At 41.3% G+C, this 59,768-nt stretch overlaps 1 long non-coding RNA gene across 1 annotated transcript; it reads right to left on the bottom strand.

The window, feature by feature from the left end:
* Positions 1-10,184: 10,184 nt before the first annotated feature.
* Positions 10,185-39,516, bottom strand: LOC121320486. Its single transcript, XR_005950858.1, has 4 exons — positions 39,472-39,516; positions 13,313-13,399; positions 12,858-12,894; positions 10,185-10,219 (listed from the first exon to the last, which is right to left on the bottom strand). It is a non-coding gene; the product is annotated as an uncharacterized LOC121320486 (long non-coding RNA).
* Between the last annotated feature and the right edge of the window lie 20,252 nt (positions 39,517-59,768).

Raw genomic sequence — 59,768 nt, 5'->3', positions numbered from 1 at the left:
CTACCCAGGAGCAGTCGTTCTACCAAAATCTCTCCAAGTCAAACCAGAAAATCATCAAGGAAGTCACAAAGAACCCCAGAATAACATCCAAGGACCTGCAGGCCACTCTTGCCTTGGCTAATGTGAGTGTTCATGACTCAACTATCAGAAAAAGAGTGAACAAGAATGGTGTTCAAGGAAGGATAGCCAGGAGGAAACCACTGCTCTCTAAAAAGAACATTGGTGCCTGTCTGAAGTTTGCCAAAGAGCACATAGATGATCCACAAGACTTCTGGAACAATATTCTCTTGACAGACAAGTCAAAGGTAGAACTTTTTGGCCTCAATGAGAAATGCCATGTTTGGAAAAACGAAACACTGCGTTTGAACAGAAGAACCTCATCCCAAACGTCAAGCATGGTGGTGGGAGTGTGATGGTTTGGGGCTGCTTTGCTGCCTCAGGACCTGGATGGCTTGCCATCATTGACACAACCATGAATTCTGCATTGTATCAGAAGATCCTAGAGGAGAATGTCAGGCCATCCATCCGTGAGCTGAAGCTGAACCGAAAGTGGGTCATGCAGCAAGACAACGATTCTAAACATACAAGCATATCTACAAAACAAAGGTTGCAGAAAAATAAATTCTGCATTTTAGAATGGCCTAGTCCAGTGGTCTTCATTGTTTTTTAATGGGGCGACACTTCTGAAAAAAATATGTCAAGCAAGGACCGCACCAAATATTTTAAAAATAAATGATAAAAATTGTGCTTACCTGCTTAACAGAAGGAAGAGCGGAAGTGTGCCAGCTGCTCCTTGACTTTCCATCTGCAGTATTTGTATTCATATTTGAACTGGTTTTGTGTCAGTTTATTCCTGTTTGTTTTTTACAATGTTCATTGTGGAGAAGGTAGATTCACAAGTGTATGTGCTTACAAAAAAAGACAGCACCTTTAGAGCACTTTGTCTCAGAATTGGATAAAGGGTTCTCAACAAAATAAAAAAAGTTCTTTCAGTCTCATATCTTCAAATCTGGACTGAAATTCCTTCTGCAGTTTGTCCAAAACAAGTACAAAAAAATTCAGCTTTATAATGATTCAGTAAGCCTGTACTGTCTGATGTGAGTGACTTCAATTTAGGAAAATGCAGGAAGGTAGCACTTTTTAAGTCAGGAGCAAATAATGTTCGTATTTTGCTCTGAAATGCTGTTATAACACAGAGCATGTCACTTGGCATTTTTTGCTTGCCTTGTTATGTTGATTGAGAACATTGAGTGAGCTTGTAATGTCAGCAGAAAAAGCCAGCTTTATAAGCCAGTCTGGATCATCAAGCTCCTTTTCTTCTTTTCCATTACTTTCCAGGAACCAAAGGGAGCAGGCTGAGAAAGTGTTCCAGCACACGTCCTCAAGAAAGCCAACTGACTTCGCTGTGCACAACCAGATCACCGTACTCCGTTTCATACTCCTCAATTAATTCTAGGAACTGCTGAAGGTTCAGGGCTTTTGAAACAATGAAATTCATAATCTTGGTGACAATCTGCATAATCTTTTGCATGTCACCATTTAAACCTTGCTTACATGAGCTTCTTGGTGAATTATGCAGTGAAACATAAAAACATTTGGAATTCCCTCTTTCTTTTTCATTAGACCCAGCAATCCTTTTATTTGCCTCTCATACTTGGGGCACCATCAGTACACACAGAGTCCCAAGACAGGCCAGTCTCATCCTAAAACAATCTCAAGCACATTCATAATATCTTCGCGTTTTAAGTGGAAATAAACCCAGGAGTAAAACAAGCCCACAAACATTGCATATGTCGGTACTCTCATCAAGAGCAAGGCTATAACAAGGAGCTGTTGAAATGTCTGTAATTACCTGCTGTCTGGTGTCTTGGCCGATTGCTTCAATTCTCCTCATTACTGTGGTATCAGATAACGGTAGGCCCCTAATTTGTTTAAGTATTTCATTTCTGTTGGGGAAATCTGCATATAGCCTTTCCGCAGAAGCCACAAAACATTTCTTCACAAGTTCTGCATCTGTAAAAGCCGTTCTATGACATGCTAATATCCATGAAATTTCAAATGATGCCACTGTTAGACATTCCGTAACTGAGCTAAGAGTTTTTGGCACTTTTTGTTGTTTTTCCAATGAGCTGACGAGCTGATTGATTTTTCTTTTCCATATGGAACTACCAGGTTAGTATTGTTCATTAAGTTCCCCATGCACAGTCAAGAAATGTCACTCCAAATTGCTGGTTTTTAATACCTCAAGGGGGTGCCACCAGTTACTGAATCTAAAGGTTCACATACTTTTTCACACACGGATATTGAATGTTGAATCATTTGTGGATAAATAAATGTTGAAAAAGTATCATGTTTTTGTGTCATTTGTTTAATCAGGTATCTTTATCTATTATTAGGACTTAGATTAAGATTTAACAACATTTTAGGTTTGAAATATGTGAAATATGTGAAAATCCTAAGGGATTCACAAACTTTTTCTTGGCACTGTATATAACAGGAGGAATATTCTCAGTGGGCTTCAGTGGTTCAAGATGGGGCGCTTCTTTCTCCTCACCTTCTTCAAGTGTGTCAAGTGTTTCTTGGTTGCCCAGCAATCTTCGATGTACAGCTATGTTGTGCAGGATGTAACATGCTATGAAGATCCTAGTCACAGTTTGGAGGTCGTATTGATGCACACCCCCTGATTTCTTAAGGCACCAAAATCTAATTTTTAGAAAACCAAAGGTCCACTTGATCACATTCCTAGTTGACCTGTGTGCCCTATTGTACACCTGTTCTTAGTTTGTGTGTGGATTAAATAAAGGTGTTAAAAGCCAGGGACGCAATGAAAATCCGCAATCACCTGTAAATAAACTTTATTGTAATATCTAGTATGACATTTTATATAGCAAGATTTCATTATTTCCTCTTAGGTTTTTATTTGTAGAATTCAAATAAAATCTACAGTAGAGGTCAGTTGCCATAAAATATACCTATCCAGAGTTCAGATAGGCTTGGTAGTAACATTACATTGGGTGCAGATAATGGTATATCATTTTAGCAATACAACACATGTTCCGTAAGGTTACAAATGATTAAAACAAGTGAATAAATCCCATTTGTAACCACAAGTATAGAAAAGGCTAAATATATTCATAACTACCACAAATGTTGAATTATCTAGGTAGTACTGACCTACTAATATGCCATCTGGTGTATTGGGTCTCTGAAATGATTAAACACAGCAGATTGTGTCAAAATATATGTCAGGACAGAAGCTAGGTAAACTTGCACATACGTTCCAGATGTTACAGGATGTATCACCTGCATGTTTAATGAATGAAACCTCTTCCTGTTCACAAATGTATATGCATGGTGCTGCAGTGATTTGAGAGCAACATGTGTGCAATCGGTAGCTCCCATTACTCTAGAAAATCCAGCAATGTCATAAAACTCCTTTTTAATAATTTGTAGCTGCTCCTGATTAAATAGGATACTGATATAATTATTAACCCTCTTTATCAAGTCACCCGTGACCCTTTGAAATGACCCAGACATAGAAGGATAATGCTGCCAAGCCAACACCTTCACATGAGGAGGTATGACACAGCCCCTTTCTGTAGGCAATTCAAGGTCTTCCCGCAGTCTGCCAGAGGTCAACACAACAGCTGCCCTATCCAGCCGCAATCGAGTTTTCAGATTGTTATCTGATAAATCTAAGAAATTAACCGTGGTCCTGTACACCATCTCTCTGTATCGCTGGTGTCGCAGCCGGGGTCTGTCAATCTCAGGCTTGCACTCAAGCTCTAAAATTACATTTGCTGCTACTGCTGCTGCAACTGCTGCCACTCCCAGCAAAGCAATAGTTTGTTAAATTATGACAATTAACACAGATTTCCTTTTATAAATTCCCAAACCAAGAAAATAAATAGTCGTAAGAAGCTCTGCTCGTTAAGATATTAGCATTATTTCGTAAATCAACATAATTTCAGAAATCACATTAGAACGATTATTTAATAACGAAGGAAATAACGACTGCTTTAAAATGCCAAAATCAATACTATATACTAATTTGTTCATTAAGACTGGAGTTATCATTTTCACATTTTTTAAATCCCCCCACAGTGTCTAAATTGGAGTGTAAATTACTCAACCTTTTAAAAATAGGAGTTAATTAAAAACTGGAATCAGTGCTTTGAAAGTATGTTATGTTTACATAAACTATTTCAGATAAATTGTATAAATCCAGAGTAACTTGCAGTAATTAGACTTTGTCAAACAAAATAAATTAGAATTCATTTGAACTAACTTGGAACAGATTCTTGTCAGCACAGATGAAAAACTGCAAGGATAATTTCCTTTATCACGACTATCAACCTTCCTTCAATATCACTATAATTGTCACCGGTTTCTATAATACTTGTGTCACCAAAGATTAAATAAAAAGTTAATAACATCATGTGCTATTTTTAAGAAACGTTCCGTCTAACCCTTCGAGCCATGGTGATTTATAGATTTTCAATATTTTAATTTATTTTTAACTTCTGGCTACGGTATTCTTTTGTATTAAAATGATGGCATGTTATTAGTAAATCCAGTTGATATGGAGAACATTTTAGCACAAACATAGTTATTATAGATGGGGTGAAATAACTTTCCATTACATCACTAATAACTTGCAGATTTGATATGGCATTAGCATCAGGGCTGGATTAACCTATACACAAATTACATTATAGCGTAGGGCCCCCAGAATTGTGGCCGAGGTCGCCGTTTGTTTGGGACATTTTACAAAACCTGCATGCTGGCAGACGAGAACACACACACACAGGAAGAGATGCGCACAGAGGCTTGCTTTTGGTTAATTTTGTTCTTTTATAACGTCTAGGCATTTCTTTCTCGATTATAGCATACCTGGTCTCTGAGTCTCTACCGCAAGCAGCTTCCTGCTAATGTACAATATCAAATGCCCCATGCCCTTTACCTCCTGGGAAAGATCCATCCCTAGTCCTACTATGTCAGAGGCATCAGTCTGCAGGATAAAATGTATGAATCAGGCTCAATTTACATATTCATTTATTTCAGTTTTAGGGTAAATTTAAAAACCTGTCTTGTCTCAAATGTGCACAGTATGGCTCTTTACATTTTAGAAATTTTCCTTTTTTATTTGGGGGTTGGAATTTTAGAAAAATGAATAATGAATTATAAAGTGCAACGCCAGTCACATTGAATATAAAAGCTGTTTTTAAATAATGCAATTCTCAAGTCCGCAAAACATATAAGCGCCTAATTATGGTTTGAAATTGGAAAATGAATGGCTACCTGGTACTAACCGGTACTCTGTACCGGTTCTTATTTTAATGTCGGTACTGGGTACCGGGACTTATTTAATCTGCTTTTCATCCAATGCGCTTACATTCCTTTCATTCACACCAGCGCTTCTCAAACATGCTTTCATTCAGCACCGTTCATGCTTCTTGCATTCTGTTTCTGAATACTGCTGCTCTGTCTCTTAGCTGCTATTGACCACCATTAAAGTCAGTAAAATCGCTACATGTTGATTGGCCGAGCTTTCATTCTGATTAGATTTCATGTTTGCATTCATCACAAATCTCTGCCCATTTCGTTTTGAGTCAGTGCTCATTGGTTGATCAAAGAGAGAAGACTTTAGCAGTGCAACATGAAAACAGTGGCATGGAGCACTTATTATGTTCTTAAGTTCAAGGGCGCTGGAAGCAGGGGTGCTGGGGGTGCGGTAGCACCTCCTTGGCTTTGCATGGCTTTCATCATATACAGGGGATACAGTTTTGTTTAATGGCTTTCAGCACCCCCACTTTAAAATTTGTTCCAGTGCCTCTGCTTAAGTTTGAAGAAACTATCAGAATATTCGAACGACCATTGCTGCACATGAGTTTGAAGACAAACATTCACATTATTGTCCACCATAAAATTACACAGTTAATAAATATCAGAAATAATTATCACAACGTGCTTTGTCTTGCACTGATTTATAAAATGGAAGGTGATGTTTGGAACAGCAGGGATTAACATAAAAATCAGGAAAGTAAAGCGCTGCTTCAGATTGGGCAAGCGAGTCCGAATCGGGATACAGATGCAGGCGTGCTTTTACACTTTCCAAACACTGGCCCAACTTGCAAGGTACATGTTAAGTGCAGTGATCAAAGTTTTGTTTTGTTGTGATCTTAGTATTTTCTGTTATGAGAGCTGTAAATGTACAATGCCCCCCTTTCTAGTTTAAGTTAAATTTGAGTTTGCACTTGCTTGTAAAGGCATACATAAACCACAGTAATGATATTACTTTATGAACATGTGGAATTTGACACTTTGTTATTGTGTGGGAACAGCGATGCAAGGGATTTAAAATAAATAAATATCCTGATGTCTACTTTTATACTGTTTCTGCCTTAAATATGCTATTTAAATACTAAATATCTTTTTCTGGAATAGATCATGGTATAATTTATCTATACCAGAACACAACAGAGAAGCACACAGAATATATTGTCGGATAAGTAATCCGTAAAAAATAAATAAATAGATAAATAAATAAATAAATAAATAAATAAATAACAGGGATATATGTTCTAATCCAAGGTTATCAATGTAGCATGGCCAGGTCCTGTTGTAGGTGAGCACCCAGCTTTCTTTATGATGAATTGGTTATATATATATATATATATATATATATATATATATATATATATATATATATATATATATATATATATATATATATTTTTTTAATTGGTTTGAGGCTTATTTTGTATTAATAAATTCATTATGTACCGGCTGCACATATGAGAACCTGCACTTTTTTTGTTGAGAATTTCACCCTAGATGGTTACCATGCACAGCCATGATGGAAAATACTGTACAGTGACTGCATGTGTATTTGTCACCTTCATTTAAAAAAATTTGTGCAAACTCCATGGTCGAACATATATTTAAGAAAAATAAAACCGTTTATCTTAGTGCTAGAAATGTCCGCTCCGCTCCAGCAACTACTCTGCTCCGCCCCCGCCCCCTGCTTAAATTACAATTGGCTCGCTCTGCTTCCTGCTCTGCTCTCCGCTCTGCTCCACTCATGCTCTCTCTCCTCAATGCAGGACTGGATTAACCAATATGCTAATAACACCATTCGCCATAATATGCATAGGACCCCAAAATATGGGTTAGCGTAGGGCCCCCACGTCCTTTACTCTGGCCCTGTTTACCATACTTTTAAATAAATTGCATTAGATTTTATTCAAACAATGTTAACCCACACTTTATAAGCACTTTTTAATTTTTTTATACCAGGATTGAGCTACACAGTCATTTAGCACAATACTCGTAAATGATTAAAATATTCATAATTCTTCATCATGACCATGTTATTCATAGTCCATAAATGTAAACATTCAACGACATCATAGTAAAAATAAAGTACTTCTAAATTCAATGGCCTTTGCTATATAGCTCAGAGGAATTGGAAATAATATTATAAATGAGCCACCCAGCCCCACACTTGTTATCAACACATGATAACACATGTTATCAATGCCTTCAACTTGCATCACAAAACAGCCTCATTTTTGTTGCATGACTGGTTCCCCTTCACAGTATTTCCACTATAATAAAATACTATAATACTGTAACACCCTGTAACAGGGCAAGCAACCCTGTATATTTAGTTGTTTATTTTTAGAACAGTTTCCCCCTCCGTGTTATTTTGTATTTGCTTATTTATTTATTGTATTTCTTTATTGTGTTTTATTTTGTGTATTTCTAGATGACGGCGAACCGTGCGCTTTGTTTATTGTTTTGTATTTGTATATATGACGGCGTAGCCGTGCGTTTTGTTTTGTTCTGTATTTTATTTAAAAACCTTATGTGAATTTGTAGCTGTCAGCTAGTACATTGGTAAACTAGCTGGCAGTCACACATATTAATAAACACATGCAGATTGTGGCCAAGGGGGTACTGCCCAGCCGGACCTTAACTTATTATTTGTGTTTGTGATTATTTTTGTTTAGTTATGTTTTCTGTGCTCTGTGAGCAACTGTTTATTTTTGTTTAAACATTTTATTTATTTTTGTATTTAAAATAAAAATGGTGCACGCCGCGTTCTTTTTGAAACTGCAGCTACCTGACCTGTGCGCTTCCTTCTGGTCTGACCTCACCGCAAGGCCATTTCCTGCCACACGTGGTGTCCAGCGTGGGATCACCAGTGCCTCCTGGACTCAGGCCAGAAGAGGTACTTCACAAGGGTACTGCAGGGTTTTTTTTTTTTGTTGTTTTTTTTTTTTTTTTTTCCATTTTTTTAATTATTATTTTTGGAGAAAAAGATGTGAGGAAGAAGAGGAAAGAGCTGGAGGAAGCAGCAACAGCAGCTGCAGAGGGACGTCGGTGGGGTCTATGTCATAGATGAGTGGTGCACTGGTTGTGGGGAGTTTGGGCACACGGTGGCCAATGGTTTCCCCACTGCTGCCAGAAGGGGAGGAGCCCCGGCCGCCTTCACTGCCAGAAGGTGAGGAGCCCCGGCCGCCTTCGCCAGGAGCAGAGCAGCAGGAACTGCCTCTGTCTCCACCACCACCAGAAACAGAGCAGCACTGTCTCCAACCCCGCTAGAGGGAGAGAAGCAGGACAGCAGAGAAGGGGGGGGGGGGGGAACGCCCTGCCACAGTGGCTGCGAAGAGGGCCAAACCCCGCACCACAGATAGGCCTGACTCTCCTCCCGCCGTTGCCTCCCAAGGGTCCGCTGCCTCGCACCGCCCAAGGATGCCCGCCTCACACTCCCTAAGATGCCCTCCTAACACCACCCAAGGATGCTACATCCGCATCGCCTGGATCTGCCTGGTGCTCCTGATTGCCTGGAGCTGCCTGGTGCTGCGCATCACCGGGGGCTGCTTGTCTCTCTCTTTTATCCCCTAGGGTTGCCAAGGGTCCTGCTTTGCCTGGGGTTGTCTGTCTCTCCTTTGCTTCGCTTGGGGTTGTCTGTCTCTCCTTTGCTTTGTTTGGGGTTGCCTGTCTCTCCTCTGCTTCGCCTGGGGCCGCTGCCGGCACTGCTTCGCCTGGGTCCACTGCCTGGCTTGCGTACTTGTCCTGACCAGCTCCCTCAGCTGCACTTTCGCAGCAGGAGGAACAGTGGCTAAAGCCCCAGAAGACAGAGCTGCTAGCCACGAAGGAGTGGGGGGAGGAGGACCTCTCACCAACGCCACTCCCACGGATTACTCCAGACCCCTCTTCTGGGACTTTGAGACTGACGGGGGAGGTGGCCGTTGGGGCCATGTGTGCTTTGCACAAGGGGGGGGGGGGGGGTATGTAACAGGGAGAGCAGCCCGTACATTTTAGTTGTTTATTTTTAGCACTCCCCCCCTCCGCCCGTGTTATTTTGTATTTGCTTATTTATTGTATTTGTTTATTGTGATTTATTTTGTATATTTATAGATGACGGCGAACCATGCGTTTTGTTTATTGTTTTGTGTTTGTATATATGACGGTGTGGCTGTGCATTTTGTTTTGTTCTGTATTTTATTTTTAAACCTTGTGTGAATGTGTGGCTGTCGGCTAGTGCATTGGTAAACTAGCTGGCAGTCACACATATTAATAAACTCGTGCAGATTGTGGCCGAGGGGGTAATCGAATATTTATGAACTAGTTAAACCTCTCGGCCACTGTACTTAAGCCTGCAGCTCTCCCTGCTCTGGGTGGGGGTGTTCGGAGGAGGAACTGGAGAGCGAAAGGAGAAAGAGATATTTAAAAACAACAGATAAAGGATCCGTGAAGGCTACTGCCCAGCCGGACCTTAACTTATTATTGGTGTTCGTGATTATTTTTGTTTAATTATTTATTTTCTGTGCTCTGTGAGCAAGTGTTTATTTTTGTTTAAACATTTAATTTTTTTTTGTATTTAAAATAAAAATGGTGCACGCCGCGTTCTTTTTGAAACTGCAGCTACCTGACCTGTGCTTCCTTCTGGTCTGACCTCACCGCAAGGCCATTTCCTGCCACACACCCATTGATACTAAAACCACTGGGGTGATCCAGGATAAAAATGGTTATAGTATGTACTGGTATGTCTACAACTTTACCTTTTTTGTTTTCACTATGCTTTTTATGATGCAGTTGTCATTTCTTCTCTACCACACCCATTAGTACATGAGGACCACATACAATGCCACTTACGATTTCTGAAGCTTGTGCTGGGGAGGGCTTTTTGCGGGAACTTCACACCTCTCTGTGGAGAGAAATCAGATTAAATCACCAGCGTGACAAAACAAACTGCATTACAAAACATTTGTAGCATCAGTGCTTTCCATGCATGAACCTGCTATATAAATATGTACACTCACAATAATTGCTGAATATATTCAACATAAACAGATAATGAATTCCCATTAGGACTCAGAGGATAAATGTAATGAGCGAGACAGACTCTAGACTGACATTTAATTGAAGCTAATGGAAACAAAGTGCAACTAATCACTGATATAAACAGTATATGCACAATAGCCTGTAACTCAATGTGTCTACATAAGATAGTAAGGTGGAGAGGAAAGGGAAAGCAGGGACACTAAGAGGTTGAGAGAGAAGGAGAAAGTAAATATCCACCAGCCTTTGCAAGCAATCTATTAATGAGGCTTGTGATTGGATGGGCCTGGACACTGGAGAATGGGCTGATTAAAGGACGTGGAGGTCCTACGTTAACCCATATTTTGGGGGCCTATGCATATTATGGTGAATGGCGTTATTGGCATATTGGTTAATCCAGTCCTGCTTTGGGGACCTATACCAAGCCATATTTTGGGGGCCACCTACAAACTCTTCCACAACAACCAGGGTACTCAAGGCTTATTCATGGCATTATTGTATCATAGGATAGAAATCACATGTGAGTGATAATAATTAAATCTCACTGTTGTTAATGATCATTATAATTACATTCAAACATCTGTGGAAACATAGAACACAATATGGATCGGAGACATAAAAAAATGCTTCAGTCCCCTACAGTAAAGTACAAAAGCATAAGCAAGTGCATAATGTAACATCCACTGGGATTTATGTGCATAAATTGAGCATAAATTGAGCATGTTTCATACAGTTTATCCTGCACACTGATACCTCTGATGTAGAACTAAGGATGGATCTTTGCAAGAGGTACAGAGTGTAGAGCATTTGGTATTGTACATTAGCAGGAAGCTGCTTGCGTGAGAGACTCAGACGCCTGGTATGCAGTAATCGAGAAAGAATGACTAGCCGTCATAAAAGAAAATTAACCAACAGCAAGCTTCTGTGCAGCTGTCTTCCTGTGAGTGTGGGGCCCGTCTGCTCACATATAGCTTGGGGCCCCATGCTATAGCGCAATTTGCGTATAGGTTAATCCGGCCCTGCACTGGCGTACTCCTCACCCCGTAAAAGGGTAGTGCCTCCAGGGCAGGGTTAAGGCACACTGATGGGGTCTGTGGTGTACCTGCTGTACTAAAGATCTCATCACAGTAGTTGTTTTTTGGGGCGGTTGATAATAAAGACACGGCTCCCTGCTGCAGTCTGGGATACAGGTGCATTGTGTAGTTGTGTGGACCCTTTATTAAGAGGCATTTTTGTCTGGTAGTTGACCATGGCATAAGGAAAAGAGCTACCATACAGATAAGGTTAATACTGAGTTATGCCATCAATTTTCTTAAGCACTACAGTAACAACAAAATTTTAGCATGATATGTTACTTTGAGAAAGAAAAAATTAAATCAAATACTATGGCATAATACATTTCTTTAGGAAATTGGATTGTTGGAAATCAGTGACTCTGAAGTTGACACTTGTCTTATCAAGCATTATCAGACACAAATTAATGTTTTCTGACACTATAATCTCCAGTTCAGCCCCAGAAAGCACAGAGAACAGAACCAGCAGCAGAAATAAAGAGAAAAGCAATCAACTAACTTTACAAATGATACTTATCTGTGAGGTCCCTGCTTTGTATTACTTGGATTCACCGTTGTGTCTTTTTTAGATTTTGGAGGTCTTAGTTTGAGATTAAGTACTGCCCTCTGCCTCAACAGAGAAGTACAATTTTATTACCCTGAAGAAACTTTAGCAGTCCACACCATTACTTGCAATGGAAACAACTAAACACACTGGTTCTGCTACAGTACAAGATAATGTGATAATTTGGTGCCATTGTACTGCAATGAATTACCAGTAAGAAATGACAGACATTTTTCCCACTGTGGTACAGTACCATTGCAGATGTCACTCATGAGCAAAGATAATGTCGAAATCTCTCTCTCATTTAATTAGTTATGTTACAAACAGGTAGTTCTAATTAATACATTTCCCATCTAAACAAACCATTAACGAGTTTAAAAAATATACTTCGATTTACTTCAATGGACTATAATTTTAATCTTCCAATATTTAACTATATAAAGAACATCATATTCGATAAATAGTTCCTAATAATCATTACTGTGAGGTCTATACCTGATCCGTAGAACTTGAGAAGAAATTTTAATTAATCGCAAGGGTATATATGGAAATAATTTGACATTGTAACACCCCTATATTGTCAATGCCATTGATGACAATTAGGCAAACGTGTATGCATTAATGCTCAGTTGTGTAGCAATGTTACGTCCAAGGTATTTCTAAAATATTTCACCTGTAATTCAAACCTAAAGGCAAGAGAGGTCACAGACAGCTGCATCTGCAGTACTGCATAAGCACTGAATCAAGCTTCAATACATTTTGAAAGTGAAAAGGAAAGGTAGTTAGAAGTGAACAACTTGCCTTGAAGTCAGTTCAAAGCCACTGTAAATGATAAAAAAACACCATTAAAAAAGTCAGTCAGGTGGTAATAGAAATGTTGCACTTACTTTGTTTGTTGTACCCAACAGCGTGCTGCTTCAGATCCTAAAATACAAAACAGACAACAGACAATTTACACATACATTGAATACATATATAAATAAATAATGAAAAAATATAAAAGGTAATTCTATTTAAGATGACTATCTTGGGATTCTGTTACGAAAAAGAAAACATTCACCACTGAGCTACTGTATGGGCAGGATGAGACACCAAATGAGGGGAACCTGATTTCAGGCCTACTGCAGAAGGACACAAGTCCTGTAGCTGACTACGACTGTATACTGTAAGCGTTACTCCATAAACTTCTTAATATGGTTATTACTTTGTCTCACAGTAAGGTTCATTCAACGAGACAGCATAAAGACAACCAAATTCAACATTTTTATAGGGGCCCCACAACACTGACTTGACAACCACCTAGTATTTGTAATGTATGAATACTGAGGGAGAGGACACGCACCTTGGCATGAAATATAAACTTGCTGGGCTCCACATTTCCAGGGGTGTTGATAGCAGTGAGAGGGGGAGGCCAAGAATGGGTCATCTCCTGCAAAAAGATAAGAGACAACTGAATCATGTCTTTCAGGCTTCGATATAAACTGTTAACCTGGCAGCCCCTGCAAATAACAAAGAGGCGTGAAATCTGCCAAGCGTGTACACCTAGGTCAGTTCAGCGCAAACAAAAATCTCCTCCAAACCTAAAGGTACAGTACAGCAGAGATATAATCTTCCCTGCTCCTGCACCTGCTAGAGAAGTGAAAGTTCCTTCTATGCAACAAGGCATCACTACAACGTTCCTCTTTAGTCAATGTTTTGCTCTGTTAGCAACATCTCTGCATTTAATGCCTAACAAATGTTCTTTTGAAGTAGGAATTCCAACCATACTATTCGTTGCACTGAACCATAGAAGTCTTGGAATTACTCCTCTCTATCGAATTCCTTCCTTCTATAACCTTTGATTAATCACAAAATGCATAGGTTCTGGCATCTTCTTTCAAGGCAGATCTTTTCTGCCTCTCAAAAAGCCATCTTCTGAATATTACCTTCAGCTACAGCCAAAAGTTTTGCATCCCCCCGATAGAATTAACAACAAGTTGAATTAAACCTGCTGAATAATGTTATGGTACCACATTGAATTACATACCGCTTTATAGCTTTTCTTATACTTAACAAAATCTAACATGAAATACTGTACAACTATTTTGGCTTCCGGTAGACTTTTGCAATATCATTTCTTTGATTACATGATGTTAAATAAAATATCTAAATATGTTTTTTTTTTTGTTGTTGTTGTTGTTTTGTTTTTTTTTAAATTGTAAATGATTCACTTTTGGACATAATTGTACTTGTAGTGGTTCACAAACAGTGAAAAGGGAAACATGGCTGATCCAGTATTTTCTGTTTTCTACAGCATATCAACAAAATATTTGTAAAAAACTGACACATACAAATGCATGTAATACCCTTATACATTAAATGTTGACAGCATTATACCACAGTAACAAGCATGGTGTTGTGTATATAATCAGATTTAACCTAGTAATCATACAGAAATATATTTGCATTTAACACATTGTTAAACATCTCTGTTTGTTTGCATGAACACCCACATTATGACAGCTTTTGTCTGCCTGCCCTTCAAGTTTTCTGTCTTTGTTACTTACTGAAATTTAATTTCAGCTACAAAAGCAGTAAAAAAAAAAGATTATTCCCAACACGCTGGAGAGAACCTAAATGGCAATTTCATTAAGAAGATGTTATCCCTGCTTAAGTATGCTTCATTATATTATACACCAAGTACAAGACAATTACACGCTTTTAGGTTTGTTAAGATAATGTGCATCGCACATAATGTAGGGATATTTAATAGGCCCATAATGTAACGTTAACTAGTGACAGATAATAAAGCCCCATTCACCTACAGAGACATAAATTATTTGCCACATCATAAACACATGCTGGCAAGGATGGTCTATTTTTTAAATTAACTTGGAATAAACACACAGTAAAACACAGCTGGTAACATTTACTAAGGGTGTGCAACATGCGGATTTGGAAATGAAAAGGTCAATGAGAAAGTATTTGTTTTGACCCTAAACAATTTTGATATGACCGTATCCATTTTGAGTTGGCCCCTGCCCATTTCTGTATTGGCCCAAACGTTTTCCAAATCCAAATCCTGGACACCCCCACAAAATTAAAGCTTACACTTGGAAATGAGCACCTCTAACTCTAGCCTTATAGGGCTGGTTATAAATGTTACATAGTGGTCCCTAATACAATAGCACATCCTTTGAATGAGACATAAAACCAAGGTCCTATTGTAAGTGACTCTGCAGCAGCAGTTGTGTTGCATAGTTCACCCCCAAGTCTCTGAAAGTCGCTTTGGATAAAAGCATCTGCTAAATGACTAAATAATAATAAATAATAATAATAATATAATAATAATAATAATAATAATAATAATAATAATAATAATAATAATAATAACTGATTGTGAACGTACTGCTTCGTGGAGCAGCTTTTAATGGCTTTAAAATAGTAGGCAAAGAGGCAGTTTAAGCACCCTTGTGCATCTTTATTTACATAAAAAAACAACTAAAATGTTCATCAAAATAAATGGGTACTGTGTCTTTAAATATCTCACAACTCTATACAATAGAGCTGAGGCAGTGCAAGATTATAAACAAATGGTCTACTTGTTAACATGCACAGCTGTCAATGCTGGGCTGGGAAGTAATCGTCTCTGGGTGTTCTGGAGGTTGTTACCTGCTTCCATCCGGGAAAATATAAAGGAGAATTGTAGTCCTTCTTTTTCGTTTGGCTGCTGTGCTCTGCTGCTGTGCTGTACTCTGCTGTTTTGCTGTGCTATGCTGTACTCTGCTGCTGTGCTTTGATGCTGTGCTGTACTCTGCTGTTGTGCTGTGCTGTGCTGTACTCTGCTGATGTGCTGTACTCTGCTGCTGTACTGTGCTCCTCTGCTGTGCTCTGCTGCTGTGTTGTGTTGTGCTGTGCTCTGCTGCTCTGGTCTGCTCTGTGCTTTGTTCTGCTGCTCTGCTCTACTGTGCTCTCTGCGCTCTGCTGTGCTCTGTTGCTGCTCTGTTCTGCTGTACTATGCTCTGCTGCTGCTGCTGCTGCTGCTCTGCTCTGCTGCTCTTCTCTGCTACTCTGCTGCTCTGCTCTGCTCTGTTCTGCTGTACTATGCTCTGCTGCTGCTACTGCTGCTGCGCTGTGCTGTGCTCTGCTCCACTGCTGTGCTGTGCTGTGCTGTGCTGTGCTCTGCTCTGCTCTGCTGCTCTGCTCTGCGCTATGCTGTGCTCTGCTGCTGTGCTGTGCTGCTCTGCCCTACTCTGCTGCTGTGATGTGATCTACTCTACTCTGCTGCTGTGATGTGCTCTGCTGCTGTGCTCTGCTCTGCTGCTGTGCTTTGCTCTACTGTGCTGCTGTGTTGTGCTCTGCTGTGCTGTGCTCTGCTCTGTTGTTGTGATGTGCTCTGCTGCTCTACTATGCTGTGCCTTTCTCCTTGCCCTGGGTTTGTCCAACTCACAAGTGGATAGACTGCTCCTTTTATACACCTCTGGCTAGGCGTGATTGACTGTTATTTAATCAATGAAGTCCCAGCCACAGTCTGCACATGTATTTGGCAGGGATAGTATTAACCCTATCCCTGCCAAACTGGAATAACAACAAATAACACATTTTATACAGGGGCTTGCACCTGATGTACTATGGTTGTCCAATAGATTCTAGATATATATTAGTTCATATCATTGTGATTTCTTAATAAGAAAATGTTAGTACCTTTGCATCGTTTTACCAATGGCCTGTACCATTGTATCTGCTCTTGTGCTACCATATATTGTGCTGCTATATTTATAGAACTTTATGTGAGTCTAAAACACTGCAGCACAACACAGCTTCATAGATGTACACATTAAAAGCTGCTTCACCGTGAATTGACTCAGTCAGGTCTCTTTGGGGAGTGCAGATATCGCAATGTCTTTGTCAATTTAAGCTACAAATGATGTGATCAGTATCCCCTTTCAAAGGGAAAAGATTTGTTGAAGGATTTTACAATGAGCTACTAAGGATAAGCCCTTTTGTGGCTATATTGTGTGCCCAGATAAAGATAATGACTCTCTGCTGGGTAGAGCTTGTGCTTTTTCACAGCGGGTGACACAGCACAGACACTGAAAGCGCATGCATCATAGTCACTCAAATGTTTACTAATTTAGAGTTTGCATGCACCATCAAACATTTACTTTTAAGCAGCTTCCTTGTCACCCAGTCTGCCTCACAAAGATGATATATGGGAAGTGAGCTACCGGGATTACATAAAGAAGCTGTCAAAAGTCAGCCAGACGTATTATGCATTAACATTTTTTTTTTTTTTTTTAGATCTCCATTCCACACAGACCCAGTATATGTGCATTACAAACAAACTGCATGCCAATTATCGCTCACCGTAACTGTGGCAGAGTGTACTGCCCCTCTGTTTATTATTTAGTTATATTAAGATTTGTATCCAAATCATAATATTATTTGTATAATATATATTATATATATATATATATCTATATATATATATATATATATATATATATATATATATATATATATATATATATATATATATATATATTAATAAATACATATATACGCTGAGGATGCGTGACTAATCAGCTACTGATTGTTTAGCTATCCGACAGTCACGCCAAGTGTCGCGCTGAACTCCATAGCGTTTCAGTTTTGCCCTGCCAGTCTTTGTTTTGAATCTATGTTTCTGGTCTGACGTCACCCCTGCAAAGCCACCCTGTTCACAGGGATGCAAAAGAATTATAGTAATAATTCTCACATCTTTCCCATATGAAGTATTATGGTAATTTCTTGACACTATAATGACAATGTAATGGTTGTGTACATACAGACAATGGTAGCACTAGCCTAATGAAAATTCCAGCAACTGTTGCTGAGGTGGTGATCAGCCACCATTGGAATTTTAACAATTATTTTTTCATTCTTTCTGGCCAGTCAGCAGGTATATAAAATCCAAGACAAGATTTCCAAATAAATTTACTTTGGAATTGTGGCAAAGTGGTTTGCAGTGCGCAGGTGTAGAAGTGATGCAGTGCTCAAGACAATGACAACAACTTTATTGGTAAAATTATGGTTTATTTGTAATCCAAAGTCACTTGACAACAGTATAATAATGTTAACTGGCAATACACAGTTATGCGTATTGCTCAGTAAAAACCCACAGGTTTCTTTCTCGAAATAATAAACACGGTATTTAAGACACACACACATTATACAAACACGGTCACCAGTCCAAAGTGAGTGCTGTAGTGCTCTTGGTGCAAATACAATTTACAGTGAAACAAGGGCAGTGTTGTCTGGGTTTTGTGCTGGCCTGTAGCTACAGCTCCGGATCATGTTAGCCGTCTAATAACAATAAACAAGTATAATTAGACATAACAAAACAAACAAAACACTCACAATAGACAATATGGTTCTCCTTCCAGTTCAGCGTTAACCATAACAAAGGAACAGATCACCTCGCTACATCCACTTATATATCGTCAATCACACCCCCTTGGTTAACGATTGCAACCTCTCCTCCAATCCACTGCTTCCACACCGTTTCCCTTCCGGGTCGATTATTTAGTGTACTGTAGCCCCGCACCCTTTCTAGATGGCCGACTTCCGCCTAACCCTGGGAATGAATTGTCTGGCCATCCAGTCCACTCTGTTCCCTTTACACAGCACACTCACAGGTCGGGAGCGAGATATATCACCAAGAATAATTCTGTCTCTATTACAGGAATGTAGAATTAAAACAGTTTATTTTAAAACAGTAAAGGGGGTTTTAACAGACCACACGACCAGTTGAAAACAACCACCTTTAACCAGCATAAACCAATGCTGGTAATTTCTAGAACTTCCACCAGCAAAGAGCAACTAACATGGTATTGGCTAAAATATCATATCACAGTGGCCAGGAATTTTAAAGCCGGTGTATCACCAGTCAGCAGCTTTAACCAATTCGTCCACTTTTGGAGAACAGTCTTTCCGTTTTTTCCTCCACTTTGGAATTAATTTTCAATGAATATAAGAGGCACATTACTACTTTATCTTAGTTTTAAAACAAAGATGTTTCTTTCCGGCAAATATTGTAAAATTGTAAAATGTCATTGTAAAATGTATGCAGGGAGCTATAGAAATGTGAGATTGTTGTTAACCCAAGACACATTGGAATATTTGTTCCAATTCATTGTGTTTCCATTTCTGGCAATGCTGTTGTCTGTTAATGGTATTATAATTGTTTCTCAACGGTATTTTTCAAACATTCCTGTAAGGTCCACTGTAAATCATTGTGGAATTACATTATCAGAGCGCTCAAGACTATTCTTAGGTCAGACACAGCACCATAATGCCCTGTTACCCGTCACTGATTCCCCATCCTTTCCTACAGCAAGAGGGCCATTGATTCTTTATTCTAATTCTTAGCAAGCTACAGAGATTCTAAACCTGGCTGTACATGCAGTTCTTGCAAGACCTGTGGGGGCTCAGCATGAACACCCTACCTTATACCAGTGAAATCTCTTGAAAGGCAAACGCATTCAACTGCAGCACAGAAAACCACCCTCTCTGGAATAGAGTGAAAAACAAAGTCACCTGCCTGGGGTTCTTTGACAGCAAATGCTAATTTAATGCATTTTAGCCTGCAGCTTTCAGCAATTCTATTATTCACTTTCTGGCACAAAGGACCTGATATTTTTCACTGCTCTTTCTACAACAAATTAAACAATTGGGAATATCTTGTCTGTTCTTTGCTGCAGAAAGGCCAGGGTTGATTACAAATATCCACAGTATTGCAATTACATACATCTTTCTGCCCATGTCTTCTATATAATTGTATTCATCCAAGGTGGGTAGTTTTTTTTTTTTCACCTCTGAAGCCATGGGTTTTTATCTGGCCACAAACAAAATTAATTTGATGGTCTCAATGTAGCTCCCTTTTGATAATAGACACAAAACCTATGATTCTAATAATAATATTCTGTTAACAAAGCACACATGCTTACACAGTGGGAATACATTTTGTTTTCATTGTTACAGCAATCCTGAGCAGCACTACTCAAAACGGTTTTAACATTCTTGGAAAAAACAAAACAGCCCAAAAGTTCCCATCCTTAGAGGCTGTGCTTCAGGAGACTCATATTTTCAGTCTGCTGAGCTGCTCACAGGAGGGCTCTGTCAGTGGGATACCTTAATAAACCTGCACTCCCCTGGGGCAGCACTTCTTCACTGTAATCAGCCTGCTACTACCAACACTAAGAGCTAAAAATAGAGCTCCGGTCTAGAGCAACCCGCAGGACTCAAAATGAGTTACTGTTTGGAGGGTGGAGAACTTGTACAGTACCTATCCAACATAGCCAAAAAACACAATGAGGAATAAAGCAAACTATATTAGTACATGTGTCAAACTAGTTGCTAAAAAGACTAATAGAAATATAGACCATTATCACCTACATCACATCTACCATTGGTACAAATGTGTGCAAAATTGCAGACATATACATGTAAAAGGACAGATGGACAGGTTCGTCCATATAACCAAAGTGGCAGCACCTACTACTCTTAATTTGATATCCTCTATTTTGTGCTTTAGAATTTCCATATTAAATTTCATTCCAAATGGATAAGCATTTCTTTAAGATGTTTAAAGGTGTTAATAAGTTAATTACATAACACAAAGTGCTCTTACTAATCCATTACAAGGTGAACGTGATATTTTATCTGTGGTCATTTGTTTTACCTTTCTTTTATTCTTTTGATATAAAATCATTTTGATTTCACTTTCCCTGATTCCTTAGAAATGCGTCATCTCAGCAGTGAATTGTGGGTTTGTAGTCCTAGGCAAAATGTAATCTCTGATTAAACTCAAAGAAATACACTTCCAAGTTTGCATAGGGGATAACTTTAAAGCTAAGGCTAAGGAAAGATCACGTGGACGTGACAAATATTTGTTAGTTTCGCAACATATTGTTAGTTTATGGCCTTGGTATGCAGTAAAAATATCAGCACCCCAGATGAAAGACAATTTGCTTCCACGTGGCTCATAAATCACTTGGGCCCAGATTTATAAAAGGATTGCGCATGTTTTACAACCGTAAAACAGGCGCTGAGGGTTCTGAATTCTTGGATGGGATTTATAAAACACACACAATGGCATAAACACGCAATTAACACGTGATTTGCGGGGGCAATGTGTCTCTGTACTTTAGCCCTTGATGCATATGTAATTCTGTATATGCATATGTACTTCTGGGGTGCTTCGGAACAAAACTGCAAAAATTTTGCAAATGAGATCTATTAAATATTCTGTCTAATTTATTGAAGCTACCGGTAATTGTGGGCCTCGTATTTGCTTGATTATTTTAAGAACTCTGAAAAGCAGGTGTTAATTTACCGCAGTCTGACAGTAGGCTGTGTAAAAGGGAAGGGGATGTGGGAGAGTTTTCTGCAGCAAGAAGGAGACATCGTTTTCAAGGACATAGAAACATTTAATAACATTTTTCAAAGAGCTAATTTTTTAACCCTTCTAATCAAGTCAGTTTGTAAATTACAGTTTATAATACCGGTACCGTATTGTTTTGCAAACTCCAATTTTCAATACATGTTTCATAGCTTACATCACAAAACAGAAAGTCTGCAAATACAGAATGTAGAATCCATGTAAAAAAAAGGTTCTTGAAAGCACCTAAAAAGGCCTCCCCACAGTGGCAAAGCAAGGTTCTAATGAGAGCCTTTACTTCTAGAGTGTAGGCATTATTAAAAGAATGTTGGAGGAGATTAAAAAAAGATAAAGAAAGAAAAATGTCTCCTATACAATTATGGCTCATCCTCCACCGTTATTTTAGTAATACCTGCAGAATGTACTTTTTGTAATATGGCATTCTGGTGTTTAACAATACTGGTTCAGGCAGTATTGTTAAATTCAACTTTGAAAGAAAATGTTAAAGAAAAAAAAAGGACAGAGGGAGAGATGATGCACTTAGTTTGTGGCTAGAGCAAATACAATTTTCCAACCATATATACCATACAGATATGCTTTTAAACCATACATAGAGTAAGAAATACAGGCAAACATAAGAAAAAGGAAAGTTGTAACTGCATAAGACTTTAAGAAGTCGTAGTTAAACTGAAGACTGTTCGTATGAAACTGTATGTAATTATTGTTGCTGAACATATTGCTGTACAACAATGGAAGGATTATCCACCCGTTTGACTGTCATGGATGTAAGTAAATAAAACTTATTGTTTCTGAAGTTTAAAAAGTCTATATGCCTGGAATTATTCTATACGAAATAAGAAGTTGAACTAATATGCGAAGCAGTAACTGGATGATGCATCGGAATGTATAAGCAACCTAGACTACACACCCTGAAGTGGTACATTTGTTCATTAGGATGCCACCGCACATTCCAAATTTCATTCATTTGTCCTGGTGATTCATATTTCGAGCATGTAACACGTCTTTGTGTGTTACAGGTACTGCTTTTACCAAAATCTCCAATTCCATATTGGTAAATTTCAGTTTTTGCTTCTGTGCATCCTCATCACCTTGACTAGTACCAGGCTGAGGTTTTTGTTTGCCATTCATTTTCTTTTGGAATGTGTAGCCTACACACGCAGGGTTGACCCACACCCGCTATTTATTGTGAGAGGTGTGTAATTCTCCACCCCTAAATGCGGTGAGGGGTATTTAAATTGGTTGATTGATCTGAAAAGCCTGCTTTCCCTAATTAGTCTTATAAAATAGGTTGCTACTTTGATGACGAATGCGGCCGTACTGAACACGCACTTTACTTGGCTTTTTGCAGTTGGTGATTGATTGGTACTCAATTGTAAAGGTGATGGGAAGGCAGTATTTCTTGTGAAATTCACAGGCTTGTATGTTTTCATTTAATACCTGCCAACAAACAATATATTAAAGGGAATTATGCACAGAGTATCTGCACAGCTCTACTGTATGTAGAACAGCATCATGCACCATTTCATATGCATTGGATCAAACTCTCTCAGTGCATTTATCAAACTCTTCCTGTTAGAGTCACAGTAAAAACGATTTCCATTTCAGAGGAAAGACTAAACCAAGTTGCAACACAATCGTGGTTCTCAAAAAACGAGTCTGTATCTTGGAGTATTAAACTGTATTACCATCAATAACTTTAACATTGTAAACTTCCAATAAGGTTTTATTTTATTTAAAGCGACTCCAACTTAACAGTACAATACTTAACTACATATGTGCTGAGTTTGATTACACCTACTGAGGCATAAACGACAACTTCAGTGTGCATTTAATATAATGAACATGGAATATCCATCAGTTCCTGATTTAAGCAGTTTCTGCCTAAACCTTCTGTGGCAGGCTGGCGAGTGGATAGAGGCCCAGAGACAGACTGCAGTTCAAAAAAATAACTATTTTATTCTAAATAAACAAAAATAAAGTGCACAAGGGCAAAATAACAGATACTCAAACACAAATAAAGCAAAAACAAAACTCACAAAAATAAAGTTTTCCAGGCTGGGCAATGCCTTCACTGGATTCAAACTTTCTACACAACCAAAAAAACCAACCTGCTTCCTCAGCTCCCTCCTCCCAAATGAGAAGCAGAGGCCTCCTTTTATATCAGGTGGCTGGGCGCTGATTGATCGTTAATCAACCTAATCAACTAATCAACCCCAGCCACCTGAACATAATAAACCCAGGCAGGTAGGGGAAGTTAACCCCATCCCTGCCAATTTAAAAAGGGCAGAGCTTTGATCTGCCACACACCTCCCCCCATGTACAACGTACACCGGCCGCAATCGGCCAACTCCCCCCTTCCCCCCTCCCCCCAAGAGTCCAATTATGTCCCTTGGGTGGGCTGTTATGGTGGGTGGTGGTGGGCGGGGTTGATGTCGGAGCCCCCAAGCCTTCTTTGGTTGAGGGGGCCCCGAATCTCCAAGGTAGCACGGCGACGGCGGCCCGGCCCCTCTGGTGGCGGAGGCGGGGACGGTGGCCCGGCTCCCTCTGGTGGCGGAGGCGGCGACGGCGGCCCGGCTCCCTCTGGTGGCGGAGGCGGCGACGGCGGCCCGGCTCCCTCTGGTGGCGGAGGCGGCGACGGCGGCCCGGCTCCCTCTGGTGGCGGAGGCGGCGACGGCGGCCCCGCTCCCTCTGGGGGCGGAGAGCGGCGCCGGCGGCCCGGCTCCCTCTCGGGCTCTGAGAGCGGCGGCGGCGGCTCCCTCTCGGGCTCTGAGAGCGGCGGCGGTGGCTCCTCCCTCTCGGGCTCTGAGAGCGGCGACGGTGGCTCCTCCCTCTCGGGCTCTGAGAGCGGCGGCGGCGGCTCCTCCCTCTCTGGCTCTGAGAGCGGCGACGGCTCCTCCCTCTCGGGCTCTGAGAGCGGCGGCGGTGGCTCCTCCCTCTCGGGCTCTGAGAGCGGCGGCGGCTCCTCCTCCCTCTCGGGCTCTGAGAGCGGCGGCGGCTCCTCCCTCTCGGGCTCTGAGAGCGGCGGCGGCTCCTCCTCCCTCTCGGGCTCTGAGAGCGGCGGCGGATCCTCCTCCCTCTCTGGCTCTGGGAGCGACGGCAGATCCTCCTCCTCCCTCTCTGGCTCTGGGAGCGACGGCAGATCCTCCTCCCTCTCTGGCTCTGGGAGCGGCGGCAGCTCCTCCTCCCTCTCTGGCTCTGGGAGCGGCGGCAGATCCTCCTCCCTCTCTGGCTCTGGGAGCGACGGCAGATCCTCCTCCCTCTCTGGCTCTGGGAGCGACGGCAGATCCTCCTCCCTCTCTGGCTCTGGGAGCGACGGCAGATCCTCCTCCCTCTCTGGCTCTGGGAGCGACGGCAGATCCTCCTCCCTCTCTGGCTCTGGGAGCGACAGCAGATCCTCCTCCCTCTCTGGCTCTGGGAGCGACGGCAGATCCTCCTCCCTCTCTGGCTCTGGGAGCGACGGCAGATCCTCCTCCCTCTCTGGCTCTGGGAGCGACGGCAGATCCTCCTCCCTCTCTGGCTCTGGGAGCGACGGCAGATCCTCCTCCCTCTCTGGCTCTGGGAGCGACGGCAGATCCTCCTCCCTCTCTGGCTCTGGGAGCGACGGCAGATCCTCCTCCCTCTCTGGCTCTGGGAGCGACGGCAGATCCTCCTCCCTCTCTGGCTCTGGGAGCGACGGCAGATCCTCCTCCCTCTCTGGCTCTGGGAGCGACGGCAGATCCTCCTCCCTCTCTGGCTCTGGGAGCGACGGCAGATCCTCCTCCCTCTCTGGCTCTGGGAGCGACGGCAGCTCCTCCTCCCTCTCTGGCTCTGGGAGCGACGGCAGATCCTCCTCCCTCTCTGGCTCTGGGAGCGACAGCAGATCCTCCTCCCTCTCTGGCTCTGGGAGCGACAGCAGATCCTCCTCCCTCTCTGGCTCTGGGAGCGACGGCAGATCCTCCTCCCTCTCTGGCTCTGGGAGCGACGGCAGATCCTCCTCCCTCTCTGGCTCTGGGAGCGACGGCAGATCCTCCTCCCTCTCTGGCTCTGGGAGCGACGGCAGATCCTCCTCCCTCTCTGGCTCTGGGAGCGACGGCAGATCCTCCTCCCTCTCTGGCTCTGGGGGCGACGGCAGATCCTCCTCCCTCTCTGGCTCTGGGAGCGACGGCAGATCCTCCTCCCTCTCTGGCTCTGGGAGCGACGGCAGATCCTCCTCCCTCTCTGGCTCTGGGAGCGACGGCAGATCCTCCTCCCTCTCTGGCTCTGGGAGCGACGGCAGCTCCTCCTCCCTCTCTGGCTCTGGGAGCGACGGCAGATCCTCCTCCCTCTCTGGCTCTGGGAGCGACGGCAGATCCTCCTCCCTCTCTGGCTCTGGGAGCGACGGCAGATCCTCCTCCCTCTCTGGCTCTGGGAGCGACGGCAGCTCCTCCTCCCTCTCTGGCTCTGGTAGCGACGGCAGATCCTCCTCCCTCTCTGGCTCTGGGAGCGACGGCAGATCCTCCTCCCTCTCTGGCTCTGGGAGCGACAGCAGATCCTCCTCCCTCTCTGGCTCTGGGAGCGACGGCGGCTCCTCCTCCCTCTCTGGCTCTGGGAGCGACAGCAGATCCTCCTCCCTCTCTCTCTCTGGGAGCGACAGCAGATCCTCCTCCCTCTCTGGCTCTGGGAGCGACAGCAGATCCTCCTCCCTCTCTGGCTCTGGGAGCGACGGCAGATCCTCCTCCCTCTCTGGCTCTGGGAGCGACGGCAGATCCTCCTCCCTCTCTGGCTCTGGGAGCGACGGCAGATCCTCCTCCCTCTCTGGCTCTGGGAGCGACGGCAGATCCTCCTCCCTCTCTGGCTCTGGGAGCGACGGCAGATCCTCCTCCCTCTCTGGCTCTGGGAGCGACGGCAGATCCTCCTCCCTCTCTGGCTCTGGGAGCGACGGCAGATCCTCCTCCCTCTCTGGCTCTGGGAGCGACGGCGGCTCCTCACCCCTCTCTGGCTCTGGGAGCGACGGCAGCTCCTCACCCCTCTCTGGCTCTGGGGACGACGGCGGCTCCTCACCCCTCTCTGGCTCTGGGGACGACGGCAGCTCCTCACCCCTCTCTGGCTCTCGGGACGACGGCAGCTCCTCCCCCTCTCTGGCTCTCGGAGAAGGCGGCTCACCCCTCTCTGGCTCTCGGGAAGGCGGCTCACCCCTCTTTATTGGAGTGACCGGGGCATCTCCCATGTCTACAGCCAGGTAATTAACCACCATGAGGGCAACCTCTGGGAAGGACGCCGGGTGGTGTTGTTCCTCCCACTGTTCCCACCTCTCCCCATCTCGACGCCACAGCGTGTTGATAACTATGGGGAGATCGTGGACGAGGTCTGCCTCAGGGTGCATCAACCAGTCCCAGATCTCCTGGGACGGTGGTGAAGGTGGTGGTGCTGGAGGTAGTGGGGTGGCCCCTGATGCCCGGGGTGAACACTGCACCTCTTCCTGGGCCTGGTTGTAGGGGCATCCTGCCCAGTTGTGGCCGTCCTCCTCACACCGGCCACACCAGTTTGCCGGTGGCACATCTGGGCAGGACCGCCAACGATGGTCCTCCTTCCCGCACCAGGAACACCAGGGGAAGAGGCTGGCCGGGTCCTCCAGCGGTGGCTGCAGCAGCTTACATTTCTTCAGCTGCTGCTTGTCCTGCCTTTGCCGCTGTCTGCTCTTCTTTCCCTTTTTTTTTTTTTCAAAAAAAAAAATAAATAAATACTGCTCTGAGCCTCTAGGTGGCGCTATCCCACTTCTGACACCAAATGTGGCAGGCTGGCGAGTGGATAGAGGCCCAGAGACAGACTGCAGTTCAAAAAAATAACTATTTTATTATAAATAAACAAAAATAAAGTGCACAAGGGCAAAATAACAGATACTTAAACACAAATAAAGCAAAAAAACAAAACTCACAAAAATAAAGTTTCCAGGCTGGGCAATGCCTTCACTGGATTCAAACTTTCTAAACAACCCCAAAAAAACCAACCTGCTTCCTCAGCTCCCTCTCCCAAATGAGAAGCAGAGGCCTCCTTTTATATCAGGTGGCTGGGCGCTGATTGATCGTTAATCAACCTAATCAACTAATCAACCCCAGCCACCTGAACATAATAAACCCAGGCAGGTAGGGGAAGTTAACCCCATCCCTGCCAATTTAAAAAGGGCAGAGCTTTGCTCTGCCACACCTTCAGTAAGAATTTTTACAGACTTCGACAAACTGGCATGGACTCATGACCGTAAAGTAGTAGCCGGCTTTCCCAGCACGAGTTGCCATCAGCAAGATTTTAACCAGGAAGCAAGGCACTAAAGGGTACAAGATAAAGATGAATGTCATTCGGACTGGGAAAAGATGACCAGGGTTGACAGGGATGGATGACGATGCTGTACCACAGCCTGTCTTCTCCGTTTTGCGTGACCAAGAAGGCAGGACTCCATATGGTTTGACTTTGGCTTACAAAATAAATCTGACACAAGATATTTCAAAGGGGGACTCAAGCAACTACATTTCCTTTTTAGATGCCTTGTGTACTTCTTTTTTACAGTCTGTCTTTATAGTAATAACAAGTAAATGAATACTTTATACTCCCCCCCCCCCCCCCTTCTCTATAGCAGGGGCTCCAACAACAGAAAATCCTGCAGCGAAACTGCTATAAATGCTTTAACTGCTTTAAATAACAAATCCCCAGGCGATGACAAACTGGCATCTCCTGACAATGGTGAACTGGCATCCCCAGGTGATGGCAAACTAGCATCCTCAGGTGATGGCAAACTGGCATCTCAGGTGATGGTGAACTGGCATCCTCAGGTGATGGCGAACTGGCATCCCCAGGTGATGGCAAACTGGCATCTCCTGACAGTGGTGAGCTGGCATCCCCAGGTGATGGCTAACTGACATTTCCTGACAATGGTGAACTGACATCCCCAGGTGATGGCAAACTGACATTTCCTGACAATGGTGAACTGACATCCCCAGGTGATGGCAAACTGACATCCCTAGGCAATGACGAACTGGCATCCCCAGGTGGTGGCGAACTGGGCAGGTGAGGACTCTTGGGAGGCAACTGCAGGTGCGGACCCTCAGGAGGTGCCGGTAGGTGATGACTCTCGGGAGGTGATGGCAACAGCGGACCCTCGGGAGGCAATGGTAGCAGCTTAGCCCCTGGCTTTTGCCATGCTCCCCTTAACAGCTCATGCAGTGGCTGCTGAGGTTGGCATGGCCGGTCGGGTTGTCCTCTGGTGGTGGAGGTGGAAGCCACGTGTAATCGTGGCAGGAGCAGTGAGTAATCTTCCTTTGGGAGTGGAGTCGTGAGCAGCGGGTAATCTTCCTATGGCAGTGGAGGCTTTGTCTTCCCTTTCTTGGGCTCTGGATGCTTGGCCTTCCCCCCTTGGGCTCTGGAGATGCGGGCTTACTCTGGTAGGGTGCTGGAGATGTGGGCTCCCACCTTCTGGGCCCTGAATGCTTGGGCTCCTCCCACTTCAGGTCTGTGTCTGGGTCCCACTTGGCTTCCAGGCAGCTTTCCTCCTCATGCCCATAGCACAGGCAGAAGGAGCACTTTGGGACACCAGCATGGACCAACTGGGACTGCTCCACCTCTCGCTCCTGGTAGACCCAGACCATGGCTTAGGTAATTTTATCCAAGGCCTCCATCAGCCCTGAATATCCCCTGGTGATCCCCTTCAGCTGGATTTCGGGCTTCAGTTGGATGAAATCCAGGAAGATAGCAGGTGGCTGTGCCCCAGCAAGTGTCTCCCCACCGTTCTTAGCCACTGGGGGGTGCTGGTGTCTCTCAGACAGCTCACATACCTCTCCATTCTTTTCTGGACAGGTGGCCCTTCCTTTCCCCTCTGGAAAGAACTTTCTCTGGTGTCGTGCCCCACCTCTACGAAGTGTAGGAACCACAAACCTTCCTAAATCCTCTTCACATAAAAAAAAAACAACTGTGTACACGCAGTACCTTTTCTGGCCTGGGTCTGTGTAGGTGCTATATACCACAGTGGACACCGGGTGTAACAGGACAGCTTTGTGGTGACGTACCCAGACCAGGAAGTCGATAGAGACACACAGGCACTGTGAGTTAGAAGAGTGCTGGTGTGCGTTTTCATTCAATGACAAAAATAAACGAGCACTGTGCTTCCTGCACACACAGCAATGGTATACTTCTGTTTACTTCTCTCATTCTCCACTCTCTGAACACCCAACAGATTGGTAAATCAGAGACAGTAGCATTCTGAACGAGATTAGAGGAATGGAGCTATAACCCCATCCATGCTGCCAAACAAAACAAACACACTTGTTTTAAATAAACATAAAACAATACCCTTGAAATCATAACAATACAACAATTCCCATTCCTTTTTACATAAATAAACACAACACATTTATTTACCAGCAAGGCTTTGCCCCGCCCCCCTAATTACACACAGGGCTCTCTGCTGCCTTGTCACAGGGCCATTTTACACTTTAATGTTAATGATCTTTTAATGAATTTTATTATTGATACACAAAACAATAAATAACTTTTCTGTATGGTAAAAGCTGCTTGAATGTATTCTCTAGCAGTAACAGTTTGAAATAAAGACCAGAATACATTCTGTGTGTGTGTGTGTGTGTGTGTGTGTGTGTGTGTGTGTGTGTGTTTAATACATAATTATATTTTACTGTAATTCTGAAGAGCTGCTTCCCACAAAAAAAAAAAAAAAAAAACACACACACACAATACTGCACTCTACATAAAAGGGAACCCTTGATGAGAATTCACTAAACTGTAGTTTGCATACATGATTATTAATAAAGAAATTATAAAGAAATTGGAAGGTCAGAGGGATAGTAATGGACAAATTCACATACATTTAAGTACTGTTCTAAAGAATGTTTTGTTAAGGACTGTTTTTAAAAGCCAATTTTGATCAACTAAAAGTGGTACATCCGATAAAGGCACTCCACCCGGAGTGCAGGATGCACCCTATAGCTTGGAGATCGCCTGTTCAAATCCAAGATGGGGTGGCACACAATTGGCCAAGTGTTGCCTGGGAGGGGAATGGGGTAGGTTGACTGAAGTCCTTGGCTCAGAGCACACCAGCGACCCCTGTGGCTGGCCGCGCTCTTGCAGACCGGCCTGTACACAGTTCAGAAGTGTGTGGTCCTCCGACACTGTAAGTTCTGAATACGGCTGCACGACAGGCTTGCAGAATGAAGAAAAGCGGATGGCTAACGCTACTCATTTTGGTGGATGTGAGTGCTCGTCTTCGTATCTCTTGAGCCAGTTCAGGGGTTTGTGGATTCTTGCGCCCGTCAGATCTGGAGAAAAGAGCCTCTTTTCTAGGAGCTGTCCAAGCCCCAGCATTTAAACTAGAAAGGAAGGGGGGAGAAATCAACAAAAAAACAGAAGGGAGACCGCATCAAAACAAGAACAACAACTCAGGTAAGACAACCATTAAATGTATTTATCTAAATGCTAGAAGTATCAGAAACAAAATTCTAGAACTTGAAGCTACTGCACTAACAAGGTAACTATGATGTGATAGGTGTTACAGAAACTTGGTTGTCTGAGAGTGATGGGGACGAATATAATATTTGTGGGTATACACTGTATAGGAAAGACAGGCAGGACAGAAGAGGAGGAGGGGTAGCGCTATACATAAGAAACAGTCTTGAAGCCCAGGTGTTAAACCTGGACAAAGAAAATAAAACCGAATCAATATGGGTCAGAATAACAGACAAAAATTCAAAAGGCATAATAATAGGAGCATGCTATAGACCGCCAGATTCAGACGGTGAGCACAATAATCTGTTATACAATGACATTAGAAATGTGTGTAGCAAAGGAGAAGCCATACTAATGGGGGATTTCAACTTCCCCCAAATAAAATGGGAAAACCCGGTGGGTAGCGCGAAGGATGAAATAGAAATGGTGGAAATGACAAATGACTGCTTCCTAACACAATTTGTCAAGGCACCGACTAGAGGGGAGGCATGCCTTGATTTAGTCTTTTCAAATAACGAAGATAGAATAACTAAAACAGAGGTCAGAGAACCACTGGCAAACTCAGACCATAACATGGTCTCATTTGAAGTGTTTTTTAAATCCCCAAAAGTAAAGACTAAAGTTAAGGTTTACAATTTTAGAAAAGCAAACTATGAAGGTATGAAACAGAGACTAACAGAAGTAGATTGGAGTAAAATAGAGAAAACACCCACAGAAAAAGGATGGTTGTTCTTCAAAAATGTAGTACTAGAGGCGCAAAACAATTACATCCCTAAAGTAGACAAATCTAAATGTAAAACTAAATTGCCAAAATGGTTTAATAGATCAATTAAAAAAAATATTCAGCGAAAAAAGGCACTTTACAGAGCATTAAAAAAGGACCAAAAAGAAAGTACGCAGAAAGAGTACACGGAACTGCAAACGCAAGTCAAAAAGGAAGTTAGAAAGGCCAAGAGAGAAATAGAAATGAACATTGCTAAGGGAGCTAAAACCAATTCCAAAATGTTTTTCCAATATTACAACAGCAAGAGAACATTCAAAGAGGAGATTAAATGTTTAAGAGATACAAATGGCAAAATCGTAGAGGAAGAAAAAAAAATAGCAAATATATTAAATGATTACTTTTCACAAGTTTTTACAAAGGAAGATACTGACAACATGCCCCACATGTCATCCAGTTCCTATCCAGTTTTAAATAACTTTAGCATAACTGAGGCAGAAGTGTTAAAGGGACTAGGAGCTCTTAAAATAAACAAATCCCCTGGGCCGGATGAGATCCTCCCAGTAGTACTCAAAGAAATGAAAGAAGTAATTTACAAACCGCTAACCAAGATCATGCAGCAGTCTCTTGACACAGGGGTGGTACCGACAGACTGGAAAATTGCAAACGTAATACCGATCCACAAAAAGGGAAACAAAACTGAACCAGGTAACTACAGACCAGTAAGCCTGACTTCTATTATATGCAAACTTATGGAAACTATAATAAGATCCAAAATGGAAAATTACCTATATGGTAACAGGGTACTGGGAGACAGTCAACATGGTTTTAGGAAAGGGAGATCGTGCCTAACTAACTTGCTTGATTTTTTTGAGGATGCAACATCGATAATGGATAATTGCAAAGCATATGACATGGTTTATTTAGATTTCCAGAAAGCTTTTGACAAAGTCCCGCACAAAAGATTAATTCTCAAACTGAACGCAGTTGGGATTCAAGGAAACACATGTACATGGATTAGGGAGTGGTTAACATGTAGAAAACAGAAAGTACTGATTAGAGGAAAAACCTCAGAATGGAGTGTGGTAACCAGCGGTGTACCACAGGGATCAGTATTAGGTCCTCTGCTATTCCTAATCTACATTAATGATTTAGATTCTGGTATAGTAAGCAAACTTGTTAAATTTGCAGACGACACAAAAGTAGGAGGAGTGGCAAACACTGTTGCAGCAGCAAAGGTCATTCAAAATGATCTAGACAAGATTCAGAACTGGGCAGACACATGGCAAATGACATTTAATAGAGAAAAGTGTAAGGTACTGCACGCAGGAAATAAAAATGTACATTATAAATATCATATGGGAGATATTGAAATTGGAGAAGGAATCTATGAAAAAGACCTAGGAGTTTTTGTTGACTCAGAAATGTCTTCATCTAGACAATGTGGGGAAGCTATAAAAAAGGCTAACAAGATGCTCGGATACATTGTGAAAAGTGTTGAATTTAAATCAAGGGAAGTAATGTTAAAACTGTACAATGCACTAGTAAGACCTCATCTTGAATATTGTGTTCAGTTCTGGTCACCTCGCTATAAAAAAGATATTGCTGCTCTAGAAAGAGTGCAAAGAAGAGCGACCAGAATTATTCCGGGCTTAAAAGGCATGTCATATGCAGACAGGCTAAAAGAATTGAATCTGTTCAGTCTTGAACAAAGAAGACTACGTGGCGACCTAATTCAAGCATTCAAAATTCTAAAAGGTATTGACAGTGTCAACCCAAGGGACTTTTTCAGTCTGAAAAAAGAAACAAGGACCAGGGGTCACAAATGGAGTTTAGAAAAAGGGGCATTCAGAACAGAAAATAGGAGACACTTTTTTACACAGAGAATTGTGAGGGTCTGGAATCAACTCCCCAGTAATGTTGTTGAAGCTGACACCCTGGGATCCTTCAAGAAGCTGCTTGATGAGATTTTGGGATCAATAAGCTACTAACAACCAAACGAGCAAGATGGGCCGAATGGCCTCCTCTCGTTTGTAAACTTTCTTATGTTCTTATGTTCTTATGTTGGGGGTGGGGGTGAGCCAGGTTTAATAACAATTGGATATTCCAAATCAGGAGAAAATGGGAAAATTAATAGCTTTTTTTTCTTTTTTTTTTTTTTTTAAAGAAACATTTTGCCTTTAGACAATCAGGAAAGACTTTGTGAGTCATCGATCAGGTGACTGCAAGATGGCGATATCTATAGAAGATGACATGATTTGGAGTCCTGCTACAATCAATTGTCTTATTGATATGTACGCTGACACATTATAGTATCATTTCGGCAGGGTTGGTTAATTGTTAATTATTAATTCAATGCTTAATTTAATTGAGAATGTTTACTGTTATTCTTAATGTAATTGTTATCTAGTTAATTGTGTATTAATTATTAATGGGACCCTAGTTAATGGAACTTTTGGATGACTGAATGCAGTAACATGATCACCAGTATTCTGCATTCAGTTGTTGTCGTTGCAAAATATATTGGGTCACTGAATACAATATGCTTGATGAGACATTTGAATGCCTCATGTTTGTTAAATGCAACAAAGCCTCCAGTGTTACTGAAGTCATAATTTTGTCAGTTTGAAAAGAAATTATTCAGAGTGCGTCTATTGGCTTTATTTAGTTATTTTTTACAAAGTAAAGTTAATCAAAAAAAAAATCTTAATTGTTATCTTAACTGTTAATTGTGGTACAGTTAATTCAATTGAAGTAACACTGTGAAAATGACTCATTGTAGTCTCGTATCTTGTAAAGCTCTTTGAAGGTGGACCACTTTATAGATTCCCCTAATCGTGGAAGATAAATTATTATTATTATTATTATTATTATTATTATTATTATTATATTATTATTTTTTATTTAATTGAATTGAATTTATTACCTGTGCACTTTAAATCCCCAACCCTGCATTTCGGGTTATTCGTGGTCCTAAAAGCCTCAGCAGCACCTCAAAAATGTCTGGATCCATACAAACAAAATTGTGATAACTTAAGCATAGCTCATTTAAAAGATTATGGTATGCACCTTTCTCCTCAGAATCTAGGATTCCCTTCTTTTACAAAGTTTTAGAGTAAATATAAGTGCAGCACCATTCAGTGTAATGAGGCTTTCCTGCATTTTTGGAACGTGCAGCTGGAATAATCATGTGCTGCTTGATACATTTTTCAGACAATGTTTCCTGACAATTTTTGAAAAAACATGTTTCCTCGTGTATTCAGGGCTCTACACACAACAACAAAGTCTAACTGCTGCCTTGCCAGCTCCTCAGCAAACCAATTAAACAGTTCATGCAACTAGCCTCCACAGGGTGGACGCATTCTTCCTGTGATGCTCACAGGCAATGGCAGCAATCTCTGTAAAGCTGTCAGAACTCAATATGCACTACTTAGTGATGAGAGACAATTTATAAAAAAAACAGAGGCAAGCACGTGACATCCGCAGCCATCACAATGGAGTGGTCCGGAATGATTACTATATCTTTGCCTTTGATAGAAGGGTACAATTAACTTCTCTGTTGTGGTAATTCGTGTGGCTATGCGTTAAATACTTTTTGAAACCCTGCTACTGTGATCATCTGTGATGGTTTCAAAACCCAGTGTCTGGCTACACTTAAAATCCCAATGTAAAAGCCAGCAGGCTGAAGATGATTAAACAGTACTTTGTTTAAGGGACTGAAGAGTTTATTATAAAAGCTGTGTTCTCTCTTTGCCTTTGAATGCAAATACTGATCACATTAAAGACCAGAACACTTGTTGTATGCTGATGTGTGATACTGCTGCCCTTGTGCTTGGTACTTGTCTAAAAGTAATACCAGCCTTCACAATAAACATCTGTCCTGAGATTCTACAGTTAAGTAAAACGTTGATTGGGCATAGCCTAACCACATTATCGATGGATGAAAATACAAAATATAATGGTCGACTCTTAAATGAATGCTTTTAGCTGCGCATTTGAAGATATGTATGGAAATACAGATCACTCATAGAACTAAATGGCTATTCTAGCCTGTGGAAAAGAAGGTACAACAAAATGTGTTATTTACGCTTGGCTCATCGTCCACAAATTGTGCACAAAAGCATCTTCACTGGCCACAAAATCACATTTCATTTTGAATTTACTGACTTTCTTTGATAAAAACAAATCTACATCTGGGAGGTTACTAGACATCCTCTGTTTTGACCAACTCTGCATGAGGACACCTGGTTTTTAGTCCAATACGAATCATGCATTACATGATTTTTGAGGTAAAACTTTAAGAAACTAAGGTCTACATTCTTAAGGTATTTTACTCCAAATGTCATTTTTCAGAAAGGAAAAACAGACCCAAGGACGTTATCAACTCAGAAAACTGCTGAAATACTTGACTGCAAGTAGTTTCTGTGAAAAAAAAAAAAAAAAAACATGCTATTGTGATTTAGTGTAAAAAGCTTTGAGACTGTCACCCTAAATTCATCATAATAAACATAATTGATCATAATTCTATATGTCTGTATTAGGGTTAAGAATTCAAATGGAACACAGGAATGAACTAGGAAAGAGAGTGGAATTTATTGATTGGTATCATGAGCACAGTATGTGCTTTGCATAAACTGAAAGCCGTTTGACAGACCAGGAAATACCCAAGCTCATGATGATAAATAATTCAGACTATCTGCCCAATAACAAAACGCAATCTGTTCTTTTACTACTTTTTGTTAACTGAAGCTACGCCAGTTCTGTGGTAAAAATTCTACAGTAAAACTAGAGTCAGTAATAAATCATTTGTTTGTTTGTTTTACATTTACATCACATTTTTATGATGTTCACAATTATTCTATTTTATCCAATCATTTTAATTATTTGAATTAGTATCCACCTGGCATTATCTTTTAGTATAGCATATACTATTTCTGTAGACCAGGTCAGACCAGTTGAAAGGTCATTATGTGTTTTCTTTGGATGCAGGATATATAATGATGTAAAAAGACATGTGCCCTGTCTTTGACATGTTTTTTTGGCACTTGTATGTTTCATTTATTATTATATTTTCTTATTACTTTATTTTCTTATTACTTTATTTATTTTAATTTAGCGTGCAGAATTATTTTACACTCGATTTTCTCCCAACTTTCGAACGAATGTCCAATTATGTTCCGTCACCATATCAATTCCTCACACAGCTCAGAAGAACTGAAGGTTCAATGAGCGTTCTCCAATCACACGACCCAGCCAATTTCCTCTTTAACACCTGTGAACCCGGCGCATGAGAGCTACCGGCCTCTTTAGGACAAAGGCCAGCCCTATAGCTGTCCTCTTGAGCTCACCAGGCGTCTGGCCAAAAGGCTCTGCTGTAGCATGATGCGCCTACTGGTTTTATTTGTTATGTCATTGGTTTATGAATGTCCATTATGCATTTTGTCTCACTTGACCCGGGTCAGAGCGTGTCAGGATGTGGGTCGCTGCCAACCTGGATCAACCTGGGTATGACCCAGGTACGTAGTTTCACACTGCGCGGGATTGTTACCCGGGTAGCCAGAATCCGGGTAGGAGCGCCAGTATGAAAGGGGCTTTAGATTCACTCTGTACACCATATGGTTTTTACCAAGTAAGTCTCAGGGACTGCAGCACTTTATCTTTTTTAAGATGGAATTTCTCAATTGTGGTATAATTGTATTGAACTGCTGTAATCCACATACATATCAAAATGAAATCCAAGTGGTCACAAGAGTATCCCATTTTGTATATCCCCTTTCTGGAGGGTGTTACAGAAGAACTCAAAAGGAGACGAAAAGTAAGATTCTAAAGGCATGGATAATGAACCTTAGGAAACAAATACATTAATTGCAGCAACAGAAGTTAGAATAACTGTTAACATCATAAAATGTAAGGCAAAGTAAAAAGAAAAGAAATGTGAAGCATTAATCCACTCCAGGGGAGCAAACACTCAAGATCAGACCAGTAATGCCTAATGTACAACAGGTGACCCCTGGAGTGGATTAACTCCACAGCACTGCTACATACACTGTAAAATATATACAAGATATACCAGCAATCCAGTTAAGTAAATGGGACCAACTTCCCCAAAGACACTTCTGTCATTCAGGAGTACTTTAAAAACAAACACCTGCTTTCAGAATTTTTTGCAAGAGACAGTGCTATGGTGTCAATAGTATCCTTTCCTTCCGGAAGGGTCTGAATAAAGTGCACCATGTTGCACAGTGTGCTCAGAGAAGCCAATACGCAAGGTGCAATTATTAAAACAACACTGATCCTGGCTGTTGAGCACAGGTACAGTTTTGTGATTACAGTTTTTCATTACAAAGTATGTGTAGAGGCGTAGAAAAGCCTGATGGATGGTACAAGCCATACAGAAGTACAATACACACACACACACACACACACACACACATACACACAATATCTTACCACGTATATTTAATTAGGTAACACTTTAGTTCAGGTATCCATTCTAAGTGATTATAAACATGTTATTAATTTAGCTATTAACAATTATATAATATGTCTGTGAATAATAAAACTATTATTATATACTGTTTTTTTTTGTGTGTTTTTTTTTGCTGTTGTTTATAATCACATATAACGGATACCTAAACAAAAGTGTTACCATTAATTGTTGGTCAGATGTAGCAGCACTAGCTCAAAAAATGCAAACTACTGTAAACTGTTTTCTGAGGTACACTTAACATAACCAACAGCCCAATTTAAAAACTCATTAAAGGAGTTGTTACCTCCTTGTTTTAGAGCACCCGCAGTGAAAGTAGCAGTTAGCTCCACAAGGGTAAAACAGCCTACTGAAAAACATTGGATTCCCACAAAGATACACCGAAAACCCTTTAAATCTGGGTTTTGACACCGGCTGAGTTTATGAGAAGGAAACTAAATTTGAATTGATTTGGTCTCAGTTTAAATTACGCACAGGTTTTAGCAATAAAAGGAAAAACATGCCACTGACTTTTCTATAGAGCCTTTCCGTGTTTCTATCACGCTGCACAAATTTAGCTTGAAAAGTTCACTGCTGCCTGCAGCATATCATGTAGTTGGCGATACAAGTAAAGGCAAGCTGGCACTGCAGATATGTTTTTATTGTGATTGCAAACAAATATGTTTTACTTTTCTAACTAATTTTTAAAGGCCCATTGTGACAGGGTAGCATCACGGCCCAGGCTGGCTACTGGCAGGAAATAAAACCGAAGACTGAAAGCTGCAGTTTCAAAGCACTGGTGCACACTTTATTAAACAAAAATACCCAAACACAGGAAAAAACAAAACACAGCACAAGGGCCAAAATAAAGGTACAAACAAAAGAATGATACTCTTGTGGGCTGGGCATTAGCCTTCACCACCAAGTTCAAACATTAGAAATATTATAACTCACCTCGCTCGCTCACTCACTCACTCACTCACTCACTCACTCACTCACTCACTCCACTCCACTCCACTACACAACATAAACTCCTCCAAACAAACAAAGGATTTCTGGTTCCTTATACACGTGGCCACTCCCCAATTAGCACCAATTACCTAATTGGGGAATGGCCACACATTTGATTTCTGGCAAGGATAGATTCATCTCTGCCAACTTTACATTCCCACACACATACTAGTAACAGCAGCAGGCCTCTGCCCTGCCACACACATATTTTATAAAAGGAAAAGGAAAGGGCCTGCACCACAATAGTATACCCTAATCACTGTAAATACAATATTGACTATCTCTCATTTTACGGAGATGGTTGATTACATAAATGCAAAACAGTGACCTGTCCCAACCTTAACATGTTTGAGTAATGTTGCAGCTTCCTATGAATCTTATAGAACCAGCATTGGTGTGAAATAACTTAAATATTCTTACCCGCAATATTTCTTCAACACAGTTGTTGTCTCTGGTTCCCCTGACCTGTAAAACAAGACACAGAGATTAAGGTCCATCCATTTAAAATGGGATGAACAAGGGATTCAGTATACGGTAGATGTAGGTGTTGATAAGTCTTTTTTTTTTTACTGTTGTCAACAACATTAATTAAAGTAATAATTGAAAATCCAGGAGAATTGACTATGAACCAGCTTGTCTTTTGTTACAGTACATGAAATTAGTCCAGTGTGTTTCCACTGAGAGCAGACCAAGAACAATTTAGTATGAATTGGAGACCTAGTAGGCCTAGTTTGGATTCAGCCAGGAAGAAGTAGATTTCGGCAGAATGCTTTGATGGATGAGGTGACCCATTGAGCGTCCACTGTGCTTTCACTTAGCTTGGCAATGTGGCTGGTTCTGTGGAACAAAAAGGCATATCCATTTGAATGTATTTGTCAGGTTATACTGTTCATATGGGGGATACTTCTGCAACTTTTTTTGTTATAAGCATAGTAACCCTGCTTTCTTGGTACTTGGTACTGTTGGTACTATTTAGGAATACAGGTATCTGTAAAAGTTCTCTCAAACTAGTTAGCCAGACACCACAATTGAAAGAATTGGTTGAAGGGTGTGTAGTATACAATTGGGGGACAGGGATACAGGAGGTTTGTATTTCAATCAAGGCTCTTTCTGTGGTCCTTTTGTGCCATGCTCCATGATACTAAACTTGTATTGAAAATGCCCGTTCATTTAGGTTATACAGTATAACTAGGGCTTCTGATTTTCGGTTTTAACCGATAAAAACATAAAAAACTTACTACCCCCCCCCCCCCCCCAAAAAAAAAGTTTTAATTTTCCCAGTGCAGCTGGGCAATGTCCTTCCTTTTTGACATATCTATCATTGATTTGTTCTGAATAGTTGAAACCCACCACAACTACAGATTTACAGCACATGCCTACATTTCCATTGGAGACTCCACTTGCGAGAGGATTTTAAACAGAATTGCAAATTGTGGCAAAAAAAAAAACCAACTTAAGAGTGCAAGTACTATCAAGTTACTATACATATTTTGACAGAAAAAAAGCGTCATATTACTGTGTACTGGAGGTCTAAAAACACAGTAGAAAAAACTGAGCACATGACCATGTCGGTTGTTTCTTCTATTCAACTTAAGTGTGCAATGTATGGAAGACAGCAAAGAAAAGAAGGTACAACTTAAGTGTGCAATGTACCACTATACATATTTCGACAGAAAAAAACTGCCCAAGCATTTTGGAACATAATAACAATAACAATAATTTCGCACAGTATATAAAAAGCGAAAGCCCCCCAAAAAAACAAAAAACAATTTACATAAAACTCGAAATAATAGCTACAAATGAGCACCAAAAAATGTAATTAATAAAAACCGAAAAACAGAAACCCTAAGTAGGGGGACCCAGGGGAAATGTAGTAGGAAAACAAATGCAATTTAAGACTAAAGGGGACACGGGGGGCATGTGGAACAGGTGTAATTACAGAAAGTGTTATTAGAACCTCATTTTTTACCTTTCATAATTAAATAAGTCATGCCTTATCATTGCAGCACAGTAGAAAATAAAGCTCCATATTCCTCAATCCCACCCTGCTGTGAAAAAGAGTAACAGCAATAAACAGGTATTACTTCAAATTAAACAAAACCAAGGAAACTACATTGCCTCTTCCTTCATCCAGCAGAAAGCTTCATTCTGTGGACCAGATTCTCAAAGCCTTTTACTCCAAATTGTCGTTAACACGATTTTTTGGAAATGCACCCAATATAGTTAGCGAGAAGGAAATAAACAACTCTACATTTCATTAGCAGCTTGTGATTAGTCTAAAGTGGTTTATTATTCGTTTTAGAAATGCCTTTTTCTTTCAGACCTAAAATGTGCTAATGATGATTTGCAGCAAATTGCTTTGAGAATTAATTCTTTTGTGTCATACTAGCTAAGCTCCAATGCTAAGATTTCAGATCTAGCTTCACAGCCACCTGACTAAAAAAAAAATGATTAGGATAGTAGGCTTTCTACAGCATTGCTCATATACCACCTTTATCAGGCTAATTACATTAAATATACTTTATGCAATGTCATTTTTCCCATTATGAACACAACAGGATAACTAACCACACAACATTTGCACAGCCTAGCAATGAAGACTCAATCATGCAACTTATTGGATTTGTTTGTTTTTAGCAAGACTGATTTCTGCTGAAAAACAGTTGTTTTTTTAATGCTGCTACTGTTTCTGACAGACATGTAATTTGTTTTTCAGCACAGAAGTACAGTACATTTTAACTTATTGTAGATACTGTACACCAGAACCACAAATGAATTATAATAAGGATCATAGCTGCTTGTGGCCTCTTCTCATTTCACACCTCTGGAGGAAATGAATTTATATCTAGCCCTCCATCTAGAGGTGTGGAATGCAGCGCAGAAATCTGCACATACTGTTTATTACGCACACATTACTTGTAGGAGGCTATGTGGTCCAGTGGTTAAAGAAAAGGGCTTATAACCAGAAGGTTCACAGTTCAAATCCCAGCTCTGTTAAGTAAACTAATAATAACACCACATGTGTTACGCAGTGTATAAATAAAGATGCAATGCAACCTAAATTACACTGGAATGGAATTGAACTGAACTGCTTTATAATTTAATAACCTCACCTCCAGCATCCTTTAGAAATGTGAGTTGTTTTGTTCAAGGGTGCAAACAGTTTTGAAAATTGGTGCTAAACTGTTTTGAAAGTTCAGCAACAGAGAACCTACTGATGCTAAATTAACAAACCCCGACCTAATCAAGCACCCCCTCACAACTTCTCACATGACTCTCCTGAGTATGTGGATGAGTGTGGGTGGGTCATGTGAGTAGTCCAGACCCAATGAGAAACTATCATCATCTATGCTTGCTAAGGAATACAAAAATATATAATAATAATAATAATAATTAAACATGACTACTGGCGCCAGAATTTAATGTTGCTGTCACTATATGAAGTACCCTAGATTAAAGCGCAATAACGCCAAATTTGCACCTGTTTGTTGTTGTCTATTTCAACAGTTGCAGAAGGTGGTGTACAAATGACCTCATGTGCAGTTTTACAGAGATAACATCACATATTGGAATAAGAAAAAGCGAAATTAAACACATTTTAATTTTGAACGTGTATTAATATTCTCATATGGGAATTCTCAATGTTACATTTACTTTGAAAAATCAGGAAGTGCATAAAGTAATCAGTATTAAAGTTTCATCTCTCTCAAATCGCTAAACATAGCGTAGGCCTCCTTTCTTTCCTCCTTTCTTTGCATACTGGTCACAAAAGTTTTTAAAATCCTAAAAGGAGTTAAACAACAATTAACTCATGTGTAGCACATAAACCAGGATCAGGGGACACTGTTAGAAATTGAGTAGAGAAACTCAGAGGGTTGTTTGGAACACAACGAGTGGTGATGGTATGAAAGGAGTCAAACCATGGTGCTGCTGGGATCCGTTCAGAACCAAATAGACTGGGATCAATCTGCTAGGCACAAGCATTGATGGGACGAATCGCCTCATCTCATTTATAACTGTTCTTATTTTCTTATTAAGAGGATGAAAGTAATCATTTCAACCACTGACCCCTTCCACAACAATATGAAACGTGGTAGACATACATTTCTGCCCTGCTCTTGGATGACTGGTTAGAGTCTACATGTGGGCGTCCTAAGAGCTGTCAACATCACAAAACTGCCACAAAAGGCCAAGAACTGAGGGAATAGACATCTCACTGCTTAAAGGGGAGGAGGTGCTTCCAGGACACGAGGCATGCTTACTGAGCAATATACTAAGCAATGCCTGCACTGTGGATAACAGTGAGGACTTCAAAGCTAGTACTAACAATCCGGCACCTTTCATGAGCACCAAAACAACGCAAATAGTGTAAAATAAAACAAAAACACTGTAAAGTATCTTGAAGTTATTACAGTTTGATTTACAGCTTGTCAGACACAAACTGCTATCAGAAGATTTCAAACAAAGAAACAGTTTCACCAAATCAGCAGCATTTTCAACTTTCCCAGCAAATACAGTATATATTACCCTCAAAGTTCCTGATAATTTAGAATAATGTCTGTCATTTTCTGTTTAAATTAATAATATTTTGATTTCTGCCATTTCACATATACCGTATGACTAAAGCAATATAATACTAAACATGAACCAAGTGAGCTACCAATTATTAAGAGGTACAGTAGCTAACTGCAGGTTCGCTACCCAACCAAAGACAAATATACACTTAATTCCAATTGGAATACTGTATATAGTGTACATGTAAGTAATGTAATTATCATACAATTTAATGTTTATAAAACAATTACCCTCTTAAAACCTGCCACTTTTTAAAGAAATATACCCTTATATATATATATATTGTGCAATTCTTAGTTTCTCGAATCTGAGTTTATTTAGCTAAAATATGCTTTAAAAACTAAATTGTATAAACTAATTCAGGAAGATAAAAACACTAAGCATGTTATATAATGACTCCACAAATATAAATATTACCCAGTATGTCTCTTTACATCCAAAAACACCAATAAACTATTAGATAACTCAATAAACCCCTTTAGACTGTTGAATGTGGTTATTTTTTTTTTTTCCAGTTAAGATGCCAACCAGCTGGGTATTGGCTTATTTAAAACCTGCCGTAACACTCTCACCTGACTGCTTAAACGAACCATCAAAAAGACGCTGGCAACTTCGGTCTCCTTTTCAAAGACGGTAGGCATGATTATTCCTCATTCCTTGAATTCCCTGCCCATCACCCTTATGTCTCAGTCTGGGAGCAGAAGAACAAGTTGCGGCAGTCAGGGTCCCTCACTGCCACTTGTGTGCACACTGGCAGCAGCAGCAGCAGTGGAAGAGCGTGTGTGCAGAGCTGGAGGGCAGCAGCAGCACTGACAGCTCAGGAAACAGCTAGGAGAAGAAAAAGCAGCGCATCATTGACAATACGAATGAGCTAATTATCATGCAAAGCACAGGCTGCCGCTGGGAAGATGTAAGCAGTGCACCGAGATAAAGACCACATCTGGTACTAGGGAATGAGAGTGGGAGGGAGGGGTAGAAGAAGGTCGCAATTTAAAGTCTGTCAGCCCCTGTGCATTTTTGATTTGACAGTTTTTTAAAAATGTATTTTTTTTTTTTTTTTTTTTTTTTTTACACTATGCATTCAAGCTAAAAATGTGCAAACAGATTCCCTTTTAGTATTTTGATGCAGATATTGAACCTCTCCTTAAAGGGAGATATTGAAGGTTTTGTGTAAATTTAGCCCCCATTTTTTTCAGAAACTATATTATAAAATTAACATTAAACAACTTGGTAGGTCAGGTACAATTGTTCTGCATTGTTCCTTTTGTGTATGCTTGTCCTACTCTGTAGGACGTGGTACCACTTGGCATTTGATTAATATCTAACATGAACACATGTTAAGGTCAAATTGTCTCATTTGATTACTATATCATGTATGACTTTATTGTTCTATGTTGTAACCTCACTGTTTCTATACTTTTAAAGTAAAAGGATAAATCATTCAAAAACAGCTGGGAATACATCAAATGTGTTACAGTTGGTTGACCTAAAACTATTTTGTAATTGAATGGCCAATATAAACATGACTTCTCTAGCAATGATGAAGAAGCTTTGGCACAAAGAAATGACTATATATAGAAGAACACATGCTGGGGAAGCTTTTACATCAAGTTGAGACCAGGCTGCCATGAAACATTTTGCAAGCATGCACAAATTGATGATCTCACTCATAAGACCATATTTTATGCAAAGTAGCCCATTAGACAAACCTGTCCTATGTCATTTCTATGTACCTACAAGCTGACAGGCTTCTAATGGATGTCCTGAAACATCATCAGTGATGTTGGTTTGTATACCTCTGCTTTAAGATGTGCCCCCCTTTCTGTTTAAATCACTCATGTATCTGTTTGATCTACTACTGTAATCCCACAAACATCTCTAGTTTTAAAACCTGATTTAGGAAGTGCAACATGTTTTGCATAGTGTTCACACATTTAGAAAACAGGCAACACAACAAGGGTAATGCTCCACTTGTAAGCTTTATATATATTGCATACCACCCTGAGGCTGGTAAATTGCTTACCAATGCATTCTGCCCTGCTGTTTAGTCAGAAAGGTAGTGTGCTACACTCTCTTATTAATCTCCAACCAAACATGGCATGTTCAAACTGCCTTGTTTGAAGCTGAAGGGTATAAGGTTGAGTAACCATTATTCTTTTGAAGTGGCATTGAGTTATTTTGAGGTAACTGGAATGATGTGTTCTCTGTACTCAATCACAATAAGCCTTTCTCCTGTAAATGAATCCTGTGAGATACATTATAAAGAGAACCCACAAGGGGAGGAGAAGATCACAGCTTAAATACCATAATGTGGAAATGCAAATTAATAATTATCTTACACACAGTCCATGCCATTGATATGTATCACTGTCAGTATTATGTCATTCGTGGAACAATATTAAAAAAAAAAAAAAACAGACACATCTGTACAGAAAACAATACATATGCAAGTTTAAGCCCAAGCATATTTGAGCAATTATACAGTATACAGTATATCTCACTTTCAATGTAATCGGTTATAGGAACCTATGTGGTTCAACATGTGGAGCAGTCAGTGGGGGGGCTATAAACAGAAAATATAGAATCAGCCTTCAATAAACATTACAACACAATACATGTACCAAAGCTTAACTACAACATACCTATAATGTATGATAACTGCACATGACTTTGACACTTTGCATCACTGCCAATAATCTCTCCCTGACTTCTACTGCATGATCCAGTACCGGTATAAAGTTACTCATGGCCATCAATATATCACAGGACAAACTGACTTTATAAAAGAAATACTGGTAGGTTTATGTAGTTCAGAATAGAGCTCATAGCAGCAGAACATACTGCTAAAATGCACTCTACTCTCTGTTATAAACAATCTCTCTGGGGCTGATTTGTTAATTTAATCACAGTTTTCAATACAGTATACCATTGCACCTTTTGCAGAATTTAAGATTAAGTCATGAAAGCATGGTTCAAATCCTATTTGCATTTTTGCAGATCTTGGCTTTGCTCTTGCCTAGGGTTAGGGAAGACAATTGTCTGGAAATGGTTAACCTCATTGATCTTTTGTATAACCAGCAACAGAAAAACAATTTAGACTATGAAAACATAACGTATAACAAGCATTACATCACACCTGACCTAGAGAAACACAGAATGCAGGACTGTATTAAGTATGAAGCCAATGTCTGAAAGCAGTAGGTGTTTTTCATCGGGAAATCAAAGAAACCCAATACGGCAGGCATCTGAGGTCACAGGTCAAAGTGAAGGGCACCTTTTTGCCAGAGATATTTTGATAACACAAAAAATATGAAGTATGATACATTAGCAGTTGAAATGTAGTAGCTAGCTGTGGCAGAGCTGACGGTAGCAATGGGTTGAGAAATATATAAAAACGCCCCTCATCGAATACTTATAAATATGAAATAACCAAGAGTTCAGAACACCTGCTTGCAATAAAACAATTCAGCTAAAAAAGATAATTATTTATATTTATTAACGGTATATCATAAATAACACCATAAACCAGAGCTCTATATACACTGTCTACTTTAAAAATTACAAATTAATTGACAAATCAACCCCTGCAACATTAAAGGAGCTAAAGGTTAATCATCTGTACAGAAGCGATTAAAACAGCAAAAACAGAGACTACAAAAGAAAGAAACGCTGACCTAATAACCAGCTCAGTGTAGGCTTCTGTAGAATAATAAGTATTAAAAAAAAAGGTTTTGGAATCCTTTTCGTGTTTAATCTGCAAAGGTCAAGACTGGAGAAGCATGTCAGTTTCCTGGGGCTCTAATAAGAACTGTGCTGCTTTACAACTATTATATGATCCCCCTTAACTTGCACCTGTATTTCAAGAGGACCTTAAACCAGGGTTATCTTAGATTATCAACACCGTAGAGGACTGCTGGAAAATCATCAGGGGCAAAACTAGTGGCAGCCTCATGACTTCGGAATGATTCTTCCTCCTGCCAAAATGGGTTTACTGCTATCCTGCTGCTTTGCAAAATTGCCAATAAGGAAGTGAGCAATTACTCCGGGAAAGAGGAATTGCAGTGTGTGTGTGTGTTAAGAGACCACTGTTGTGCTGATGAGAAAATTACCCTCCAGTCCTTGTTTGTGCACACTAAAACACTGGCTTACAGGAATCACCTCTCAGCAGGAGGCCTCTAACTAAATTGAAAAACTGGCTTTGTCGCAATATAAGGCCCATACATTTTTTTTTTGGCTTACTGTAACCTGACCAAAGATGTTTAGGCAAGATTCTGAATGGAAAAAACACAAATAAAAAATAAATAAATAAGAACAACTTTACACTTTATTCAAGCCCCTGCATTAAAAGTCTGAGTAGCTTATTTCTGGTTTGTTAACGTTATTGGGTGTGTTTTTCCTTTCTGAAATGTGCTGATGAAAGATTGGAGTAAATAGCTCTGAGAATCTAGCCCTCTGTTCTGCTTTCCATTTTAGGTTTCTGTATTGGGCACTAGTTCCCAGCCTCGTCCACAGAGGAATCCTTAAATGAATCCCGGTGCTGTTTTTCTGGGTTGGGTTTGGTTTTTTATACCTGCCCTCGTGACACTATTCTAGCAGGAACTATACATACAATGGGCGCGTTAAGTAAGTGAGCTACTCAGAGTGAGAACGCTCAGAAAGCACACCGTGCAGATTTAAATGACTTAACGCTCTGCTCCACGAGAGCGCTGAGCGACATTTAAAAATTGAGAATAATAATTATTTGCTTGTGTGTGTTTCTGAGGTGATGGTAGATGAAATGGCTCTGTGTGAAGTTATTGTCCCCAGCTATACCTCACTGAGTTCGGCGCTCTGTTTGGACTGAACCTCATTTCTGGCTGTGTTTAATACCGACAATACCGACATTAATAATGAAAATTATGAATAATATTAATACTATAAGCCTAATAATAATACATCAATAACTGTAAAACAGCTCTACATTTTTTAAAAATGAAATTAAATTATGCAAATTCGAAAACAACCATTTTTGCCATCTTTTTTAGCCAATTAATACATAACTTAATAAATCGAAACCAGTTCATCGTTCTTGACAAACGTATGTGTCAGTCCTGCCTGCCATCTCCACTTGTTTCCTGCAGGTGGCCATTCCGTTCGCTCCCTCTGATGACTGATGAGAAATGCTCAGGAGCGCTCTGAGCTGCTCAGCAGGAGCAGAACTGAGCAAGTCGTTAAGTTGATTCTTTTACTGAGCCTCTCTGAGCCGCTCACTTACTTAACGCACCCAAGGCCTTGGACTGGAACTTCCTTACAAAACTTCCATTTTAAATTTAAAAGTCACCATAAATAAGAACTTGTGAGAAACAGTTGAATTAGACCATAGTGGATTAGTGACTAAAGGTCAAGGTTGGACAACTGTTTTTGCAAAATAGCAGGAAGAATGATTGCATTTTGAACATGGATATGTAAATAAAGATAAACAGTGGCAGAGCTTTGAGGAATTGTATCTGATCATGTGTGAGATGTAGCAGCACACTGTTCTGTTTTGTTTTCATGTCTCAATGGTGGATGGTGTTTCTTTTGTATTGTCAGTGGAGTTTTCAAAGCAGCATATTCCATGGTCTCAAAGGGAAACCCAGGAGTGATGTTTAAATGCTTTTATTCTCTGATAAACTCATGTAAAGCACAAAAATGCTGCACATGATTGGTGAACACTGTAAACAATGTCAATCCCTTGGCGATAGTTGGTCAAATAAAAAAAAACATACTGACATCCATAAAACATGAGACTGTTTAAAAAAAAAAAAAAAAATCCACATTTAATATTTTTATGATGTTTAATATTGTATGTGTCAATTTCTTTAATGCGAATTATAAAACGGCAGATACACATGCTGTTCTCTGATTGGTCAATCACCTGTTCCACCCATTGAAAAATGTTAATCAACTAACAAGTAAACAAAAACAAAAAAGATATCAGGAAATTGAAGAAAATGGGAACTCCAGCCCCCCTCCTGTTATAATAAAGCATGTTTTCCAACTTTAAGTAAAAAAACATCGTCAGGAAAAAGATATGCAACATTATTACCATTCAACAAACCAAAATCGTAACTCCCACCATGAAACAAAGAAAGAAATCAGGGAATGATGCACATGGACTTTAATATTCCACTGTAACCTGCACTTTCACTACTCAAATACATATATATCGAAAATGCCTGAAAACCTGCCTGCTTTTTATTTACATCCTCGGTGCCTCCTACAACATCATCTACTCACTGAAGCAAATGGGTATCAATGACACCGGTTCAATGATGTCAAAACTGAGCAAAGCAGTGGATATGCAAACCATCCAATAGGATCTACTGCTGCTCAAACTGGGCTTGCAACATGGCAAATGATGGCCATTATGGATCACAAAAAAATAAGACATCCATCAGAAGCTACCGGCAAGCAAGCCATGAAGAAAGAAACACATGGTCCGATATCCATGAACCATCCCAACTCCACACTAGAAATTACCCTCTACACACACATCAGCACCGTCCACTTTCAGCACCATTACAGCAATCAATTTTTTTAGCAACTGTTCTTAATGTTAACCCAATATTCCCCAGTAAAATAAAAATCTATTAAAAATTATCACTAGTTTTTTAAAATAATAAATATAGTACCTCTCACACCACGTTCACCTGAACATTTTTTTCTTTTTAAAACAGTGAAAGAACACACTAATGAAAATCACTCTCAAGAGTATATGCCTAATTAGTGTGTTAGTAAGTAACAATGATAAATGTCATTTTATAATTGAATTATGGCACTTCAGGGTATTGTGCTATGCTGAAATATCACAATCGTGTGGGGTTAGAGGCACTCTGCCTGCAATGTCTTGCCTCATAACTCCCTAAGCCGTAGTGATATTTCAGCATATCACAATACCCTGTCATGCCATCATTCTTAATTATAAAGGCAACCACAAGCCAGAGAAATATGTAAAAACTGTGTTTGATACTTTAGGTCAAATAGAACACAGTTTTCATATACAAACTCAGAGAACAACTTCAGTACCTTTATAATTAGGTTCCTAAGTCATCATAAAACCATTAAACTATTACAGCATCCTAACATCTCAATGTTTATGAACAGTAGTCATTGTGTCAAAAATGATATGTTTCATAAATAAAATGTTCAGAACGCTGCCATAAATATATTGTTTACAACAACGACAATACCCTCCTGTACAGTGGAAGTATTTTTCAGTGTCGAACTGACAAGTATTAGTTTAAACTTCAGTTAGCTTTAAAATAAATTAAGTGCGAGCTTTAGCACACATTAAGTACTAAACATCCTCTCCACCATCCATTACTGCAGAGCCTAACCATGGCCTAAATTAGTTTAAATGATTTGTTCTTTGTCGTTAACAAGAATTGTTATACAATCTCATGAAGGTAGAAGCATATCAGGCCTAATACTTGACCTGGATTTATGATGGATCATGCATACAACACACATCTCTAAGAAGCACATTTTCTCTGGATGAGATACAGGGTAATAGGTAGCAGAAAATGGGATTAATGTTAAAGAAAACAACATGAGCGATGTGGCTCATTTTGGCATGACTGGTCCACTCTCTCTCTCTCTCTCTCTGACTCCTTCCACTATAAATCATCACCCAGTTCTTAATAGAAACTGAGGGTACAAATATTAAAGTAAACCACGTAGCCAGCTTGATGACAAGAAGTCTACCATAAAACTGGATTTTGGGAGATTTTATAAAATGAGTCCTTTGCAGTTCCCATTACGATAAAGAAAAGCATTTAAGTAGAAGCTGATTGGTTTGATTTATAATATCACTGGTGATGAAAGGTATAAGGTTCAGGGCCACCAAAACTGTTCTGTGTGATATAAAGGAGGGTGCCCTATGAATTATATTTTGCTTTATAAGCTGTAATAACAACCTTGAGCATGTTACTGACTTTCACTTGGCACACAGGCTGAGGTCAGGCTCATAAATATCTGTTCATAAAAACTGTATGTAAGTATAGCAGACAGGCTGTAACATTTCTATCTTTAGGAAAGTGAGGAAAGGTCAATAATATGTGCTTGTTTTAATTATAAAGTATTTATCAAGCTTGATTCAGTACATTACACCATGTATGAGTTATCATTAGGTTCGTCTTTGATATTTTGAATATCAAATTATTTCACATGTTATATGTAATTTACAGGTAACGTACAAAAGTAATGGCACCTTACACTTAATATAATTCAAAAAAAAATGTTAAAAACAAACATTTGGTGAACATTAGCCACTATATAATATGACAAAGAGCAAAATATCAACTGCTGGATTACATTTATCCAGATTACAAATAGCGATAGGTTGTGGATGCAACCCCGGTTCCCTGAAAGAGAAAATAACCATCAAGGTATGGGATATTGCCGTCAGGCAGTAGGATTGGCTGAGCTTTATAGCAAAGCTGCCGATAGGCTTCCGCGTGAGCTGACGTGTAAGCCCACCCCCCTGGGAGCTTACTATACGCAGCACGTGGAGGCTCTCTTCCTCTTTTGCTCTTCAGGCTGTGAAGGCTTCCAGAGCGACCTCGTGGCTTGATGGTTATTTTCTCTTTCAGGGAACCAGGGTTGCATCCTCAACCTATCGTTCCGTTTCAAGTCAAAAATAACCATCAAGGTATGGGAACAGCGTACCCAAGCCGTCGCGAGGGAGCATTCTCGGCAGTAGGGCAGACTTACGTCATAACGCAACTGCGTAGGCAATACATCTAGGCATATGCGGAGTTGTGCCTCAGCGTCTATGCTCGCAATGACACCTGTCCTAAGGTGGAGTAGTAAACACTACATTGGCATCCTGAGGTGCCATAGAGTGTAGTATAGATGCTCCAAATAGTGGAGCAGAGGAATCCAGTACGTTTAATCTGTAAAATCTCATAAAAGTATGCGGTGTAGCCCAACTGGCTGCCGTGCAAATGTCAGACACCAGGACCCATCTAAAGAGGGCCCAGGATGTCGCCATACCCCTAGTGGAATGCGCCTTCAACTGCCCTGGTGATGGAAGGCCTGCAGATTGATAAGCTAATTTAATAGCATCCACTATCCAATGGGAAAGGCGTTGTTTAAACAATGGTTGACCCAAGGTCTTAGAACCATGGCATATGAACAATTGTTCTGTTTGCCTCACAGTCGATGTACGGTCAATATAACACCTCAATGCCCGCACGGGGCAGAGCATGTGTAACCGTTCTTCCTCTGGGGAAGAAAAAGGAGGAGGATGGAACGCCATCAACTCGACTGGCTGGTTCATGTGGAACGGGGATATGACGTTTGGTAAAAAGGCTGGATTTGGGCGCATGGAGACCTTAGAACCATCTCCTGTGAAGCGAGTACACGATGGATGCACTGACAGTGCATGTAACTCGTTGACGCGTTTGGCTGATACCACTGACAGCAGAATTGCGGTTTTAAAAGACATGAGCTTCATATCCACAGTGTGGAGAGGCTCGAATGGTGCCTTGGTAAGGGCTTCTAGCACCACATCAAAGCTCCATGACGGTAAGCTGGTCGTTCTTGGAGGTCGCAAACGTCTTGCGCCCTTGAGGAACTGTGATGGCAGAAAATGGCAACCTGGTGATAACCCGTCAATGCGTACATGGCAAGCTGATATGGTGGCTAAATACACTTTAAGTGTAGAGGGAGATTTCCCTTCATCTAACAGTTTCTGTAGAAACTGTAATATCACTGCCATAGGACAAGATATTGGGTCATGGCTCCCCGCCAGACACCAATCTTGGAACAACTGCCACTTGTACATATACTGTGACCTAGTAGAGGGAGCTCTAGCATTCTGAATGGTCGAAATCACCGCCGTCGAGAGCCCTAAGGCTGACAGGCACTCCCGCTCAGGGACCAAGCCCATAGCTGCATGAGCTTTGGGTTCGGGTGCCAAAGCCATCCTTCGGCCTGGGATAATAGGTCTGCTCGCAGGGGAAGCTCCCGTGGTTGACCATGCAGCAACTGTACCAAGCTCGGAAACTATATCCTCCGAGGCTACCGAGGAGTGACCAGGATCACTGTCGCTTGCTCTACCCTGACTTTCTCTAAGAAGGCGGGGAGCATCGGAATCGGTGGAAATGAATATAGGAGCCGTGGCGGCGATTCGTGAGCCAGTGCTTTGACTCCTAGGAGACTGTTGAGGTCCCTCACTGAGAACCATAGGGGGCAATGTGTGGTCTCTCGCGAAGCGAAGAGATCTACTTGCGCTGTGCCGAACCATTCCCAGATGTGTTCTACCACCTGGGGGTGGAGACGCCATTCCCCTGCAAGAGGGCCTCCTCTGGATAGGAGATCCACTGCATAATTGACTCTGCCCTGTAGGTGAACTGCACGCAGAGAGGTCAAGCGCGGCTGTGCCCATAGCAACAGCTTTGCTATCATCCGGTGAAGGCGAGGGGACCGTAGGCCGTCCTAGCGGTTGATATACGCCACAACTGTGGTGTTGTCTGACCGCACCAACACGTGCTTGCCTAGAAGTACTGGCAAGAAGTGCCGAAAGGCAAGGTCCACTGCTCTGAACTCCAGAGCGTTGATGTGGGCTGACCTCCAGGGTCCTGACCACACTTCCCGGGTCCCTGAGCTGTTCCAGACTGCTCCCCAACATTGGTTGGAAGCGTCGGTGGTGACAACCTCCCTTCGGAAAATGGGACCCAAGAGCACACCCTGGAGGATGTTCGACGGAACTTTCCACCAGCGTAGTGCCTTCCAGCAGGTTCGGGATACCATCAACCTGCGGTGTTTGTCTCTCCGCAGATGCAACGCGAAGGCATTGAACCAGGCCTGTAGAGGTCTCTGGTGTAATAAGCCCAAGGGAACGGCTTGCGAGGTGGCAGCCATCAACCCCAGCATGCGCTGGCACAGCTCCATGCTGACTGTTTCTCTCAACCTGAATAGGGAGAGACACCGCTCCAGGGAGGCAACTCTTTGTGTCGACAGGGTCGCTTTCATGGACACTGAGTCCAGATGCAGACCCCAAAACTCGGTCTGTTGGCTTGGCACGAGGCGACTCTTTTCTGAATTGATCTTCAGACCTAGCCGCTGAAGATGGTCTGTAACCATCACTGTGTGCTGTGCCAACTGCTTCTTCGACTGCGCACAGACAAGCCAGTCGACCAGATAGTTCAGCAGTCGGACGCCTTGAGCCCGCAAGGGAGCTATAATAGTGTCCATACACTTTGAAAAGGTTCGAGGAGCTGGTGACAGGCTGAATGGGAGGACACAAAACTCGTACACCCTGCTCTGAAATGCGAAGCGCAGATACTTCCCGTGACCCGGGCAGATGGGAACGTGAAAGTACGCATCTGTCAGGTCCATGGTGGTCAACCAGTCGCCGTGTCGGACAGACTGGATGACGTGCCTGTGCGTAAGCATCCTGAACGATAACACCCACTGGTATTTGTTCAGTACTCGCAGATCTAAAATAGGGCGGAATCCGCCGTCCTTCTTGGGCACAAGGAAGTATTTGGAATAGAACCCCTGGTCGAACAGAGCAGGGTCTACTTGTTGAATGGCATGCTTCCTGAGCAATGACTGTATTTCCACATTCAGAGCTGAGGACTGAACCGAGTCCTTCACTGCAGTTATGACAACCCCCTGAAGGAGGGATGCTTTAACCGGAACTGAAGGGTGAACCCGTTGGATATAGTCTTGCGCACCCAGATGTCGTTGGTGCATAGTTGGGAACTGGAGATGTGAGACAGGGTAGGGGTGTGTTAACAGCTGCCTGAAGATTTCAGGGCTGTTTTGGCTGCGCTCATCCATGAGGAGACTGGCCAGAACCACGGGGACATGGTCTGCCACCTCCCTTAGGTCGCCACCCTCCGCGCTGCGGTCCTGCAAATGGAGGCTGACCGCGCACTGCTGCAGCTGAAGGAGGTGTCTTAGCGCCCCATGGCCGCGGTAGATGTTGTGGTGGTGTTCTATGCCACTGATGCTCTTGCTGGCGTTTAGGCTGGAAGGGCTTATGCAGCCACATCTTCGCCATCTGCTGAGATGCCTCCCGGGCTTTAGCAGAGATCTGTAGCATCTCCTCCACCGCTGGGCCAAACGTATGCCCCGGTGTGATGGGAGCATCTAATAATGGGGCCTTGTCTCGCCTGCGAGAGCCAGAGCTGCCTTCTGGCAACTACCAGGGACACAATACTCCTGCCCTGGGCCCATGGATTTAGCTGGGCTATCTTGACAAGGAATTGAGCGACCAATGCCAATTCCGCCCTCAGAGACGCCGAAAGGTGCTCTGGAAGATCTTTTTTCTGGAAGATTACCTAAATGCAATGTACTCTGAGTGTTTTGAACTGAACGTTGTTTAACAAAAGTCAAATCCAGGGGAAATTCATTGCATGCTATTTCTATTCCAATGAGGAGACTCCCTAAGCCTATTTCTTGCAAATGGATGTAGTAGCATAGTTCCCAGCAATTCTCCAAGTAGAATTCACACTTTTTTTTTTTTTATTGCTTTTTTAACATGGTTCTGCGGTACAGTTGTAGTTGCGCAAACATTACAACTGGTGCATGATGCTCCCACCGTCGCTTGCTTTAAATCAGCTCTCAAGACCCACCTGTTCTCTTTTGCTTACCATGCTCTTTAAACCTGATATCTGCTATTAACTGCTGTGTTGCTGCTACTATTACACATATTATGTTCTCTTTTGCTTTTTGACCGGCTGCTTTTGCTTTATTAGGATCTATTCATCTGGAAGAACCCGTGTTCTCAAAGGGTCGTGAAGATGTGTCTATGGCGTCCGAGACAAGGTCGACTGACGCTACCCCGTGACCTAATACCGAGAATTAGACCCGCCTGAAAATTCGAGATAGCATGCTAGAGTTGTATGATATCCTGCAGACTCGGATGACACAAACGAGGGGTGAGTAGGAACCCAGCCACTTCTTCCCGAGATGATTAAAGTTTTTTGTAGTTGTTGCGGGAAGACGGTCGTCGCGGACAGTACCAGTCTGTTGCGGTCCAAGAGATGTCACAAAGGTGCCCAGCTTACCTAACGTTCTGCTACAAACAATGAGACCTTCTAATGGATTTCGTTACTGAGACAAGGCACACACGAAACTAGTTATGGCTCGTAAAATACACATGGCCGATGTTAGCTTGAATGGCTTACAGCTTGGTTCCTTCCACTGCAACTTTTAAAGTACTCTCAGCTTGATGTCTGCAGTTCCTTTAGTTGTTATCATGGGAGCTGCAAGACATGTCGAAGTTTAGGACTCATTGTTACTGACTAACACATCTCGAAAGCAGCAGTACGATGAAGGAGTACTGATCAATAGCTACAACAGTAATTCGCGGCTCGATGCTCCAATAAACCGCTAGACTGAGCTTCGTTTCCTTCGCGACTGCGCACAAACACCCGTGACTAACAGTGGTTTACACGATCGAATAAAACTTGCATTGCCCTCTCCGTAACAAGGCGTCTTGTCGCTGTTTACTCTATAAGGTGATAATTTTATCTTAAAATCCTCAGGAGATTTCCTAAGCACGCCAGATTTTCACGCGCTCTGACAGCAATTAAGATAAGATAGAAAGTAATAGGTCATAGACCCGTGTTCATGTACATAATACTTAATCCATGATACGAGTAGTTTTCGTGAAAAGTGAATATACTATTTACACCTCACCTGTCGATGAGGTTCCAATTGTCGAGTACAATCAGTGAAGTAAATCTCTCAGAGAGAACTTACCAGCTCAAAGTCCTACAAAGGTTGAAGGCAAAAGAGGAAGAGAGTCTCTGCACGCTGTGTATAGTAAGCTTCCAGGGGGGTGGGCTTACACGTCAGCTTGCGCAGAGGCCTATTGGCAGCTTTGCTGTAAAGCTCAGCCAATCCTACTGCCTGAAGGCAATATCCCATACCTTGATGGTTATTTCCTACATTCAAGAAAGGAGTACAATTGGTAATGTTTAGCAACATGAATACAGTGACTTACTAGCCCAGGTAATATTTCCCAACATCCCACTCACACTTAACTGACGTATAACCGCTAGTGTTTTCAAATTATAAGACATATACAAGGCTAAAAACTGATGCGATAAAGATGCAGTTGGTCCTATGCGGATTTATTCGCCTTAAAGAAACATACATCACTCTGATCATGACTTGTCAAGACCTCATAATTAAGTTAATAAAAAACAACGCATTTGTACGTGATAGTGTATTACGAGAATGTTCGGGGGACCACCGACGTTACTATCATGTATTACACACTTTCCACTGTATTTAATGTACTATTTCATGTATTATGCACTTTCCACTGTATATCATGGTTTATGCATTTCTATGTATTTGAAGTATTATGGATTTTCTTGTTGTTACCACATCTTGTAAAGCACTTTGTGATGATGGTCCATTATGAAGGGTTCTATATAAAACAAAGATTGATTGATTGATTGATTTTAATATTCTGTATATTTTCCTTTTTTGTTACGCATTTCATGCATCAACATTAGCACTATACACTTGAACAATTACAATAATTCTCACAACTGATACTGTCTTTGGCTTTACGTTGTATGTTTGCAGTTTGAGGCGCCTTTGCACGATCACATATAAACCTTAAAAGCCAATGGTGGTTGAATGCTTATTTCTACTCAGATTTGACTTGCTAAATGATGAATGATTAGTATGATTGTTATATATTACTATTTCTCAGATAAAAGGCATATAATGTGACACTATAAATATATGCTTAAAGAATGGAATAGCTACCAGGATATACAGTAATCCAAGATTTGTAGCAAATGTTTCTTATTAATATTTTGCATTTCAATGCAGCACAATAGCAATTAAAAAATTATATGTAATAAATATAATAAAATAAAAAAATTATATGTTAAAAATACAAAACTGAAAGGTCATAATTGGATAAGTCTCCACCCCCCTGAGTTAATACTTGGTGGAAGCACCTTTTGCAGTAATTACAGCTGTGAGTCTGTTGGGATAGGTCTCTACCAACTTTGCACACCTAGATTTGACAATATTTGACCATTCTTCTTTACAAAACTGTTCAAGCTCTGCCAAGTTCCTTGGGGAGTGTTGATGGACAGCAATCTTCAAGTCACGCCACAAATTTTCTATCGGATTTAGGTCTGGGCTCTGTCTGGGCCACTCAAGGACATTTACCTTTTTGTTCCTTAGCCACTCCAGTGTTGCTTTGGCTGTGTGCTTTGGGTCGTTGTCATGCTGAAAGGTGAACTTCCATCCCAGTTTCAGCTTTTTTGCAGAGGGCAGCAGGTTTTCCTCAAGGACTTCTCTGTACTTTGCTCCATTCATTTTCCCTTCTATCCTGACAAGTGCCCCAGCCCCTGCCGATGAGAAACATCCCCATAACATGATGCTGCCACCACCTTGCTTCACAGTAGGGATGATGTTCTTTGAGTGATGCACTGTGTTGGGTTTGCGCCAAACATAACGCTTTGCATTTAGGCCAAAAAGTTCCTTTTTTGTTTTGTTAGACCACAAAACTTTTTGCCACATGGCTACAGAATCTCCTGAGTGTTGTTTTGCATACTTCAAACAGGATTCAAGGTGGGCTTTCTTGAGTAATGGCTTCCTTCTTGCCACGTTACCATACAGGCCAGATTTGTGGAGTGCTTGGGTTATTGTTGTCACATGCACACTTTGACCAGTCTTGGCCATAAAAGCCTGTAGCTCTTGCAAAATTGCCATTGGCCTCTTGGTAGCCTCTCTGATCAGTCTCCTTCTTGCTCGGTCATCCAGTTTGGAGGGACGGCCTGATCTAGGCAGGGTCTTGGTGGTGCCATACACCTTCCACTTCTTAATAATTGTCTTGACTATGCTCCAAGGGATATTCAAGGCCTCTGATATTGTTTTTATACCCATCCCCTGATCTGTGCCTTTCAACAACTTTGTCCCGGAGTTCTTTTGAAAGTGTCTTGGTGCTCATGGTTGAGTCTTTGCTTTGAAACTACTACCCAGCAGAGGGAACTTACAGGAACTGCTGAATTTATCCTGAAATTATGTAAATCACTACAATTTAACACAGGTGGAGGCCACTTAACTTGGTGTGTGATTTTGAAGGCGATTGGTTACACTTCAGCTAATTTAGGATTGCTATTACAAGGGGG

This window comes from Polyodon spathula, chromosome 9 (genome assembly GCF_017654505.1).
Source record: "Polyodon spathula isolate WHYD16114869_AA chromosome 9, ASM1765450v1, whole genome shotgun sequence".
In the NCBI taxonomy this organism is placed as follows: domain Eukaryota; kingdom Metazoa; phylum Chordata; class Actinopteri; order Acipenseriformes; family Polyodontidae; genus Polyodon; species Polyodon spathula.
The sequence above is the reverse complement of the archived record's forward strand: the minus strand, read 5'-3'. Positions and strand labels throughout refer to the sequence as shown.